Below are 71,609 nucleotides of genomic sequence, written 5' to 3'. Positions count from 1 at the left end.
GTTTGATAAGGAAAAGTATTTTTGAGAAAAAGGACATGACGGGACACTATATATTTGTGGGATCCGAAGTCATAACAAATATAGACACTTTGATGAAAGAAGTAAACAAGGAAGATACAAGGTACAGATTTAACACCAAATTTTAATTTCATGTAAGGATGTAGACAAGGTAGCAGAGGCATCCAAATACCCGTAGGGACTAATAATGTAATACCCCTATTTGAATGGCCTGGTATATTTTACTATTCCGGTGATCGGTGTCGGTCCGGATAATTAAGAGGATTAAAACCATATCTGAGACTCCTAGATAAGCTCTGAATGCAAATAAATAGTGACTACCTGATAGGTAAGTATAAATAAGAAAAACAGAACATAAGAAGTTAAATGAGTCGGGAGTCACAGCAATGGGTGACCTTCCCAGGGAGTGACTGCGAGGTCAGTCTTACCCGAATTTTGAACCGGAAAATGTGACGCCGCGGTCCTTAAGACTATTGCGAACACAGTGGAAAAGAAAAAATCATAAAAAAGAATTGTTAAGTAGGTCAAATAATTAGGTCAGGAATCCGGAAGAAATATCGAATAACTAGCAAACCGGATCGAACCAGCGAGAGTCAATTTAGTCAATTCACGCCTATAGCTGACTCCTGAACTAACTGTCCAATAAAATCCAAGAAACGAAAATTACGGAATCGAGAATTAAATTAAAGAAACTATTGAAAAATAAAGTGAAAAGAAAAAGAATTTAAAAGTTTTATTACATCACTTTGCCCCTAATTATGACATCACAAATCAATTTAAAATTTCCTACAATTTTTGACTAAGTCAAATTGACTTCATAAAAGAAAAATCCATAAAAATTAAAACAAAAAAACCTCATCTTCTCTCCCATGTAAATTCGGCCGCCACCATCTCTAGCTCCTCCATTGCCAAATCCACCATTAAAGCTTGGGTAAACCTTGAGTTCACCCAACTACACCCTAAATTTCCTAAAATTAAACCATAAAAGCTTGTTATCTTCACTTGAGGAGGCATTAGAAGAAGGAAAGAAAAGAAGAAAAGGAAGAAAGTGAAGAATTGAAAGTCAAGTGGAGGTAAGCAATTTAATTTGAAAATTTTAGTTTATTATGTGTGTGTTTAGCTCAATTAACCTATAACTTAACTTAAAAATCAAAAGAAAACATCCATGGGGGATTAATATGGAATTCGGCCAGCCATAGGAGGGGTTTGAATTGAATGAATTTGATGCATTTGAATAGTTGTTTAGGTTAAATTATGTATGTAGATCATGGATATAGACTTTGATTTCATTAGATTTTAAGTTTGTGTAAGTACGGTTCTTGAACATTTTGAAAATTTGGGAAAAATTGGTCAATTGAGGCAATTGACCTTAGTTAAGTTGAAAAATAGTAAATTGTGACCATTTGTGGTGTGTGTGAATTGGTAGAACCAAATTATAATTCGGATTGGTTAGTGTTTATATTCTGGCAGCTTGACCTAGGTCCCTTTTAGGGACCAAAAATGAAAATTTACCAATCTATTAGTGTGAGGCAAATTGAGAATGAAAATAAACACATAATGTCACATTTTTCATTCAGGAATCATGTCCAGAAAATGACCATAACATAGTGAATAATTAGGTCAAACCCGGGTGTAGTGCACTGCCACTGTACTAAAATGACCAAACAACTTGGGCTATACAAGTCCAAATGACCTGATTTTTGTAGCATTGGAAAGGTATGACATAGCACTATAACTTTCATGAAGAACACCAAACCAAATTCTGCCCATAACCCAGTTATTTTACCACCCAAAATTAGTGATCCAAAACTGCTAGAACCAAATTAAGTGCCCAGAAATTCTGGGTAGACCAATCCGGCCAGCCATGTTCAAATGGCCATAACTTGGGCTACAAAACTCCAAATGGAGTGATTCAAAAAAATGAATTAAAGATAAGACAATAAGGAACAAGTTTTATGAAGAACACTTTGCCAAATTCTCACAGCAATATGACCAATGAAACAGTACAATACAGAACATCAAATCTGGAAATTTTGAAGTTATACCTAAGAGACCTAAAATTTAAAGAAACAATCAAAACCAATAAATTTGGCACCAAAAATGTGGTATGTAGGTATAAGTGGATTTCCCATACCTATTAAGCATAAGAAAGTCAACATATTGACATGAATAGTAATTCCAGAATGAAAATTTTCAAGAACGTTAGTTTAAGCATATTGGGGCTAGAATTGAGTATATATGAATTAATTATTGGATTTATTGTGAGATAAGGTACTAAAACACTGTCAATTGTGTATTTCAGCTGAAAAAGACCTGGAAGGGACAAAGGACTGAGTCAAGGCCTAGAGGCGACTTATATCAGGTCTGTGCACAGTAATTTTTGTTTAAATATATGATTCTTGAAATTTTGATTTTTTTGAGTTAATTATAAATTGTGTTGCCATTTATGATTGTGAATATGACTTTGGAAATTGACCAGATTTCTCACAAATTATTTGAATAAATTGTTTTGAATTAATTTTGTGTTCACACTTAGCATGACAGTATCACATTATTCCTCCTCCATTTATGGGGTTGAGATCGTTTATTTTCCTCCCTCTCTGGCTTGCTAGCTGAGGTCGAGATCGGATGAGTACTCATTAGCTAACTAGTCACCTCCCTCATTGATTTCGATTAGTAAGGTTGTAGATCACTTTGTCGTGGTATACAACACGGCATTGATCGAAAATTTTGTGTCATGGCTTAAGTTGTGTATGAATTGACAACACTGTATTTATTAAATTGTTTGACCAAAACTGTGCTATAATGAGCTTTGAAAAATTGTGAAATATGATTGCGAGATTTTTAAATTGTGAATTATTCATAAATGTTTTATATTACGTATTTTATATTTTATTGTGCACCGCTGAGTATTTTTATACTCAATGATAGCTTCTTTTGCTGTCGCAGATAGAGGCAAGGAAAAAGCAGCAGAGTGAGCTGCTAATTGTGGGGACTACTCAGAGACTTTTGTACGGGTATTTGATTATACCTTTATAACTTCTTGATGTAAATAATTTTTTAGTTATATGTACTTTTGTAACTGAGCAGTTGTACAGTCATATGCAATAATATGGTCTTTTGGCTTTTTATGTCTGTGAACTAATTTGTAAATGTAATCAAATATTTTGAATGCAATGGGAATGAATTTATTTAACTGTTTTGAAAATGTTATAAACTGTGAAGATTGGATAGATTGTATTGATTAAGTGATTTGGTGGTTGAGATTTGATGAAGTGCTATTATTGGAAGTATTTTTCCATAGGTAAAATTTTTGGTTTTTCTCAATTACTGCTGGCACTCTGCAGAAATTTTTTCAGAATTTGCGAAAAAATAAAAATGGACAAAAATTTTAACTAGTTTTTAATATTCTATTACATGTTTTTATTACCTGCTAGAAATGCTCACCACATTCAAAAAGTAAAAAAATGGTTTTAAAATCTCTTGTAGTGTACTTAATGGGTTATCGGTAGTTGAAATTCAGTAGTTCATTAGATATACTACGGGATCATGTTATGCCTTACAGAAGGGTAAGGTGTGATAGACAATTGGGCAGTCGATTAAAGAGCTTTTGATAGGGGGAAGAGAACTAGAGAATTGGTGTGGGAAGATGATTAATAAGGTAAGCTGCTGTTTGAAAGGCAAAAGACTAAAAAGATGGAGGAAGAGAGGCAGTTTGCAGCAACGTTAGACCAATTTTAACCAGGTGTCGATAACGACGTTTGGCAGCCCCATTGTGCTATGGTGTGTGAGGAGGTGTTTAAAGGTGATTTATACCACAAGACTGAAAGTATTTTTTAAGAGCAATATATTCTCCACCCCCATCTGTGTAAATGAATTTAATTTTGACATTAAAGGTGTTTTCAACAAGTTTTTGAAATGTAGGAAAAAGATTGTTGACATCAGATTTTGCTTTTAATGGAAATAACCAGATATATTTTGTATAATGATCCACAAATATAATGTAATAACGAAAACCATCTTGAGATTGCACAGGAGCAGGGCCCCATAAATCTGAATATACAAGTTCAAGAGAACGAGTGCTTGTTAAGGATGAAACACCAAAGGATAACCTATGACTCTTATTACATTTGCAAGGATTACAAATGGCCTCTTTTGCTGAAGATACATGAAGAGCAAACTTAGACAAGATAAAATTAAAAATTCTAGAATTGAGATGACCAAGACATTGATGCTAGGAAGTTGATGAAAGACAAACATTGAGGCAAACAGGAGACTTTTAGATGCTGGAGGAATTGAGCTTGTATAAGGATTGATCAAGTTGGCCTTTGGATAGAATCTCCCCCGTGAATTGATCCTTCACAAGAAAATAATCAGAAAAAAATTCAATTGACACCTGATTAGAATCACAGAACTGAGACACTGAAATGAGATTAGTTCTGGCAGAAGGTACCCAAAGAACATTAGAAAGGCGGCACAATTTGGTGGGAAAAGAGATAGTACTAGAACCAACATAAGAGATTGAAAAACCTGACCCATCCGTGAGATATAACTCATCACTTCCATCGTATGGTGAGTGTAGAGAGAGATTTCTCAGATCATTTGTGACGTGATGAGATGCTACAGTGTCTAGCAACCATTATTGATCAGAAACTGAATTTGTATTAGAATAATGTGCTTGTGGATTCTGAGAGAATAAGTTTCGAAAATAATCTCAGGCTCTAAAGCATTGTTTGACATTGTGGCCAAATTTGTTGCAAAACTGACATTAGACTTTTGCTTGGGTACCTGAGCCTCGAATGTGAGAAGAGGGCATGGAAGAGTGTTACCGTGATGAAGGAGTCTGAGACCTAAAGCTGGAGGAAGTCTCATGAAAACTAGAATTGCTAGTTGACTGAAAATTATTGACAGACTTACTGAAATTACCTTATTTTTGCTGAGAAGAATGCTTGATGTTATTGCCTTTGCGAGTATAATTGGCCATGATTGGAGTGGAATCAAAACTAGGATCGATTTGTTTAAGATACAACTCATGAGCCAATAGTTTGTCTTGAAGTTCATCAAATGTGATCATAGTATCCCGAGCATGAATAGTTGCAGCAATGTCACGAAATTTAGACCCAACTCCTCTGACAACATGCACCACAAGATCAACATCAGTAATAGGACTGCCACATAGAGAGAGTTCATCCGCAATCGACTTGATAGTTTGCAGATACTCAGCAACAGGGCATGAATCTCGCTTTGTTCTGGATATTTTTTCCCGCAATGACAGAATTCTAGTGGCTGACTTCTTTGAAAAGGCTACTTGAAGATTGTTCCATGCCTCCTCTGAGGTCTTGGCATCTGCAATTGTATTCATCACAGAAAATGTTACCGAAGCAATTATGGTTGCCAAGATTAATTGATCCTCACAATCCCAAAATTCATAATCAGGATTTGAAACTTGTTGACCCTCCTTTTCAATGGTGGCAGAAGGAGATTTAATGGTGCCAAGAACATAACCCATGAGATTATGTCCTCGAAGTGAAGGAGTAATTTGAGCTCTCCATGTGGAGTAGTTTTGAGGGGTAAGCTTTAATGGTAATTGGGAACCATTGATAGCAACCAACGATTTGCTAGAGGAGTGAGTAATATTTCTTGTGCTAGAGGAAGTCATGATGAAAAAAAAATTCAGTTATATGTGAATTGGATCACTGCTCTAATACCATGTAAATTACCGGTAAAAATAGAATGATCAGAACTTGATTTCTTTACTTGAACTGCTGAGGCATTAATAGGTACAAGATGAACTTTTAGTTACAACAGAATCCTATAAACAAGTAACTTAAATTTGAATGAGTGTATCTAATTTGTTACATCATAAATTATTTGAATTAGTCAAGGTGATTGAGATTTATCCTTCATCTGATCTTTTCCCAAACTTGAATCTAAGATAGGGATATCCTTAACAGTTTCTAAGTAAATAATAAGCAATAAAAGAAGTAAAACACAAAATATTATCCCTGGCAAGATCTGAGAATGAAAGTGTTGAGCAAGATTTGAACACTACAACTTTTGATTGTTGTATAATTTTTCTTTACACCTTGTACCTAAAATCATTGTAGAAATACAATAAATTTTACGTGCACAACAAATATCAGCATGAGGAACCTCAAATAAAAAGCTGATTCCTAATGAAAAAGCTGATTTTCACCAATAATCCCCACAAGAACAGGTACCATTCTTGAAGTGATGGAACCTCCTGACATCTCTAAGGACGATCTCCCTATCCACCAACTTGGAGATAAACTTAGTCGCAGCATGGCAGTCATTACACACCCGAAGATTCTTGGCAACTCTAATGGTAGTTCCAGGAGGAGTGTTTAGTATGCCAAAAGCTATTGCCAATTTCTCACTGTGTCCACAAAGTAAAGTTTCTTTCTCCTCCTCATCAACATTGTGAAGTACACAAGAAGTATCAGGCACATACCCCTCCTTTTTCATCCTTTCCGACAGGGTCTCCAGAAAATCATGGAGTCTTTCACTCTGTGGGTGTGATAAATCGCCAGCTAAAAATTTATGTATCTCATCACCATACTCAATCCAACTATAGCCGGGTTCTTTCTTTACTCCCATTTCACTCATCTTCCTTCTAACATCCATTGCCTTGTCCCAAAGTCTGACAGATGAGTACATATTAGACAGCAAAACGTAGTGGCTGGCCACATTTGGTTGTAACTGTAGGAGGTTTTGAGCAACAATTTCCCCTATTTTTATATTTTGGTGGTTCCGACATGCTCCAAGCAAGCTACTCCAGGCCCCTACCTTGTCAAAACCAGAAGGCATGATGTTGATGAGTTCATATGCTTGCTCCACTTGGCCTGCTCTACCAAGTAAATCCACAACACAAGCATAGTGATCTGGGCCAGGATCAATCCCATGGTCATTTTTCATTCTATGGAACAGATGCAGGCCCTCATCGACCATCCTTGAGTGGCTACAAGCAGCAAAAATTGCTATGAAAGTAACATCAGTAGGCTTTACTTCTCCACTACTGTTTCCCTCAGCCACCATATCTTTGAACAGTTCTAAGGCCTCCTTCCCATTTCCATGCATCCCATACGCCATGATAATTACATTCCAAGTAATAACATTTCTAACAGGCATTTGATCGAATACTCTCCTAGATAAGTTTAAGCAGCCACACTTTGCATACATGTCAACTAATGCGCTTCCTACAGTGACTTCTGATGCTAATGAATTTCTAATGGCATATGCATGTATCTCTTTCCCCTTTCCCAACGCTGATAGGGAGGCGCAACCAGGAAGGACAGTCATAAGGGTTATCGAATTAGGTTTAAAATGGACTTGTTTCTTATCATCATGTATGTTGTTTCCTTCATCTGCTTGTTGCATCTCACGTAGCAGCAGAAGAGCATCATCATAGCATCCAGAACTAACATACCCAGTGATCATTGTGTTCCAAGAAACTATATCTCTAAATTCCATGCTCTTAAATATGGTCTTTGAAATCTCCATGTTCCCCATCCTGGAGTACATATCCATGAGTGCATTTTGCACATATCTATCTCTTTCCAAACCCCTCTTTATCACAAGCCCATGTATGCCTTCTTTTTTAGAAAATGCTTCACAGCGTACACAAGCGGGCACAACACTCGCCATTGTAGTTGCATTGGGACAAAGTCCAGCAACAGCTTCCATTTCTAGGAAAAGCGTCACTGCCTTCTCATCATGCTCATTTTGTGCATAACCAGCAATCATAGCATTCCAGATCCCAATTTTTTTTTCCAAGATACCATCAAACACTTGACGACCGCTTTCAACCTCCCCACAGTTGCAATACATGTCAACTAAAGCACTACCCACGAACGAATTCTCAATCAAATTGCCATTTCTCAAGGCATAAGCATGAATTTCCTTCCCACTAACAAGCATCTCCAAGTAGGAGCAAGCAGGAAGAACACTTGCAAGTGTGAACCCATCAGGCTTAATTCCTTCAGGAACCATTAGCCTCAAGAAAACCAGTGCTTCCATAAATCTATCATTTTGAGAAAATGAACTTATGATGGTATTCCAAGAAACCAAATCACGACCCTCAAACAAGTCAAACAAACTTTTTGCATCATCTATTCTTCCTAGATTTGCATACATTGTCATCAAAGAATTGTTGGTAAACGTTCTCCAATGACCTTTTCTAAAACTATATCCGTGAACTTGCTTCCCAAGCCGCAAGCCCTCACGCTTGTGCAACTTAGAGCAAGCGAGTGCCAGACTTACCAAAGTAAATGAACTTGGCTCCAGATTCTCAGCCAACATGAATCTAAATACCTCCAGTGCACACTCCCACTCTTCAGAACGACAGAGTGCAGAAATTAGTGAATTCCAAGAAACTAGGTCTCTTTCAGTAATTCTATCAAACATCTTATACACATCGTGCAATTCTGCACACCTACCATAGAAATTTACAAGCGTATTAGCTATGGTCACGGAAGATGACCCATATCCATATTTAATAACATGCGCATGAATCTGTTTTCCCAAATTCAAATCCTGAAGGCCAGTCACGGCCTTCAAAACAATAGGGAAGGCAGAGCAGTCAGGTGAAACACCCGAAAGAATCATTTCAATGTACATAGAAACAGCTTCCAGGAATAAATTGGAGCGGGTGCAAAAGCGAAGGGACTCGACCCATGAGGCCTGAGAGAAGGACTGGGTAATGGGTTTTGGAGAAGTGGAGACTATGGGTTGAAGAGAGTGTTTGTAAACTGGTTTTGTGGACTGCTGGTGGGTTTGGACAGCAGAAAGGGAGTGTGGATAGAAGGGGAGAGAGATTGAAGAGAGGGGTTGTACAGTGTAAGAGGACATTTGGTGGTTATTTCAGTTGAAGGGTTTTTGAGCTTCCAACGTGATATACAGCTGCAATGGATTAGATTTTGGATCCACCACTCAATAAATCTACCAATTAAAAAAAAAGAAAAGAAAATCACAATATATATATAAATAAATTTTATATAAATTTTAATATAAATATTTAACTTAATAATCATTATTGGAACCCTAATTAGTTACAAACTGGATGTTGCCCTCAGCTTTGGATGTACAATGTTGACTGATTTGCTTTGATCTTGGAAAAATGTTTGAATATTAATATTTTACAGACGACAACAAAGACTTCAATTCATAAAGGCAAATTTTAATTAATTTATTTATTTTAATTTCCCATGAGTGATGGGTTAGCACTAGCAGTCACTGGTTCTGCTAGAGCTTTGTCTGCACTCGATTCCCATTTTTTCTCTTTGCTTTGTTCAATAGGGAAAAGAAAGGAAGGAACAGAGAGGAAGAGGGAGAGATCGAGATGGGTCATCATCTTCTTCACTTGAACCTTACAACTATCTCTCCTTCTGCTTCTTTCAAATCTTCTAATTCATTGTTTCCATGTAATCATCCCCAAATTCCCACCAATTCTTTTCACTTGCCCTCTCTCTCGAAGTCATCAGGCAAGCCAATAGCCGTTCTTTTCTTTTCTTTTCTTTTATGTGATTGATTAGAGTTCTTGATTAGAATTTTTTTTTATTGAATTTTTGTTTTTTTTGATCTGGGTTTTGTTTGTTTCAGGCCATAAAATCTCTTGGATCCAAAAGCTGCCCAGAATTGCTACTGCCACTATTAAGTGCTCTGCTAAGATTGAAAATGCAAATATTAGTAAAGTTAGATCCTCTATATGCAAACAGTATTAGTGTGATTTACCTCTCATTTATATCTGTGCATTAGTTGAGCATGGTTGTTTACAGTCCATATTGTTGGTGTTCAGAGCTCTGCAGCTGTGAAAGAGAAGAGTGTTTCGGTCATTCTGTTGGCTGGAGGGAAGGGCAAAAGAATGGGTGTATGTTCTTTGTTATTAGCCTTTAATTCTTGTTTTATACTATGGTATTTTAGCTAAGTTATTGTTTCAGCTGTACTCGCATGTTGCCTCATGGAATGATCATATCCTTAAACTGTTATGTAAAACACGAATGTAATGATTCAATTCTGATGGCTGCTATAAAGTTGATGCATTGGTGTTATCGGACTTGCATGATGAATCTGTCTATTCTTGCTTATCTGTTGCGGTTCAAATTCAGAGAAGAAAAGGCCTGAAGATTCATAAATTGAACTGGTTTTGAATGTATGGATAATTGAGGTTCAAAAGTGGTTATTTGGTGGCTGGAACATTGGGTTTCATTGCGGGATTTATTGGGTTAGCATTGAGATCTAGGATTTGTTAGACCAATTAGTTTATTTGGGGAATTGAAAACATATTTGGGAATTGGGTTTATATTTGTCCAATGATGGGATAGTTTAGGCTAAAGTGAGGAAAAGGTTGAACTTGATGGTTATTGGTTTTTGTAGCAGTAACTTGGTTTACAGCAGCAGGCAGCCTTTGAGAGAGAGAATTACACAAAAAGAAAGAGACAGGGAGGGAAAAGGAGAGACATCACACTCTACATCCATGGCTGCAGTAATTTGTCTCGTGTTTAATTTTAGGTCTCTGTTTGTTATTTTGTGATTATATCCACAAAGGTTTGAGTATAATGCCAAGTACATAGTTTCCTTTATGTTACAAATAGCCAGTTTCTTTATTACCCATAGTTACTTATTTCATCTTCCAGATGATGGTTTTGTTATCTTTGTGCCAATAGGCAAGCATGCCAAAGCAATATCTACCCCTGTTAGGCCAGCCAATTGCTTTATACAGGTAAATGGCAACAACTTATATCTAAATATACCATTATTGGGAAAGCTTGAAATCATTCTAAAGGACATGTGGAAACTTAATAACCTAAAGTTTGGTAGCAAATTATCATATTAAATTTTAAAAAGAATGAGATGCATAGATTAATGGTGTCTCCTGGAAGATGATAAGTTTGATTGGAAAAGAGATGTATTAATTGAAATATGATTTGATCAGAACATGAATAATTGAATGCAATCTCATGGTTCTTTTCATTAGAAGAACTTATGGATTATATGGATTTTGTAACATGCCATGTTGTTGCTATGAGCAGCTAGTTATGATGTGGTAGTTCTCCCTGATGGGACTACCAATTTTGGTTTTCACATGTAGATGGATATTATTAGTTTCCTACAATAACTTTTCCTCTGAGGCAATTTGACCTGGTTCATGTCTATAGTTTTTGGTGCAAAGATCCTAGAGATGGCCTTTATAGGTCTAACTTCAACAACGCTATATTTGCTTCTAGAAATAATTCCATTTTATTTTGGCAGTTTCTACACATTCTCAAAAATGACTGAAGTGAAAGAAATTGTTGTAGTCTGCGATCCATCCTACCAAGACATTTTTGAAGGTTCTACATCTCTCTTTCCCTCTCTCTCTTTTTTCCTTTCTTTTGTGTGTGTGCATCCACATATGTTCAGCCATGTATGTGCACACTTGTTGGTGTATGCATGTGCTTATCTGGTTGGCTTCCTTTACATGACATGCATTCTGCTTTGGTTTTCTTAAACCTTTTTAATCTAGGAAATTTAAACTAATTTATGTTTTTTTTCAGATGCCAAAGAAAATATCACTGTGGACCTCAAATTTGCACTGCCTGGGAAGGAAAGACAAGATTCTGTATACAATGGCCTTCAGGTGCCTGAGAAATGCTTCCATTTAATGCTCCATCTCCTTTCTCATGATATGCTTGCTTTTTTATTGCTTTTGTCTAATGCTCAATGATGATCTTCTGGCATGTATTTAATTACCTACTTTTCACATGTTAAAATCACTTCTAAATCATGGGCTTGAGGGGCAAACGTGACAAAGTATGAAATATCAATTATAAACTGTTAAAGATTGTCCCCTTCCTCAGCTTCTGTGAGGGAAAAAGGCATCTAGCTGTTTACAAATACAAGTAAAAAAAGGAAGACAATAGAGGCAGATGAGAAGAAGAGCAAAGGAATCTTCAGATTTTTCATGCTGGAAAACTGAGCAGATTAGTGACATAATTTGTGCTTAGTTCTTTTACCTTCAATATTTGATATGATTTAATGTTCTTTTTTAAATTTCTTTTTATCACAATGCACATATGCTGATGTGGAACTTCTTTGAATGAAAATTTTGATGTGAACATTAACTTGTTTAGGTGGGATGTAAATAGTTTTTTTGAACTGGCACCTTACTGTAATTGAGTGGGTGTCTAGTGCCCTGGGCAAGTAGGGTCATGGCATCTGAAAGGCACCTTTTATTTTGACAACATTGTATCTCACTAGGGGTTTCTTTTGATCTTCATTCTTTCCTTCTTTTGTGATAGAAGAAAAAGATATATTAAAATTAAGAGGGAGAATTGAAAGATTATTACAGGAAAGGACTGAAGCAATAACAGAAATACAAAAATGAAAGCCTATGCTGAAACAGAAGGGATATGCAATCTTGTTGCGTATCAGTTGAAACAGTACCTCTAAATAAATCATTCATGAAAGACCTAAAAAATGCAAAGCAAGATTTTATCCATAATTTCAATGGTAAAACCGTAAAAGATTGTTCTTGAAAATTTTCTTGCATTGTACTCCAACCACATGCTACACAGAAAAAATCACATCAGCCAATAATCTATAGCGTTTGTAGTTTATGTGGCATATATCAGCCAATAAGCGCACAGCAATTGAGAAGAGCAAAAGAAAGAGACTAGAGGAGTGCAGTGAAAACCTTGTATTCCTTTCTTCTGATCTTGTTTATGAGTATGGCCGTGCTTTTTTTTAATTGGCTAATGTATGGCACACAAAATAAAATTACTAAATATTTCCATGTGTCACATTGTTGAATAATAAATATGTACTTAGCCATGAGGACACACAGTAACATATCTGCATATTCCCAGTTCCTAATTTGTTGGATGCATTTATATGTTTGCAGCCTATTCTCTAAACCAGACTATTTTGTAATTGTATTGAATCTTTTCTTAATTTATATGGACCATCGGGTAGTAATGAGACTGTTAAAAAAATAATAAGAAGATCACATTGGATTACTTTCTGAATATTCATCATTGGTTTTGGAAAATATTTGTTCTTTAATCATTATATGTCACTTTCCTCTGCAGGAAGTTGATTTGAACTCTGAGCTTGTTTGTGTCCATGACTCAGCTAGACCTCTGGTGTCATCTGCAGAAGTAAAAGAGGTTTGGATCAGATTTTTTTTTAAATATTTTTTTATGCATATCTGGTGATTTGGCTTCAGCTGTTTCTCAAACTTAACTGCTTACACAGTGTAAGTTTATAGATATTAAGGGTCATTTTTATGCTGCATTACATTTTAAGTGATGGAGGAAAGTTATAAAAAGAAAGAAAGAATATGTTAGATTCTAGAACAATTATTCATGTTGTTCTGGGCCATGGTGCATAGCCACTGTGGTTCTTGCTCGATTTTTACTGTATGTCGGTTCAAGTTGTTGAGCCTCCATTGTCTCTGCAAGATATAAGGGAAGGTTTTTTCCATTGGGACAGATGGAATTTACTTGTGATATTAAAGTGTTGTACAAAATAACAGGGTCATTACTTGTGATTAGGTCCTCAAAGATGCTTGGATAAACGGAGCAGCTGTGCTTGGTGTTCCTGCTAAAGCTACAATTAAGGAGGTATGTGGATTAATCATTAGAAGTTAGTACCCTTTTGTTTTGCATTCTGCAAGTTATGTACTCCTAAATTCTTTTATCGTTATGTTTAGTTCTTTGTTTGTTATATGAGAGCATTAAATAGCTCCACAGGAAGGTCTAAAGAAACAGTATCATAGCACCATTCCTGGTTGCCTATATTACCTGATCATGCCTTCAACTGATAGTGGGTATTTAATCCAATACCTGCTATTAACTCTGTCAAATTCTCTGACCCGGAGAGTGTGGATGAGAGTCGGCAAAGATCCATGTGTGGACTTGTTGAGTTGCCTCCACCAAAATGACTTAAGCCAATTTGTCTTGACTTCACCTTGCTACATATTTCCTTGTTTTTTCTTGTTTGCTGCTGATGTGAGGCATCCAACACAATTCTTTCGCTGGATTGTTTTATAATCCATTTCCTATCTCCATGCAGGCGAATAGTGAATCTTTTGTAGTGAGAACTCTCGACCGCAAAACACTTTGGGAAATGCAAACCCCACAGGTTTACTGTTGGAAGAATTTACACTATTGAAAGGAATTTGAATACTTGAATATCTGTTTATGTAGGTTTCTTTTTGTACAGGTGATTAAGCCTGATTTGCTTAAAAAAGGCTTTGAGCTTGTGAACAGGTATTTATGCTGTTAACATCTTGAAGTATTAACTGCTTAATTAATTTTCTAATTATTGTATTATTTTTTAACAAGTTAGCTTAGGTTAATCATTTCGTCGTGGAAAAATTCACATAAAAACTGCATTTTGTCTGAGATTGTCTTATTTTCATTAACAAATCCTAAATGGTAAACAGTTTCTAAGTTAGTATTTCTCTACAGAGGTGGTCTTGAAGTCACTGATGATGTCTCTATCGTGGAGCACCTTAAACATCCCGTATACATTACCGAAGGATCTTACACAAACATCAAGGTATTGAAACTATCTAATCCATGAACCTTTGCATGAGACGTGATTATAATGCAGAGCCAGTACCATGCAGTTTAGTAATACATGATTGCATCTGTTCTTAAACATCAAACATCCTTTTTTCTTTGCGATATTGGGAATCAATGAATAAGAAAAGCTAGTTTTGTTCTATTTCTATTACAAATTGATTGTGCTAAATCCTTTGATTTGCAGGTCACAACTCCGGATGATTTGTTACTTGCCGAGAGAATTTTGAACTTGAATTCTGGAGAATCTTCGAAATAGGCTCATATTTGGTTTTTGCATTCTATTGTTGCTCCATTCTTTATCTTTCAGATGAAAAGAGACATTTTTTTTTTCTTCTAATTTTAAGAATTTTTCTGCATTTGAGGTCTGATAAAAGACAATAGAAAATCTTGCAATGATATTCTATTAGGCTCATCTTCAAACCCAGATAAAGAGTATGTGAGCTGCAGCAGCCATAATGATTTCTGCTGGTATTATTCTGTATTCAAATGAATAAAATCCAAAGAGATTTTTGTAGAAATTTTTACTATCTATTATAATACTATTGAATTAGTAATTCTACATTTAAGTATTAACCTAAGTAATCTCTCTCTCTCTCTCTTTTTTTTTTTTTTTTTCCGAGAGTTTTGGACTACTTATATTTTGCCACTCATATAGATGGAGTTTTAAGTTAATGCATTATTTAGCAGGGCTTGTCTTGAACTTTGAGGTGTTTGTCTTAGGTCTGTTTGGTATCGCTGTTGAAACAGTTATTAAGAAAATTACTTTTTTAAATATACTAGTTAGAGAGTATTAAAAAATAATTTAAAATTAAAATTGATATATTTTAGTCATAAAAACACTAAAATAATAAGATAGATTTTTACAAACAGTTTTTTTCAACAGTATTTAAAATAATACTTTTATTCAAAAAAGTAGTTTCGCCTCTCTAAATGCTATGTCAAATAGGCACTTAGTTTATAAATTAGTTAAACCAGCTTATAAGTTCTAAAAATAAGCTGACTGATTTGTTTATAACAATTTTTTAACTTCTAAGCTAAAAAAGATAAGCACAGATCAATTTTTCATTTTCTCGCTTATAAGTCACGTGCTTATAAGTTAATTTGATTAAATATTTTGCTATATTATTTTCATTTAATTTTTAAAATTTCATCATAAATCTTATTTAATATCTTTTTTAGTAATTTTAATAATAAATATATTTGGAAGTTATTTTTTATGAAATATATTAATTGCTTATAAGTCATTTATAAATACTTAAACTAAATACATAATTATTTAATATTTTTAACACTTATAAGTTTGAATTGGCTTATAAACATTTATAAGTAAATTTTTATAAGTTAAGTCAAATACCATTTTAATTGAATTTTGTTATTCATTCTTGAAGTTGACATATTGCTAATACTTGAACTGATTTAGACATAAACTTACTTTTTTTGTATTAAAAAAAAAATAAAGTTTTGAATCATTCTCAAATTAAAACTCAAATAAATTTGAGAGAATTTAAATTCAAGCTAGATTAGCATTTTATTTTAAATATTAAGAATAAAATGATAAATATAATAAATTATTATATATTGATATAGTATAAAAAATATTTTAAATTAGAGTATTTTAATCTTTATATTTTTAAAACCTTATAATTGCATCATTAAGATTTTGTTAATAAATTAATTCTCCGTTAAAATTCAATCCAATTTACCATTAAACGACGCTAAAAAAATAAAATAAAATTATCCTTTAACTAAATAAAAGAAATAAAGCCATTAAACATTATATATTTTAATTATTTAAAAAATTATTAAGTACCCTACACACACACACACACACACACACACACACACACATATATATATATATATATATATATATAGTCATTAACACGAATCTCCCTACTCAATGCTAATATGAGCTTCGGATAAATTTCAATAATTATCCTTTAACTTATATAGTTGTAACACTACAGTCTTTTAACTTTAAAATTTAATATAAAATTTCATAAACTTTCAAATTTTAAACAGTAAAACCCCTCTGACTTTAAATTACCGATTTTTCAGTTAAAAACTGATGTGAATAGCTCCCGCATGACCCTTAGTCAACATTTCTCTCTCCTCCTTATGTAAAATGTAAAATTATTCTCTTTATGCATGAAAAATTATTTTATTTATAGAGAGAAGAATGATTCAATTTACACATGGCTTGAGAGAGAAAAGAGAAATACTGACTAAGCTACATGGCAAAACTATCCAGGTTAACGTCTAACTAAGAAACTGGTAATTGAAGGTTAGAGGGATTTTACTGTATAAAATTTAAAAGTTGATGGAGTTTTATGTTACGTTTTTAAGTTAAGGGACTATAATATTACAACTAGATAAGTTTAGAGATAGTTGTCAAAATTTATCCTATGAGCTTCTGTAAATTTATTTCAAAAATCATTTTTTTTCTTTTTCTTGCAATGGCAAATTTTATATATAAAAAACATAAAATTATTATTTTTTTCCCTCCCATATCTTTTTCTTTTGAATTAATAAATAATTATAAATTAATAAAATTATTTTATTTTCATACATTTTTCTTATTTAAGTTATTAATAAATTAATTTAAAATTTTCATTTATTATCATTTATTATTTATAGTTAAATTTTATTAATTAATTAAAATTATTATTAAATTAAAATAAATTAAATAATAGGCTAGATAAGAGGAAAGACTCAAATAAAAAAGGAAAAAAAATATAAAAGAGAGAAGAGTAAAATAATGTTTTTATAATTTTTATTTATAAACCTGAAATTATAAGTGAAAGTAATAGGTTTTAAAACAAAATTAAAGTATTTTCTTAATTTAGGGATGAACATAAAATATTCACTAAAATTCAGGGATGATAAGTATAAATTACCCATCACCTTTCACCTTAGGAATATGGCTTTGAATTTGGTCAACTTAGAGAACCTTGTGGTAAGTGAAGAATTTGGGACTTCTTAATTTTAAGTTAATGTTTTGATAAATTAAGAATCAAAAGCTTAAAAATTTTAAATAAAAAGGTATTTATTTTAATTTATGAGTTAATTTATTTATAAGGAAAATTACAAAACCTTAACATTTTTATAAATTAATTTTTATATTTTTAAAAGTTATTATTTAATTTTTAAAATTTTAATAAACCTATATATTAGTCGTTTCTTCTAATTTTTCATTAAATTTATAATTAATTATATAAGACATTATCAAAATATCATTAAATTTATTTTGAAAATAAAATAATTTAGTTCTTTATGTTTTATTTTGTTAACAAAATAATCCCTTGAATTTAATTTATTATGTTATTTATAATAAAATAATATTATAAATTTATAATATAAATTTTATTGTAAAATAGTAGTTATATTTTATAATATTTATTATTTTAATTATAATATTATCATTTTATTTTATTAATATTCTATATATATTATATATTTGAATTAAAAGAATTTAATTAAAAAATTTATTATTATATTATATTATTTTATAATTAACAAAAAAAATAAAAAAATAAAAACCTATATATCTTTAAACAGGAACTAATATATAAGTTTATTAAAAAGTTAACGATTGAAATAAGGGAGTTTTAAAAATATAAAAATTAATATGTATATTTCTCTAACCTTATGAATTGAAATATAATTTATTCAAACAACGTCCAGATAATATACTTAAATATATAATTATTTAAAATTTTAAATATTTATAAATTTAAATTAAATTATAAGTTAATTTTTATAAATTAAATTAAATATCATTTAAAAGTTTATTAAAATTAAAGGTGGTAAATTTAATATTTAATTTAAAATTTAACTTATTTTTTTTATTAATAATAAATTAATAAAAATTTAAATAGTTATGAATAAAATTAAAACTTAAAAATATAATTATAAAAATTTTAAATATATAAAAAATAATTTATTTATTTATTCAAATCTTAAAATTTAAAATCCGATATAGATAACATAAAAACACAATTTTTTCTATTTTTCCTACAAGAACTCATTATATATATATATATATATATATATATATATATATATATATATATTCCTCAAAGATAATTAAAACAAATTTCTTGAATAAAAAATATCACAGAATAAATAAAAGAAAAATCTTTAAATTAAGATCCCATTAAAGCAAGAAATCGAATGCATGCCACGTGTCCCGCCACCTCTTAATTGCATCGGCTGCCGTTCTCTCCACGCTCAGACTCTCTCTCGTGTTTCTGAGCTACTTTTTTAAGGCCCATTTCTCTTTATTAATCTCCAACAACAACACCCCACTTCTTCAGCACTCCACTATACTTCAATTCTCTTTAAAAATGGCGTCAACTCTCTCTCTCATCCTCTTCGTTCTCTCCGTCTTCTCCATCTCTGCCACTCATGCCACCCACCACCACGCCGCAGCTCCGGCGCCCTCCGTACACTGCTCCAGTTTGGTGCCGAAAATGGCTGACTGTTTGTCTTATGTGTCAAACGACAATACCACAACCAAACCAGAGAGCACTTGTTGCTCTGGATTGAAAATTGTGTTGAAAACTGATGCGGAGTGTCTCTGTGTGGCTTTCAAGAGTAGTGCTCAGTATGGTGTTGTTCTGAATGTCACCAAGGCTCTTGCTTTACCTGCTGCATGCAAGCTGCATGCCCCTTCTGTCTCTGACTGTGGATGTTAGTCTTTTTTTCCTTCATTTTCTGTTATTTTCCTTTGTGGGTTTTGTTTTGGTGGCTTGGCTGAGTTTAGGGATATGATTTGTGGTGATTTATTTTATTGGGTTTGTGTGTTGTTTTGCAGTGTCTTTGGCTCCCACTGGTTCTCCTGGTATGTTATGATCCTGATCTTTAATGATAATACTCTGCATCTTGGTATTTTAATTCTTGATTCTGTTGGGTTTCATTGTGATAACATTTACATGCAATCTATATTCATGCAGTTCAGAAGGTGATTACTATGATAAGGGTTTTTTTTATTTGTTGCAGACATTCTCTGCTTTGATTTGGTCTTGTCTACTAGATTTTTCTCACTTTTTTGATGAAAATAAAATGCTGATTCTGCTTTTGTTTAAGATCTATATTTCAAATAATGGAAGTACCAAATTTGGTAATTAGCTCTCACATTGGTCTATAACGAAGTAGATTACATGGGTTATGAGTTTGATTATACCTGTGGGCCAAAACCAACTCTGTGGGAAAAATGGCAGGGAAGGATACTTTTCTCAAGTCTCCTTCGGTTTATACATTAAATGTGTTGCTTGAGTTGACTTTATCATTTTGTTAGCATAACGAGTAAAAGGAGATGAGAGGTCCTCCCCACCCAAACACCGCCCCACATTGCTTGATGAGGAGAGTTGTTTATGGGGCAGGGTGATGAGGATAGTTATATGTGTGCAATTTTGCTTTTGATCATGTGAATTCGCGTGTCAAGTGGATAAGTTTTATCAAATTGGTTAATTGCTGTCACAGGTGTATCTCCACCATCTATTGCTGTTGCACCTAGTTCTACTTCGACCTCTGGATCGAACGAGCAAGCACAAGCACCATCTCCAGGGGCCTCAAGTTCTCAAGGGTTATCTATATCAGTCGGATCTCTAGCCATTGGCTTTGTAATTGCAGTGATCTCTAGTTTCTGAGATGTAATTGTGGTACCATTTTGAATCTGAGTGGAGAAGATACATATTATATGAGGACTAATTTGATGTTTAGCTTGAATAGTGGTATTTTGAGTACTTGCAGTAGCCCTCTTACTGAAGTTGTGACTAAAGTAGATATGAATTCATTGTCGCTCACTGAAAACTTCTTTTGTGGTTTGAATATCTTTTCAGTACATCAAAGTTCATATATGTTTATATTTTGATTTTTGTTTGTTAGCTTATGATTTTTGTGTGGAATAGTTTGAAAGGATTTGAACCTAATTATTTGTTAAAATTTCAGGCCAAATTGAATTAAAGTGTTTTATTTTTTAATATAGAATTGAAACGAAATTAAATTGAAATATTATTATTATTATTAGTTTTCATATTTTCAAGAAAATGGTCTGGGTTAACTCATCCATAGGAGGGGCGTCCAAGACTTTATAAGGGGCACATTGGATCTTAACACTCCCTGATCGCCTACATGCCCATGATTGAACGCTTCACGTAAAATACTTATCGAATGTTCACGTTAAATACTTAACGCTTATGAGAGGTTCAAACATTAATTAGGAAGGGAGGCTCGGTTATTATGTCTAACTCAGTTCAAAAGCTAGCACAGTTCAAAAGCTAGTGCCAAACTTAGTCTAAAAGCTATGAATTAAAGCCCATTTCATACTTATTTGATCCGATGATCAAAGACATATCATTTACTTAGTAGACCTAAATTAGAGTATTTTTAAGTTGACATATTATTTACTTAGTAGATTTAAATTAGAGTATTCTCAAGTTTGACAGAGAAAAAACTCAAATCTAAATATAGATTTACATAAAATTTATGATAATATTATATAATTTGATATGTATATAAAAGATAAAAAGAAATAAAAAGATGCTTAATGCTAAGTATTGTAAAAATTTTATATTATGTTAAATAGAAATTTTTATATATAGACTAAAAATGTCATTATCTCAAAAATAAATGAGTTTTTTTTTTGTCTGACTCAAAAATAAATGAGTTGATTTTCCATTTCCTCTGCAGTTGTTTGTTAACATTAGGCTTTAATTTTAGGGAAAGAGACACTTTGGAAACAGTCAGCATATTAATTATGGGCCACATTTTTATTTTTTTTTTACATTTATACAAATTAGGATTCCTAAAGACCTCCCAATTTTTTTTAAAGAAAAACAAATTAAGGTATATTATTAAGATAAATATTTGATACAATAATAAATACATAAATATCATTAATTATAATAAAATTCACATAGCATTCAGAATAAAATTACTATACATAATTTTAATAGGCATTAAATGAATACATTTTTTGGTCAAAAGGTAATCATACTTTGAGTAGTATATATAAGAATTTCACAAGTCATTTGTAGCGTATAAAAAAAGGAAAATTGAGTATGTATTTACATACATATAAGTTTGGCTTGATTCTTCATCTTTTGCAAGACTCTTAATTGAAGATATTGTGTAGTCTTCCGCAATTATAAGGTATGTTTAGAGATAAATTTATGTTATCTAGTTGACCATTGACCATGGAGGAGATAAACATGGATTATGATCTAGGTAATTGAATTCATAAATTGAGTTTATAAATATGTTCTTTCAGTAAAGATATTTTCTATTATTTGAAAAAAAAAAGTAAAAAAAAAAAAAAACCCATTTTCAAGTAGTGTCCCACTCATGCAATTATCAATCATAGCTCTTAAAAACCTATCATTAATCCAATTAATTAGGATAGCAAGGGAAGGGAAGCAGGTGGAGGTTTTAATTCGGCTTTGTGACTTGTGAAATGCTCTCATTGGAATGGGAGGACTATTTTATTTTATTTTATTTTATTTTTTAAATTATATTTTAAGTAAAATTAAAATTTATTTATAATCTTATTAAATATTTTCTTGATAGATCCAAAAAATAACCTCAATTAAAATAGGTTGAGGTTCAATTTATTTTAGGTAGATACTAATAATCTTCTAGACAGGACGGAGTTGCCTGTATGTCAATGGGTAAATTGACTATTGAATAAAAGGAAAAAAAACCCTAACAATCTAGCATGGGTGGACGAGGACAAAAGCATGGCTAGGAAGACACACAAATCCTTATTATTTATAATCAACTGCACATTATATTATTGTTTATATATATATATATATATATATATATATATATATATATATATATATATATATATATATTAATTAATTAAAAAAATATATTTAATAGCATTATAATAAAGCAATTATACAAAATTTTCAAAAAATAAAAACTCATCAAGAACACTAATAAATTTAAGATAATTATAAAAGTTTATTATTTATAAAATTATTTTTCCTACGCAATTATTATTACATATTAAAAATTTACATGTATTATTATATTTTTTTCAATAGATATTATATTACTGTCTAAATTAAGCAAAACAATTTTTTTTTTACTCTATTGGCTTAAACACTGTTTGGCATTGAATTTCAGAGTCTAAAACTGTTTTTCTGAATAGAAGCACCATTTTAGATGCTGTTGAGAAAAATAATTTAGAAAAAATTATTTTGTTATTTTAGTATTCTTACGACTAAAAATGATCAAATTTAATTTTTAATTATTTTTTAATACTCTCTAATTAATATATTTAAAAAAGTAATTTTCTCAATAACAATTTTAACAGCAATGTCAAACAGGCCCTTAATCTCTTAGCTCTGCTTCTGCTTTGTGGCAGTAATTTGTCCTTTTTTATTTTAGACGAAAAAAAAGAAGAAAACTTATGTAATATTACCCTTTTAAGACAAAAAAAAAATGATCTACTATCGATCCAAGACGTAAATATATGAATTCTAACTATTAAATATGGATTCAACCATATATATATAATATCTTGAGTCCATGATAGATTGACTATAGATAAAGATTTCCCTTTCTTGCCAAGGAAAAACTTGTTTATTTCTCTATAATAATTTGAAAGCTTGTCTAATGTTCTCTGGAACATCATAATTTTTTCCCTCTATGTTTTGGGTTTTCTAATTTACTTTTAGCTGGCATAGGCATGGTCTCAATTGTTAAGTAGTTGCAGAAAGTAAGAAATCCAGTCTCTGTTTTCTATTGTAGACCATTTTGAGAATTTCACCTCTGGTAATGCTCAACTTCTATTAAGTTAACAATGGCTTCATTTAGAATCTTCACCCTTGACAATGATATCTGAAAAACCTCTTCGATTCATTTCAGAATCAAAATCAGTCAAAATTGAATTGATTAAAACTGATTTTGAACAAGAATAAAATCAATCTGCTCTCCAAAGTTAGATTTAATTAAATGCATAAAAATTCCTGACAGGTTCTTTGAAAAAAAATTCTGAATCAATTTTCAGCCAAAGCAGCTAAAATTGTCATATTTAGCAATTTCAAGTCCTTATAGACTTTGTTATATCTCATAGTCTGCAAATATGTTTGAGTTTAGAACATACATGATCCTTGTAGATTATAAAACATTCACCAAAAACCAAGGAATCATCAAGCCTGCACATGTATTCTCAAAAACAATAGGTCAAACTATTGAAATCAATGATGAAAGCATCAGTCAAACAATTATAAGAGCTTTTTAACAAATTCCTTAATGACAGACATTATTCCAATAGTGCACAGATAATCAGTGGCCATAGTTTCTTTTTGGGGTTGCTTTTCATTCAGATTCCTGATGACCTCATACGTTAGTTAAACAAATGACAATTCCCAATAGAATATACAACAATAAAAGCTAATTCAAAGGATATGTGTGAAAACACCATTCAGCTATAGCCTGCAGCATCATGCCATCAGAGATGCTCCTAGAGCCAGAGAGAAGTGTCCCAAGCACAATACAACATGGACACATGGATGCATAGATGAATAGATAAGATGGACAAAGGAAATATGCACATTTATGTTAAATTCCCCTGATGAAATTTAACTAAACAAACTAAAAGACTACATTTAAAAGTCTTCCAAGTAGTGCCATAATGTATTCCTACAATGAATTTGAGGCATCTGATACTTGACTTCCTTCAAAAATTGCTCTTGCCATCTATCTGTCAACAATTGCATCTGAGAGACTTTCAGACATACCAATTCTCTAAGGTCTTTTTATTAAAATATTGCCATCTAACAGGAGTACTGGACATTGACGCGGAACATACATAACAAGCATCATTTGATTAAACAGGAGCTGGGTTTATATTCTGATGTCTATGGCCAACAACCTGTAAACTGACCGGAAAGAAGAGTGAATATCATGAAGACATCACAGGCTCTTAAGAGGAAATGTTTCGTATCCTCCCAAAAACATTGTGCGGAAAAGTCGTGGAAACTCAATATTTTATCTATTTATTTATTTATTTTATTAGTTAATAATAATTTAATATATTTAATATAAAAAAATATTTTATTAGATGGCCTGCTTATTTATTTAATTATATATATATTATTTTTAAAATTAAATATATATTTATAATCTGAATAACCCAGTTCAATAATAACTCTTATCTCAATTTTAAATCTAATAGAATTCTTAAAGTATATATACCATAATTATATTTTTCTGCAAAACTGTACTCTCAAAGCTTGTTTATTACCTTCTTTTCTGTCAAATACTCTCAAATAGGTATTTTTTATCATCTTATATATATATATATATATATAAATTTACGATTTATAATCTGATGTGCGCAGAGAATTCCTAAATTCTTACTTCTCTATTCACCACCTTGGATTCTGTTTTCAAAGTAAAAATTCCCTTTCTTTATTCAATAATGGGTGAATTTGATTTTTATTTTCCTTCCTTGAATTGTTACAACTATATTATAGAAATTCATTTTTTTTCTTTTTCTTTGACCATTAGTATTGAATTGGGTTGATTATGATTATTGTTGGACAATAACTTATTTTTACATCACAAAAAAAAAAAGAAAATATATAAAAGGTTTCCTCCTTTACCAATACTTATAACACACACACACCCACATACACACACACACACACACACACACATATATATAAGAGTTGGCTTCGTTGTCCCACAGTTGACTTCGTTGTCCCATAGACCGTCAGTACATTCCATGCGTCCCTGTTCGTCCACCAAAAAAAAAAAAAGAAAAAAAAAAAATATATATATATATATATGTATATTAAAGTTATTTTATTTTATTATTATTTGATATTTTTCTTTTATATTTTGGGTGTGTAGAAGATTCGAATATTCAATTTGTCAGTTGAAATTGTCTCTCTTTTATTGAATCTAGCTATTATTTTGGGGGTTCCAGGTGAGTGGTAATTATAGTACATGACACCGTTTTAGTCCCTTTTAAAATTCCTTAGTATTAAAATTGTTATTAAATAAAATTTTAAATCAGTATTCTAACAATTATTTTACATGTGAGATTCTAGAGTTTTATTTTATTATTGAAATTTATTCCGATTTTGATTAAATAATTGATTTTGTCAATTATCTCTGCATTAGAGCCATTAGGATCTCGGGAATAGGCCTTTAATGTCTTTATATTGATTGATATCTGAATATAAAATTTATCGATGTGTTACACTGAATTTATTTGAGAATGATTTGATCTTGTTGACTCTCTGAAATTATTAAAATAAACTGTTGGAATTACACTATCAGGTATTATTTGCTATCTGAAATTTTTTTGTGAGTTTTGAATGATTTGTACAATTTGATTTTTTGTTTTGAATTGGTACATGTGCCCAATATCTGTATCTGCTATCTGACCTTGCCGTGTGGACTATCACAGTATTAGGTTGCATTGTTGAGTCATGCATCATTGCACTTTATGGTTTGCATTAGTATCATATGCATTGATATCTGTGAAGGAGAAGGAAGGTATCTAATATTTGGTAGGGCGCTTACCATCTGGCCTTTGATGATGTGGGGTATCATCACCCTGGTGTACTGTATCATAAAATTTTATCGAATGAATTTCTTTTATATATATATTTTATGAAATTATTTTATTAATGATTTTGATAGCATGAGCATAATTTTATTGAATAGAAAATTTATTATGAAATTAATCAAGCATCTGCCTGTTCCTGTTCTTGTTTCATTGTGTGCTGTAATTATCATTCACTGAGCATTAGCTCAAACCACGTTTTCTCTGTCTGTTATTTATTTCAGATCAGTAGAATTCTGCAGCTGATCCAAATATTCAGTCCATTTTATGGAGAGTTACAATCTTTGATTTGTTCTCATAGTATGCCGGAATTCATGTTTCCTCGGGCTAATAATTAGTTTAGTTTATTGAACAGTTTAAGTTTTTATTTGAAATCTATAGAGACTCCGCAGTTTACTTATGGGATATTTATGATGTTTATTCAGTATTTTATTTATTTGGATTTTATTTATTTATTTATTTTTTATTAGTAAGTGACAATACATTTATTCAAGATACTCTAATAAGGCTTGCATGATTTAAGAATATTTAAATTATGCGCCGGTCATGGCACATAATTTTAGGTCGTGACAAAGTTGGTATCAGAGCCCTGCTGAGGTCTAGTAAACTTGCGGAGCATAGGATCCTTAACGTCTTTTCAGTTTATCATTGCTTTAGATATCTGCGTCCTTCGTACTTTTTCACCTGTCTTAATTTGGCTCACATTTTCAAATTTAATGCTTGTTTATTAAAATGAATAGGTGCCTGGGTCTGTTAGACGTAAGAGGAGAACTAGGGCCAAGGGTCTTAATGGTGCAAACCTTGATCCAACAGGGGAGGTACCACCTCAAACTATTAATCAGACATCTGAATAAACGCCTATGGCTAAGACTGGGGCACAACCATTCTAATTAGCTACTGCAACTCAAGTACCTAGAGTTGGTCAGGTTACTGTGGCAGATCTGGCAACGAGATTGCATGGAGTGAATCGTGCTATTAATACTATAACTGAGTCCCTTACAACTCAATCATAGCAACCAGTGGTTGGCTCTATTTCAGTACCAACTCAGGATAGGGCTCGATTCCTTGACTCTATAGACTTTCTCAAGCTAAAACCAAAGGAGTTCACTGGAGAGGATGCATTAGCTGATTCCTTAGATTTTCTAGATGACATGGAGAGGTGTCATGACACAATGGGTTGCAGTAGTGCTAGGATGGTGATGTTAGCAGGAAATCAGCTTAAGGGAATTACTCGTGAGTGGTATATCTCTAAAAAGAATGGGCAACCCGAAGGTTCTATCCTCTGGCCTGAGTTTCACTATCTCTTCTTAGAGCGATTTCTCCCTCCTAGTGTGCAAGAGGCTAAGGCTTTGAAGTTTGAAACCTTGAAGCAAGGTAAAATGACAGTTACAGAGTCTGAGATGAAGTTTACCAAATTATCCCGCTATGGTAAACACTTGATTCCAAATGAGGAGAAGAAGGCTTGCAGGATTGAAAGGGGCTTATGAGACAGGCTAATTGATCATGTAGCTCCTTTACGACTACTTAAATATGAGGAGGTGGTTGATCGAGCTAGACAGATAGAGATGTATGATGATGAACATTGGGCTCGTTAGCAGCACAAGCGGTTTAAGAAAGATAGTCAAGGTAATCAGTTTAACAGAGGACAGAGTCATCAGGGTTCTTATCAAGATAATAAGCAGGGTCCTCAGTCTACATTTGGCAATAGGGCACATCAATCTGGAGTTAGTCAAGGACATGAGCAGAGGACTCATGTAGGGAATGCTCGATATAATCAGATTAGCACTGGGCCTGTTACCACTTCTTGTCAGCACTGTGGTAAGCCACATAAGGGCACTTGTCATTGGATCTCGGGAGCATGCTTTGGTTGTGGACAGCTTGGACACCGTAGACAGGACTGTCCTACTAGTGGGACAACTGAGGGTACTGGTCAGGCAGCACATTCTGCTCTCTCTCGGGTTCAGCTAGTTTCACAGTATAGTGGTAGAAGTCAGGGTTCTGGTGCTCTTAGTCAGGGTGGTAGAGGTTCTGGTGGTAGAGGATTTGCTCAAAATCAGGGACAGACATCTGGTGATAGAGGTTAAGCCAGGGTTTTTGCTTTGACTCAGTAGGATGCTCAGGCATCTAATGCAGTAGTGACAGGTACACTTTCTATTTGTTCATTTGATGCTCGAATACTGTTTGATCCCAGTTCCACTCATTCCTTTGTTTCTCCATACTTTTCCATGATATTTAGTACACCACCTACTTTGTTAGAGTATCCGTTATCTGTATCAACACCTATGGGAAATGCAATAGACACTGATATGGTGTATAGGGGATGTATAGTTCACATTGGAGATAAGAATTTAGCTGCAGATCTTGTTTCTTTGTATATGTTTGAGTTTGATGTGATTTTAGGTATGGATTGGTTAGCCACTTATCATGTTTCATTGGATTGTCATAATAAAGTTGTACTCTTTAAAATTCCTAGGGAGGTAGAATTTCAATTTCAGGGAGATCGCAGTATAGCCTCTAGTAATCTTATCTCAGTAGTGAGTGCTAGTCGATTATTGCAAAAGAGGTGTAAGGGGTATCTAGCTTATGTTAGAGACGTTCAGGTAGAAGGTGCAGGTTTGGAGAATGGTGCAGTGGTTAAGGAGTTTTCTGATGTGTTTCTAGAAGATTTATTAGGTTTACCCCTGGAGCGAGAGGTAGAGTTTGGTATAGACTTAGTTCCTGGAACTGAGCCCATATCTATGCCACCTCATCGCATGGCACCCGCAGAACTTAAGGAGTTGAAGGAGCAGCTACAGGACGTACTAGATAAGGGGTTTATTTGCCCTAGTGTTTCTCCATGGGGTGCTCCTGTGTTATTTGTGTGGAAGAATGATGGGTCTTTGAGAATGTGCATTGATTATAAGTAATTGAATAAGGTGACTGTGCGTAATAAGTATCCTCTTCCACGCATAGATGACCTGTTTGACCAACTTTAAGGTGCAAAGTATTTTTTCAATATTGATTTTCGATCTGGGTATCATCAATTGAGGGTCAAGAAAGAAGACATACTCATGACGGCCTTTAGGACTAAGTATGGACACTATGAATTTCTTGTAATGTCTTTTGGTCTTACCAATGCTCCAGCTCATGAATAGAGTTTTCAAGCCTTTCTTAGATCAATTTGTTATAGTGTTCATCGATGACATTCTAGTGTACTCAAAGAGTAAAGAGGAGCATGAGCAACATTTGAGAATTGTCCTTCAAACCTACGGGAACATAAGCTATATGCTAAGTTCTCAAAATGTGAGTTTTGGTTAGATACCGTGGCTTTCCTAGGCCATACAGTATCTAAGGATGGGGTGTGTGTTGATAAGAAAAAAGTTGAGGCAGTGCTTCATTGGTCTAGACCCACAACTGTGTCAGAAATTCGTAGTTTCTTGGGTTTAGCAGAGTATTATAGATGGTTTGTTCAAGACTTCTCTCATATTGCAGCACCTTTAATTAAGTTGACATAGAAAAATATGAAATTTCAGTGGTTTGAGGCTTGTGAAAAATGTTTTCAGGAGCTTAAGACTTGTTTAACTACTGCACCAGTGTTAGCCCTTCCGTCTGGATCAGGGGGTTATGTAGTGTATTGTGATGCTTCTAGGATTGGTTTAGGATGTGTTTTGATACAGCATGGACGAGTTATTGCATATACTTCTCATTAGTTGAAAAGATACGAGCAGAATTATCCAACTCATGATTTGGAAATGGCTGCAGTCATTTTTGCTTTGAAAATCTGGAGGCACTATCTGTATGGTGAGACTTGTGAAATCTTCACTGACCACAAAAGTCTCAAATACATCTTTGATGAATGTGATCTTAATCTTAGGCAAAGGAGATGGGTAGAATTGCTGAAAGATTATGATTGTGCCATACAGTATCACCCTGGAAAAGCTAATGTGATGGCTGATACTCTAAGCAAGAAGTCTTCTGATAGTTTAGCCCATATATCTACCAAGAGGAGGCCTCTGATTGGTGAATTACATGAGTTGCTAGATCAGGGAGTAGAGTTTGAAATCATAGCTAGATCATTCTTAGCACATTTTCGAGTTAGGCCTATTTTGATTGATCGAATTAAGGCTGCTCAAAAGAGGGATTCTCAGTTGTGTGAGATTATAGATAGTATTCATCAAGGCCAAGCTCAAGGGTTCATGTTAAATGATGATGGAGTTCTTCGTTATGGCACTAGACTTTGTGTCCCCAATGTTGATGAGTTGAGAAGAGAAATCATGGAGGAGGCACACCATTCTGCTTACACAGTACACCTAGGTTGAACTAAGATGTACCGTGATTTAAGGGAGCATTATTGGTGGGGTGGCATGAAGAGGGATGTTGCAGACTTTGTTGCTAAATGTTTGATTTATCAATAGGTTGAGGTAGAACATCAGAGACCTTCTGGGTTACTTCAGCCATTGCCTATTCCAGAGTGGAAGTGGGAGCACATTGCTATGGAGTTTGTTGTGGGTTTACCTAGTACACGAGATCGTTACAATACAATCTGGGTGATAGTGGACAGATTGACAAAATCTGCTCATTTCCTTCTTATGAAGACTACATATGACTTTGCTAAACTTACACAGTTGTATATAAATAAGATTGTTAGTCTTCATGGTGTTCCAGTTTCCATTGTTTATGATCATTGTACTCAGTTTACTTCTCGATTTTGGAAGAAATTCCAAGAAGCTTTAGGAACACGGGTAGACTTTAGTACTGCTTTTCACTCTCAGATAGATGGACAATCAGAAAGGACCATACAGACATTAGAGGACATACTTCGTGCATGTGTTATGGATTTTGGTGGCTGTTGGGATCATCATTTGCCTTTAGTGGAGTTTGCTTATAATAATAGTTATCAGGCAAGTATAGAGATGGCTCCATATGAGGCATTATATGGTTGAAAGTGTAGGTCACTGATTTGTTGGGATGAAGTTGGAGAAAGAAGGCTTACTAGACCAGAGTTGATACAGCTAACTTCAGAGAAGGTTCAGCTAATTCGTGATAGACTTTTGACTGCTCAAGTCGACAAAGAAGTTATGCTGACCCTAAGCGTACAGATGTAGAGTTTATGGTTGGTGATCATGTATTTCTGAGAGTTTCACCTATGAAAGAATCATGAGGTTTGGAAAGAAAGGGAAGCTTAGCCTTCATTTTGTTGGTCCATTTGAAATTTTGGAAAGAATTGGAGCAATTGCTTACCGTTTAGCCCTTCCACCTTGTTTTGCACATGTACATCCAGTTTTCCATATTTCTATGCTTAGGAAGTATGTACCAGATCCATCTCATGTTTTGCAACCTCAGACCATACAATTTAAAGATGATATGTCATATGAGGAGCACTAGTAAAGATTTTAGATCGACAAATTAGAAAACTCTGGTCTAAGGAAGTGGCTTTGGTAAAAGTCTTGTGGATAATCACTCAAGTAGTGAGGCCATATGGGAGGCAGAATCTGAAATGCGAGCCAAACATCCTCACTTATTTAATTCTTCAGGTTAGGAATTTGTCTGTTTAAATTCGGGGACCGAATTTCTTTTAAGGGGGGGAGTATGTGGAAACCCAAAATTTTATTTATTTATTTATTTATTTTAATTAGCTAACAATAATTTAATATAGTTAATATAAAAAATAATATTTTATTGGATGGCCTACTTATTTATTTAATTATATATATATTATTTTTGAAATTAAATATATATTTATAATCTGAACAACCAAGTTCAATAATAACTCTTATCCCAATTTTAAACCTAATAGAATTCTTGAAGTATATACCATAATTATATCTTTCTGTAAAACTGTACTCTCAAAGCCTGTTTACTACCTTCTTTTCTGCCAAATACTCTCAAATCGGTATTTTTCATCATCTTTTATTTATTGTTATAATATATATATATATATATATATATATATATATATATATATAAATTTACGATCTATAATCTGATGTGCGCAGAGAATCCCTAAATTCTTACTTCTCTATTCACCACCTTGGATTCTATTTTCAAGGTAAAAATTCCCTTTCTTTGTTCAATAATGGGTGAATTTGATTTTTATTTTCTTTCCTTGAATTGTTACAACTATACTATAGAAATTCATTTTTTTTTCTTTTTCTTTTACCATTAGTATTGAATTGGATTGATCATGATTACTGTTGAACAATAGATTAATTTTACATTATAAAAAAAAAAAAATATATATATATATATATATATATATATATATATATATATATATATATATATATAAAAGGTTTCCTCCTTTACCGATACTTGTAACACACACACAGACACACACACACACACACACATTATATATAAGAGTTGGCTTCGTTGTCCCACAGACCGTCAGTACATTCCATGAGTCCCTGTTCGTCCATTGAAATATATATATATATATATATATATATATATATATATATATATATATATATATATATATATATATATATATATATATATATATATATATATATATATATTAAAGTTATTTTATTTTATTATTATTTGATATTTTTCTTTTATATTTTGGGTGTGTAGGAGATTCGAATATTCAATTTATCAGTTGAAATTGTCTCTTTTTTATTGAATCTAGCTATTATTTTGGAGGTTCCAGGTGAGTGATAATTATAGTACATGGTACTGTTTTAGTCCCTTTTAAAATTCTTTAGCATTAAAATTGTTATTAAATGAAATTTTAAATCAGTATTTTAACAATTATTTTACATGTGAGGTTCTAGAGTTTTATTTTATTATTGAATTTTATTTCGATTTTGATTAAATAATTGATTTTGTCAATTATCTCTGCGTTAGAGCCATTAGGATCCCGGGAATAGGCCTTTAATGTCTTTTTATTGATTGATATTTGAATATAAAATTTATCAATGTGTTACACTGAATTTATTTGAGATTGATTTGATCTTATTGATTCTCTGAAATTATTGAAATAAATAATTGGAATTGCACTATCAGTTATTATTTGCTATCTGGAATTTTTTTATGGGTTTTGATTGATTTTTACAATTTAATTTTCTGTTTTGAATTGGTACCTGTGCTCAGTATCTGTATCTGTTATCTAGCCCCGCCGTGTGGACTATCACAGTATTAGGTTGCATTGTTGAGTCATGCATCATTGCACTTTATGGTTTGCATTAGCATCATATGCATTGATATTTGTGAAGGAGGAGGAAGGTATCTAATATTTGGTAGCGCGCTTACCATGTGGCCTTTGGTGATGTGGGGTATCATATACCCAATCTCTGATAATAAATGGGTTAGTCCAGTACATGTAGTTCCTAAGAAAGGTGGGACAACAACTACATGTTATCCAAAATGCAAGCAATGAACTAATCCCTACTAGAGTAGTCACTGGTTGGCAAATGTGCATAGACTATAGAAAATTGAACAGTGCCACCAGAAAAGACCATTTCCCTCTCCTCTTCATTGACCAAATGTTAGAAAGATTGGCAAAACACTCCTATTTCTGTTATCTAGATGGGCATTCGGGATTCTTTCAAATTCCTATTCACCCATAAGACCAAGAAAATACAACATTCACTTGTCCCTATGGAACATTTGCATATAGGAGAATGCCTTTTGGTCTTTGTAATGCCCCTGCTACCTTTCAAATATGCATGATGGCTATCTTTTCTGATTATATTGAAGATATCATGGAAGTTTTTATGGATGATTTTTCCGTTTATGGAACTACTTTTGATAATTGCCTAGCTAATTTATTTAAGGTGTTGCAAAGATGTAAAGAATCAAACCTGGTCCTAAATTGGAAAAAATGCCACTTTATGGTAAGGGAAGGCATAGTTCTGGGACATTTGATATCAGAAAGAGGAATTGAAGTAAATAAGGCAAAAATTGAGATCATTGAAAACATGCCACCACCAACATCAGTCAAGGAAGTGCGAAGCTTTTTGGGATATGCAGGATTCTACAGAAGATTTATCAAGGACTTTTCCAAAATAGCTAAGCCACTTACTAACTTGTTAAGTCAAGATGTTCCCTTTGATTTTGATGAAAATTGCCTTGTTTCCTTTAACAGGATAAAAGAAGCCCTGATATCACTACCAATAATGCAACCACCGAATTGGGAGCTACCATTCGAGGTTATGTACGACGCGAGCGACTTTGCAGTTGGAGCAGTGCTCGGGCAAAGAAAGGATAAAAAGCTTCATGCTATTTATTATGCTAGCAAGACATTAGATGATGCGCAAATCAATTATGCCACTACAGAAAAGGAATTCCTAGCAGTGGTATTTGCAATGGACAAGTTCAGATCTTACCTCATTGGGACAAAAGTCATTGTATTCACAGATCATGCTGCAATCCGGTACCTTTTGAATAAGAAGGAAGCAAAACCAAGGCTAATTCGATGGATTTTACTCCTGTAAGAATTTGGCCTTGAAATAAAGGACAAAAAGGGATCCAAAAATATAGTAGCTGACCATCTTTCCATACTAAAATTGGAATACATGGAGGACTTTGAAGATCTACCAATTAATGATTCATTTCCTGACGAACAATTACTTGCATTCTCTAAAGCTCCATGGCACGCTGATTTTGTTAATTTTCTTATATGCAGGATATTGCCTCCAAACATGACTTATCAGCAAAGGAAGAAATTCCTACATGATGTAAGATATTACTTATGGGAGAAACCTCTACTATACAAGAGATGTAATGATGGGCTGATAAGAAGATGCATACCAGAAGAAGATATGGAAAGTGTCATTTATCACTGCCATTCATCACTATATGAAGGACATTTCGGCACTACAAAAATCGAAGCAAAAATTTTGCAAGTAGGGTTTTACTGGCCACATCTGTTTAAGGATGTAAGATCCTTTGTGCTAGGTTGTGATCAATACCAAAGAACAGGTAATAGTTCAAGAAGGAATGAAATGCCATTGCATGGTATACTTGAGATAGAATTGTTCAATGTATGGGGAATAGACTTCATGGGCCCATTTCCCTCTTCCCATGAAAACAAGTATATTCTGGTTGGAGTTGATTATGTATCAAAATGGGTAGAAGCAATTGCGACACCAACCAACAATGCTAGAGTTGTCACAAGGTTCCTTAAGAAAAACATCTTCACAAGATTTGGCACACCACGAGCAATAATCAGTGATGGAGGAAGTCACTTCTGCAATCAATAATTCGAAACACTACTGAAAAAGTATGGAGTGACTCACAAGGTGGCCACACCTTACCATCCTCAAACCAGCGGTCAAGTAGAAATATCAAACAGGGAACTGAAATAGATTCTAGAGAAAACCGTAAACAGATCCTGAATAAAACCGTAAACAGATCCAGGAAGGGCTGGTGCATAAAGTTAGATGATGCACTTTGGACATACCGCACTGCATATAAAACCCCAATTGGCACAATACCCTTCCGTCTGGTTTATGGAAAATCATGTCATCTCCCTGTTGAACTTGAGCATAAAGCTTATTGAGCAATTTAGATCCTAAATTTTGACCTCAAAGTTGCTGGTGAGAAAAGGCTCCTACAACTGAATGAATTGGAAGAAATCCGATAGAATGCATACAAAAATGCCAAAATCTTCAAGGAAAAAACCAAAAGATGGCATGATAAGTGCATAGCAAGGAAAGAGATAAAAGAAGGAGATTTTGTCCTCTTATTCAACTCTCGATTGAAACTCTTTCCTGGGAAGCTGAAATCAAGATGGTCCGGACCTTTCAAGGTCACCCAAGTCTTCCCACATGGAGCAGTAGAAGTATGGAGCTAAACCTTAGGCGCATTCAAGGTCAATGGGCAGAGGCTGAAGCCTTACTTTCAGGGAGAACCCATAGAAACGAGAGTCAATTGTACTCTCGATCTTCCTATTGACAGACCATAAACAAGTAAAGTCCAGCTAAAGACTATAAACAAGCACTTTTTGAGAGGCAACCCAAAACTTTTCTAAACTTTCCTTTTCTTTTCTTTTTCGTATTGGATTTTTGTTTTATACTCATTAGCATTTCACTTTGTAAGAATTTCTTGAAAAGGGGACTAGAGATCAAGAGAGGGAAGGAATCACCAAATCCAAACCACAAAAGGGAATTTGGAGAAAACCAGGGAAGTAGCTCTATTACTCAACTTTACATCCATTTCATGTGTTGTGATGATAAAACTTTTCATTTTCCAAAGATTTGGAAAATCAGAAAATTACATGGGTCATGTACTGGCTTTACACGCCCCGTGTAAATTTCTGAAAGTCCATAAATTTCATGCAATCTCAACCCTTTAGGAGACAGAAAATTACACGGGTCCATAGCCCAATTTACACGGACCATGTAATGTCTCTAGCAGAATAACTAAGAGACAAAAGGTTACACGGGGCTCCTTGTATTTTACATGGGCCGTGTAACAAATCCAGTAAAGAAACTCGAGAAACAAAAAGTTACACGGATCCCAGAGTTCATTTACACGGGCCGTGTACTATGACAGATTTAAAAAATTTCGGGCATAAATTTACACGACTCTACATGTCGGGACTCGTGTAGTGATACACGACCCGTGTATTTCATAGCAGACGCAACTCCTGGGGCGCAAAACGCGCGAAACGAAGAGTCCTAATGACTCTTTAAATGTACCCCTAGCATTAAAACCCTTCATAAACACAAAAACCTTCATCTCCTCCCTTCTTAGCCTATAAAAACCTCTCAAATCTCATCTCCTTTCACCAAAAATCCTATTTTTCTCCTTCCCAAAAACTCATCCATAGTTCCTACAAAGAGATCTGCAAGAAGGATCGGCTCTTCTTCAAGGCAAAGAGGAGAATCCTCACCTTCTCCACCCCAGCCTCCAACCCAATGCCCAAGAACAAGGGTAGCCACTCCCCAACCATCTCAACAAGCCCCCCCCTCCACCGCAACCACAGCCACAACCCGCTCCACAACCTGAAATCTCTATTTCTTAGGGATTTCGAGATGATGCCCACAAAGCAATGTGCATCCGACTTCATGCCCGAAAAATATCCTCCACCAAATACATGGATTTCCTGCTTTTGGAGCAAATCGGGTTGCAAGAGGAAATCAATGGGCTACTTGACAGCATTTGATAGACAAGGTTCGCCCAACTCCAATTTCCGGCCTACAAAGACACAACGCTAAAATTTTTTAGTAGCTTCAAGGCCAACTTATGGCCCACCGACAGGGAGGATGGGCAGAATTGAGTTTCGCTTGCTTGGTGTAGACCGGGTAATGAACATGGACGAGTTCAATACCATCTTCGACTTTGACAGTGCCGGCCACCAAGAGATTCCAAGGAATCGCATACTGTATAATAATATCAACTTTTGGGATTCCATTGCACCGAACACAGAGCCGTACAACTCCAGCAAATCTAAATCCATGGGCATCACTAGTCCAGCACTGCGATACATACATCGGTTCACCGCCCACACCATCATGGGTCGTGGCGATAGCCTTGGCATTGTGAACGCCAATGAGCTTTTCTTTTTGTGGTGTATGGTCACCAGACAACGGTGCAGCACTGGCTTCTTCTTGTGCAACCATCTCCGACACCTTTGCCATCAGTCTATCGAGCACATTGTGCTTGGAGGCCTTGTCACAACCATTTCCCTCCACTTCAGCTTCATTCCAGGACATCACAGGCTACGCTTTGTTACTGGAACGTCGAGAATTGATCAAACTATCTGTACATCCATGGGGATATATAAGAAGGTGGGCAACAAATGCTACTTGGTGGATGCCGAAGGAAACACCATCCCTTGGAGAGACGGGACAAGAGAGGGACCTGGCGAGACTTCACAGCCTCAAGAAGAAGGGCAAGGGCGGATGTTCGAAGAGTCCCCCATTATAGTGCCCCCATACACACCACCACCGATAAATCCAATCCTCGCATACCTGCAATGCATGGAGACCACAATGGCAAGATGTGAGCTATCGAGGACAGCCTCCAAGAAGCACACAATAAGCTAGACATGCTAATGGACAAGTTAGATGATGAGGATGAGGAGGAAGAGGAGACAGGATTACCAGCATCACCATCACCACCATCATCATCATCAGAGGCCTTTTAGAGCTAGGACTATAGGATAGGATCTTTATTGTAATATCTTACATGCCCTAGTCCTAACTTGCAACCATAGGTTTCTTTTATTTGCTTTATGTTCAAAAATTTTCCATACTTAATAAATAATATGCTTCCTTAAAATTTTTGTACATTTGCTCTGATTTTGCACATTATGTTAACATTGAGGACAATGTCTAGTTTAAGTTTGGGGGGGATACATTTGCACTTGCATATCATCACATGTACATCATTGCATTGTTTAAATTCAGCTACATTATTCTTGCGTATCAAAATTTTCGAGAATTTTTGAAAATTTTTGGATTGTAAATCGTGAAACTTATCACTATAACCAAATTCTTAGTAAGCTAATAATTGAACTCCACGGGATAGAGGAATGAACGTATCTAGATAGGCAAAAAGGGATTCTAACATGTTATTTGTGAAGAAACTAATATCTTTAATGGAACTAGACTAGTTAAACCTCTTCATAACTATTAATTTATCATATTGAACTTGTAAAATTAGGAGAACAATTTTTGAAACACAAGCAAACTTAAAAAATTGCCTCACTAGCTCTAGAACATATCTCTTGGACCTATCAAGGCGAAATCCTAGCATATGCTTGATGAAGAAATGATTAAGGCATTCTTTGATATAGCCTCACTAATCCTTAGCCACCCCTAATTAAAATGTATATCCCTTGTAGCCAACTTGAAGCCTATGTTCATCCCTTAAAATTTATTGCTTACCCATGTTATTTACCTAACCCCTAACCTAAACACCTACCATACCCTTTTGAGGAAGCAAAATGCATAAAGAAAATAAAGAGAGGATGTGGAACTCAAGAAAGAATGCAAGTGTGCAATTGAAACCAAAGAAAAAATTTGCCTTTCCAACCCAGCAAAAGCAATGAGTTTGGGGGAGAAGAAAAAAAGGAAAAAAAAAAAAAAAAGAAGTCCCAAGATAAGTATCATGGAAGCATGCTTGGCAATATAAAAGCCAAAAACCTTTCCTCTCCATGCAAAATATGTAGAAACAAACTCAGTATACTTGGATTTTATGCATACATGCTATCCTTATATTTGCATTCCCTAAAAACCTTTTCATTGGCAACCAAGTTTATCCCTCTAGCCCCGTTACAACCCTTTTAAAGACCTTTTGATCTTTTGAAAAAGCACATGCTACATTAGTGGAGATAGAAAATTGAGATATGCCTATGGAGTTGGAATTGAAATACTTCATCTCAATTACTCACGAAAGAGGCAGATTTGGGGGAGTTAGTGTTTCTTAATTCTATCCCGATAAATCAGGTTGTTTGTGGCTTGTTAATGGTCTTGTATAGAGGAATAATTAGTCAAAATACCATGAAACGATGTGAAGTTCCAAACAGGCAGCTATTAGAACCCTTATGCCTTGAAAGAGGGAAATTGGTATGAAGGTTTGAGGAGTTTAATTCTATGCTTATTAAATTGATGGTTGTATTCCTAAGTATCCTCGAAAATGTGTTTTAAAACAGAGTTTTGCTTTACTTGAAGATAAGCAAAAGTTTGAGTTTGGGGGTATTTGATACACTTGAATTGTATAGATGTTTTTAAGCACATTTGCATACTATTTCATAGCATTTAGGCAAGTATTTTCATGCATAATAGTTGATTTCAATAGTTTTAGTCATTTTTATCATAAAGCACTTAATTCCATGTTTTCTACATCATTTCAGGTGTTTGGGTGAAGCTACAGAGTATAGGAGTGCAAGAAAAGCTTGGAAGAGTCAAGAGACAGAGAATTGCTGCATATACAAAGTACACGGGTCGTGTAAACCAAGTCCCAGACCCTTATAAATCTCTGCCAGAAGAAAGCCAAGAGAATCGATGAGAAACACAAGTACACGGCTCGTGTAATCAGACCCCTGTAGTTGGCACAGACCTGTGTAACTTTTTGTGCCAAAACAAGACCACGCGATTCTCCTCCAGCAAGTTACACGGCCCTACTTTGCGGGACCCGTGTAGTGACACACTGCCGCGGTACTATGTCGCACGGCTTTATAACTCGAATTTCCCTCCTGTTTTCAGATAAAAACGAGACTCCTAAGGCCCTTTGGACTCAAAGCAACCTAACCCTAAAGCAACCAATATAAATAGAAAAGAAAACATCAAAAGGTGGGTGTGAAAAAAGGGACGCAGGGATTACTGCTGAAGGCTACTGCTGTCGAGCTCCGCATCAGTACCAAAAGAAGTTTTCTAGCTGAAGCTCCACAAGATCAAAGCTACAAATTATCTTCAGTTCCTTCGTTTTATCTCCCTAGACAGATTTTTATTGCTTTATTTCTTTTACATGATCTTCTTTTTACTGTTTTTACCTTTTATCATAATGTTTGTTGAACTCACCATGAGTGAGTAGTTTCCTTATTCTAGATTTGGAAGAGTAATGTTTGTAATTATTATTATGGATGAACATTAAGTTTTATTCACTGGATTTGAGATTCGTTTCTTGATTTAATTTTTTGTGATCTTAATGTATGCTATGTGATGGTACCCACTTAGACATGATTGTAGATATTGATTGAAGGACTGAAATGTGAAGATTAACATTAGAAAATCAAGATCTTAAACCTAGGAAATCTGACCTACACATAGGCTAATACTTTTGTGGAATCTAAAAATTGGTCAAAGGTCTTAAAGGATTTTAATTAATTTGATCACCACAAAAGTAGGGTTTGAGTTAATTAAAATACACCCTAGATGTCTTAAGAGAGTATTTAGAATAACTTATGACTAATTTCCATCAAGGAAAATAATTCTCAATTCAGTAAATAAACGAGATAACGTCCCTAATAAGATTCAAGTGTGAAATCTTAACTCCAGAATTATTCCAAAAATAGATTACTTTATTTTAAGTTTACTATTCTAGTGTTTAAAGTTAACAAAATTCACTCCCTAAATATTCGATAGCTAGTCAAAATTACAGTATAGATTAGTACTTGCTAAACAAATATCCTCGTGAAAACGTTACTTGTTAGACATCCATGCACTTACAGGATTGTAAAATCAGCGAACAAAAGACACGGCCTGTCCAGAAAAAGACATGATTCTTTGTGAAAACAAGGAAACTATGAAGGAGGTGGAGAGAGATCAAAGGATTTGAAGAGGGTGGATTCGAAAGGGGCTAATGGTGTTGATTTGGATGCTTTGGTGATCAGTCAGAGAAGGGGAATGGGACTGGAGACAGGAGAGAAAGCAATATCACAGAGGGAAAAAGACTTCAGAGAGAGAAAGAGACACAGACCCAGTAGAGGAGGTCCTTTCCAGGGAAGGAAACTTGGAGCTGAAAGAGAGACAGGGGTTGGAAACAGAACAATGGTGCTGCAGAAAACGAAAATTAGAACAGAGTGAGAGAGAGGGCGACAGTCTAGTTTCAAGAATTTGCCAATAATGGGAAAGAAGATATTGATGAGGAAACGTTCATGATCGATGAACCCAAGACCAAATGGTATAAGGATCGAAGGGATAGTGAAGAAAGGACAAATGGAGCTGCAGAGATTAATTTGAAGGATGGTTGGCTTAGTTTATCCTTATATTATATTCACTTCATCTAATAATTATTTTTGGTTTCTCCACAGTCGGCTTTAGAAGTTTTCTCGCCCATTCGATTCCCTTGTCTCTTTCTTTACGTATTATTATACAATATTTTTATTTATTAAATTTAGGTTGATAATAAAATTAATATTATTGGTTAATAATATATGCTTTTTCATTATTTTACTTTTCTTGTAATTTTTTAATTTAAAAAAAATTAATTCACAATAATCAATTTATTTTAAATAATTACATAAAATAATTACAAGTAACTGATTGATCATAGCAAAATCTATTGGTTAATTAATATAATGTCCATAATTAGTTATTTCAAATATTCTATAAGTTTAATTATTCCAAATATTTATAAATTAGCTGCATTCTAAAATATAACACATTTACTTTTTATTCAAAATATTCTAATTTTATTTTAATTATTGAATATAACATTATAATTTAATTAATATAAAAATATGATTTATTAAAAATTAAAATAATTTAATTAAAAAAATTCCACTGCAGCTGATATTAGCATTGTGAATAATACTATTTACTACTTTTATTAATTATAATTATCTAATTTTTAATATTTACTTTAAAGTATATATAAGTTTAAAATTTTTATTACTCTTTTTCGGCTCTCGCAAGCTGGTCAATTACTAGAATTTGGTTGATAGGAGCCTTGAGATTTTCATTGCCAGATTTAAGGACTTTGTCTTCAAGTGTTTGGATTTCATGGATTCTCAGTTGTTGCTAAGCTTAGTGTTGTTCTTTGAAGCCTCTAGTCATCTTGTAATTTGTTACTATGGCAACAGAAACACTCTTTCCCTGAAAATATTGTGTCTATAGCAGTTGGTTTATTAGCAGATTAGCAATCAGTTCCAGGTCAACATGAGAGTTAAGGTAGGAGTAGAAGCCAAGAATATTATAATATTTATTGTAGTGGATGCCAATGATCATATCAATTTTTTTTATAATATTTGAAAGTAGGCTTTGATTGTATTATAAGGAATAGTCGTGGTCAATTTATTAGAGCATTCTGTGGTTTATGCAAGGGAATTTTCCTGTAACACTTGTGGAAGAAATTGCTTTTAAGGGAGGACTCTTGACTCTCTTGATTGAGTAGTCATTTGCAATGTTGATATTGAGATTGACACTCAAGAGGTGTTTTACACTATGCGGTCTGAGAATGAGGAACTTTCAGATTTTGGAGCTGTGATTTACACTCAAGAGGTGTTTTGCAAATACCAGATTGCATAGCAAGAAGTGTAATGGTTAAGTTGGTATAGTAGTAGTAAGCAACAGATACTACAAGTTGACATCTTGTAATTTTTACAATTTGAGCGAAGCAGTAACGGATAATACAAGTAGATTTATCAAAATAAGTGCAACTCAGAATCTAAGTTTGATTGGGTAAATAAGTCATGATTTCCCAATTTTTCAGTATTAAGGGATACTGCAACAAAATGGAATATGCTCCTCTTCAAATTTTTGTCATGGAGACCAGGAGAATGATCAACAGAAATTACCTCCCAAGTACTGTCGAAGGCCATTTGTTGTTTCGTGCTCCCAATCTACCCTGAGAAAACGACAGAAAATTTATCAAAGTTCTACAGGACAAAGGATATGATGAAATCAATTAGCAGCATACTTTGAACTATGAAGGAATGAGTAAAGCTACCAACCAATTGTCAAAATTTCTGCAACTCATAAGAGTTCAAACAAAGGAATCCAAACAAACATATGGGCAAAGAAAGCAAGTGGCTAAAAGGCAAGTACAGCAGTTTCACAGCGACAGATGGAACTAAAGAAGTATGAATCTCTTAACTTTTTGCCATTAGTTTAGTTTCTTCCAAGTTTCTAACTCAACAACAGCATAGAAATTAACTGGTTTGAGTTTGGTGTGCTACTAGGGATGGCTACAATTTGGTCTTAGTTGTAGGTTGTAGGTGTTAAATTGGTTGGTTCCATATATCTTTTGAAATCATTTGAATCAAGTAAATTAGTAATCAAAATATACAGACACCAAAACTGGAAGGGAGGCCCTATTTGGTAGATACATAATAAACTTCGTAAAAGAAACTAGCAGTACTAAAACTGCTATGGGCTAGAGCCTAGAATTGTTAACATTTTCCTGTTCCACTTTTTAAATGTAAGCTCAAGCTTTAAAACGCTAATTCTTCCCATTAATTATCACTATATGCAAAATTAAAGAAATAAATTAAAAAGAAAAATAAAGAAAAGAAGCATACATCATGAAAAAAGATAATATAGCTTCACTTCTTTTTCAAACTAATTACCTGTGTACTATTAAAAAATTCCACTTTTGGAATGTGCAGTAATTCTAGCGACTCTCGCTCTTTGCCCTTCAGGCACCTTTCTTCAAGTAGAGGGCAGTTGTAGATATACAATGTCAAAAGAGAGGGAGGCAGACCATTCTCTGGAAAGGAGGCAAGCTTAGGGCAACTTTTTAGCTTAACATGTTCAATTGACGGGAGGTTTTGGAAACCCTTAGAAAGGTATTTCAGGTCTTCGAATCCTTCAATGGTAAGATGGACAAGAGAGGCAGGCAACTCCATATCTATCTCATCCTGTGGAAAGGACACCATACCAGGACATCGACCTGTAATACTGAGGTTGTTGAGAGAGGTGAGCCTGTGCAAACCCCAATTAAACAGAGGGTTACAGATCTCAACCTTGTCAATACAAAGTGAAGTCAGGTTGATGGGGAAACCTTCTTCTGGAAAGGATACTGAAAAGAAAATGCAGTGATAAGAAATAGCATAAAATGTTCTGATATTTTATTCAAGGAGTGAGTGAGCTTATATACAATTGATAGCTCCAATGATTAAGAATGCAAATTCCTATAATCAAGCATTGATCATAACAAGAAAGGCAATAAAATAATTACAGATTAAAATCAAATATACGTCCAAATATTAGCAGAAAACATAGCAGAAATCACAACACAGAAATCACAGCAGAACAAAAAGTATAATCTCCAATAGATACGATACCTGGGCAACTCTTTAAAGTCAAGTTTTGAAGAGATGTGAGATTGCGCATGTTATCAGGAAGGACCTCGAATTTCTCACACTCAATAATTTTAAGGCTTTTCAGATGAACGATAGGCAACCCTCCTTGTGGGAAAGAAACGAAACTTGGACACTTAGAGTATGTTTGGATATTTTGAAGGGGAGGAAGGAAAATAAGAGAGGGAAAATAAAATTATTTTCCCTCTCTTATTTTCCTTTCTCATGTTTGGATAAATGAAAAATAAAAGAGGAATGAAAGAAAAATATTCCAATGAGCAGTCCACTGAATGCCCTTTGATTCACTTCCAAGCTTCAAACATGTAGCCCACCCGGCAATCCCAATAGCATAGGCAGAAACCTGACAAGAAACATAGAGATAAAACCACACTGGATCTACATATTTGAAGAGTCTTAGCTAACGTGCAATTATAACTCAAATTGGAAACAGAACTCCCCAGCTCACAGCCCCATGAATCTGGCAGGAAAATCATCAAATGACCATAATTTGGCAACATCCCACAATAAATTCCTACATATCTAGTCTATAATTTCACTTCTTATATGTAATCCAAATGCTTTTTTTTTATTGCCCTTCAGTTAGTATTTACGACTGGTTTATTAGGGGGCATCTTGTTAATTTTAATTTCATTTTCCTGATCAACAAAAGATCAAAAACTGTGAAATTACCCATGTTCAATTTCAGCAAGAACCAAGCATGAAACTTGGTGTGCTCAGGTTTCCCAAAATAATTAAACATAAAAAACTTTGATTTTTAAGGAAAATTTCTATTAATATAAATTTCCTTGTTGAAAAACAAATCATACAAGAAAACAGTAAACAGAAAGGGCAGCAAGCTTTGAGGTGCTAAGGAAAAACATGCTTACCAAATGTATCGATTCCAAGTTAGGCATAGATTGAAAAGAAAAATCCATCAACAAAATGAATAAACCACCATGTTATGTAGAAGGTGACAGCAATGGGGAATAAGATTACATTGCAAAAAAAGTGAAAGAAAAAATAAAATAAAATAAAATAAAATATATAATTAAGCAGCATCTATTACAACATTGAGCACAATAAGCAGGACAGTATATAAATTCAATTATCAGCATTACATATTTTACAGGAAAGAAAGGATATGCAAGGATATGTCATTGGCTTACTATAGCAAAAATCAGAAACAAAAAATCAAGTTAATAATAATAATAATAATAATAATAATTAGAAAAAAGCCTATTTTAGCCGTTATCTTCTCTCAGGAACAGAGATCTAATGGATGGATTACGAAGTGGGATGTTGAGAAAAATCATCACAATGCTGCAGTAATCTTAACTGCAATTGCTAAAAACAGGTCAGTAGAAGAATTTGACGCTAAACGTTAAGGCTGAAGTGAAAAAAACAATTTATGGACATTCACCATTACAATATCGAACTGGGCTCAATATAGGAAAACAATACAGAGCTCCCTCTAAATCGGCAAAATACCTATTTATCCTCCATTTATAGAGCTACAAAAGCAAAACCCCTAAAAAAGAAGATGAGGGTACAAACCTGTAGGAGAAGCTGATGGAGAAAGAGTTAACGATCCGGTGTTCAACAACTCTTTCGATGTTTCGAATCTTCCTTTCGTCGTGAAGGAACAATCCAACAAAGATAAATCAATGCTTGAGGAAGTAGCTTCAATGATTTTTGTAGCTGTAGATGGGATTGAAAATTTTGGTAGATGGTTAGATTTGGCCAGTGAACCCTACCGTATGTGAAAAACGAAAAAAATAATGCAAAAGAGGGCAATGAACTCAGAAGGATAATTATGTAATTTCACTAGTTAAATGGCTGATTTCTCATCTGATTCCTTCTTTTCTCTCCAATTTGGAGAGAAAATTTTCGAATGAAAATAAAAGCTATTTTCCTTCCTATCTTTATTTTCCTCTGTCTATCCAAACAAAGAAAAATGTCCAATCAATCCTATTTTCCCTTGGTTATTTTCTTTCCCCTCCCCATTCCACCTATCCAAACAAGGCGTTATGTATCCGAAAGCTGTGGAGATTGGTGAGCATGTGCAGGTTCTCGGGTAAGGATTTAAGATAAGGAAGACATCCGATTTTAATAGATTCAAGAGATGTGTTGTTGTCGAACCTTTCAGCTATCCACTCTAACTTTGCACATACTTTTCTGGCAGGTCTGAAACTGTCAATAACCAAGTCTTTAAGGGAAGCAGGTAACTGTCCTAAGAATATAAGAGAGTCACAGCCAATAATTTTCAAATACTGGAGATTAGATAAGCTAGCATGACAGCTCATACTCTCCTCATTCTCAACCCTAGAAGAAGAACAAGCCTCTCCCGCATTGAGCAGCATCTGCAATTTGTTGCACCGAATTATTTCTAGCCTTATTAGAGTTGGAGGTAGCTGGTGTCTTCCAATGGAAATCAGAGAATGACAACTCTCAATTCTCAACTCTTCAAGACACAAACTGCTGTAAATCACTGCATCTGGCAAAGAAACAAGTCTTGAGCAGTTTGCAATAAATACCTTTCTCAGAGACTTAAAGCTGTGAAGCCATGGCAGTAGGTTTTCAGGGCAACAACCCTGAAATTTCACAATTTTACATTCACTATCAGTGACGACGCCCTTTTGCAACAACTTTTCAGCGTCATCCCAAAAAAGTGTCCAATGTGGACTACGAAGTGTTTCAATAACGGAACTGTCAGGACCAATGGTCAAGCATTCCAACTTTCTTAAGCCTTGCATCAACTCTTTCAGTTGAAATAAAAATTCTGTATTATGAACGAACAAGATGTTTGGGAAGCTAAAGCCTCCACGCAATTCAACCTTTTTGCACCCATTGATATTCAAGTTAGATATCACCGGAAGGCTTTCAAATGAAACCACCAATTGCAAACATTCTCTAATATAAAGTTCTTGCAATGAAGGCAGATGGCTGGGTAATTTTCCCAACAGTTTGGGACACCTATCAATGGAAAGCTTGCGCAGATGAGAGAATTCACATCCACGAATATTCCACTCTTCCCATTCTTCCATGTAATTGAAGGTCAGAGTCTCGAGAGCTGGAAAAGGATTTGAATTCATATCAATTGCTTTTACATTGGGAAACCCTTCAATAAGCAAGTCCTTGAGAGAGGAAAGCAGCCCAAGTTGTGGCAAGGTTGTGCAATTCTTGCAATTCAACAACTGTAGGCGCACCAGATTGCTAAATAAAGGATCTCCCACCCACAATGGAAATTGAATACCACCATAATTCCATATGGTGAGATTTTTCAGATTTCCATGAGGTTTCATCATCTCAAGTACACCTCTATCACCATCTTCCATCACCAGATAGTCTATTCCCTCCTTGTCCAGTAAAATGGCTCCCCTCACATCTGAAGCATTAGACACATTGTCCAAGCGTGAAATGCGGAGTGCCCCTTGAAGAAATTTTAAATTCATCAAAGCTGTTATACCTACTTCTTCATTACCTTTCCCCACAACAAAATCAGACAATATCCGAAGACTCTTCAATGCTTCTATTCCCTGTGGCATCCCAGCATATGTGTTTTCCATATCAAGATGACGTAGTTTGATCAAATTTTGCATTTCTGAAGGCAATTTATTGAGACGATAACAACCATTCAACAACAGAGTCTGTAAGTTACATAGAGAGGTTGTTGTCTCAGGTAAAGTTACAATGTCGGTGTATGAAAGGTCAAGATACCTTAGATGCTTCAAGTCACCTATTGAATCTGGTAGCTCAGTGATATTATAACCATTGAAGGACAACACCCTTAAGCATCGTAACTTTGATAACAAATAAGAAGGAACGCATTTTGCTAAGTAGAATCTCATATATTCATCGTACAGTGATAGGGGCAGGAAGGTTCGCATATGCTTGATCCTTTCAAATGGCTCAAATCTTTCACAGCGATCATACAAGCCAGGGATGTAAGAAGAGTGTCGAGCTTTTTCTTTGTTACTTGCAGTCAATTCATCCTCCAATCTAAAACATGTATCTCCCGCAACCACTTTTGCTACATCATTCACGAGGTCATGCATCATGAATCCGCCATTGCTTGAAGATTGAAAAAGTGATCTAGAACATAGATCTTGAAAATACTCTTCACCAACATCCTCCATATCATCTCGTTGCTCAATTAAACCTTCTGCCATCCATAGAAGGACTAGTTGCTTCTTTTGAAATACATAATCCTTGGGAAATATTGCACAATAAGCGAAACATCTCTTTAAATGCGAAGGGAGATGATAGTAACTTAATCTTAACACAGGAAGAATGTTATTGCCGTCACCTTGTAAATTCCAGATTTTGCAGTTCATTACATTTTCCCAATCCTCCCTTGGTTCTGAGCGTAGAAGGCCACCCAAAGTCCTTGCTGCCAAAGGCAAGCCATCACAATAGGTTATGACCTTTTCACGGATGACTTTCAATTTTATATCTGCATCTGCAACACTTCGGCTAGCAAAAGCATGATCAAGAAACAATGACCAGCAATCTTCATTTGAAATACAATTCAAATTGTGAGATTGAATTGTTTTCATCATCCGTGCAATAGCTTCATCACGTGTTGTCACAATCACTCTGCTTCCAGGCGCTCCATGCATCAATGGAGAACATAGGGTGATCCATTTATCATAATTCTTGTTCCAGACATCATCTAAGACAATCAAAAACTTCTTTCCTTCTAATTCTTCTTGCAATTTCAGATGAACTTGATTAAGCTCCTTTAGATCACACGACTTCAAAGTGATTGACTCAAGAATGCTCTTGGATATCCTCAAAATGTCAAAATCATCAGACACACAAACCCATGCTTTTGGACAAAATTGTTGTTGTTGTAGTGACTCATCATTGTAGACAAGCCTGGCGAGTGTTGTTTTACCCACCCCACCCATCCCAACAATGGGTATTACTCCAACTTTCACATCACTTGCTTCATTTCTCGAAATCAAATCAAGTATCTTCCTTTTATCTTCATCTCTGCCATACACTCTAGGTTCACGTTCCAAACATGTACTCGGTTGTCGCGCACATACCTTAATATAGGATGTCCCTCCAACACTTTTCTTCATCAAATCCAAGCCGTTTTGCTGGTCTACAATCTCCTGAAATCTGGTAGTGATAAACTTCATCAACATGATTGCTCCTGGATTGATGGTCGTTGTCACAGAATGGGAGAGCTTCCGAAACTTACTTGAACCGGCTTCAGTTTCTCCCTTCAATTGGCGTTGCAAAGAGTAAGTTTGAAAATCGTCCAAGATGTCTTCCACATGGTAAGCCAAATCTTTGAGGTCGTCCAGCCATCTCTTCACCCACCGGTTAGACATCTGCTTCTCCTCTGCATCTTCAAGGACAGCTTGGATCTTCATCAACATATTCTCCCACTTCCTAAGGTCAGCAAGTACTTGCCCCTCACGAGCAAACCTTACAATCTCAGGGCACTCAATCTTGTCTAAGAGGGAGTGAAATAATGATGACAGAGCAGACTCTCCAATGAAAGACATGATTTTTGGTGAAAACAAGGAAATTATGAAAGAGGTGAAGAGAGATGAAAGGTTTTGAGGAGGGTGGATTCGAAAGGGGCTGATGGAGTTGATTTGGGGGTCGGTCAGAGAAAGGGAATGGGTACTGGAGACTGGAGAGAAAGCAATATCACAGAGGGAAAAAAAAATTAATAATAAACTATTTAATGAGAAAAAAAATAAATATAAATTTTAAATATTTAATAAAAAATAAAATAATTTCACAAAATAATAAATTTTCTATTTTATTATTTTATTAAAGACATTATTCTAAAAAATCTTACTGAAATTTAACTGAATGAACTCCCATTTTTGAGCTAATTAAAATGGTGATGGGCCTGTCTCCTCAGCTAAATATTTTATTATATATCTTAACACTTGCAAAACGAATTAAAATATAATGTAAATTTTATTGTCATGACATTTTAATATTAAAATTTAAATAATATCTTAATTTTATTTTTATCGAAGTTAAAGGTATGTTATTAGTCGTTTTAAAAGTTTATGATATTATAAGAGTTTTTTTTTTAAGTTTAGAAATAAATTTATGCATTTAACCTTTTTGATATACTAATTTTTATTTTATTGTGCATTACATATTAATTTACTTGATATATAAACTTATGATTTAAAATATTATATATATATCTATTTTTAATTTATTTATATAATATGATATTATTATTATATATTATTTTTAATAGTCAATTAAATTTAATTATTTATTAGTATGACTGTATTTTAATTTTAATTAAAGTTGATTTAAAAAATTATAAAAAAAAATAAAATTAATAAGTTATTTTACTTTAACCAATTGAAATATTATAAATAAAATCCATTAAATATAATTTTTAATATATATTATTTTAGTAATTAAATTATTATAAATAAAATCCTATAAATATAGTATGGGAACATGAATATTTTGATTTTACAAGTTAAAATTTATTATTTACTATAAGTTATTTTCAAAATAGTTTCAATTTTTTTAATAAAATTATTATAATTCATTTAAAATAGAGATTGTAAGGGAAAAAATATGTTTTATTGCTTGACTTTATTTTGTTGCAATAAAAATTTTAGAACTAATAATTTTTTATAAAAAGGTTTTTTGTATTTTTGTAAAAAATAAAAATAATGAATGGTTTATTTGAAAATTCCGATGTTCCCTCTTCCCACTTTTTATTTTTTTTTTTTTAATTTTGGCTATAATAGTCACTTTTTTTAATTTTTGAAAATTTTAGTTTGATTTTAAATATTTATTATTTTTAATAAGCAATAAAATTTGAAATAAATTAACAGTCAAAATTATAACTAGAAGAGAAATCAACAATTAAAATTGCGTCACATTAACTGATTTAAATCAATTTTGACTATAGGATAAAAAAAAAACTTTTAAATATCAACCATAGTTATAAAAATTTGAAAAAAAATATTTTTAATATTAAGCCTTTAAATTACATATTATCATTTACTATTAGTAAAATTATTTACGAGTTAGGATTTTTAAAATTATTTATAAGTTAGGATTTTTATCTGTATAAGTATTTTTTGAAATAAGATTTATAATAACACTAAGATTTTAATATATTAATTATTATTTATTACAAATTAAAAAATTATAAAATAATTTAATTATTTCGTAAATTCTTTTATTCATGTTCTATATTTATTAATTAATTATTAGAAAAGAATACTTAAGTTAATGATTGAAAGAACTTTTATTATTTATTAATTAAAAGTAATTAACTCATCAATTGATAAAAATAATTCAAATTTTTTTATTTATTGTCAATTTTAGCTTTTTTTTTAGTTTTATTAATATATTCAATAATTTTAATATTTTTATTATTTTTAACAAACTTCATATTGATAAAAAAATAATAAATGAATAATATATCTAATATTATTATTTAAATTTTTAATTTTTTCTATCTTTTTTTCTACTTATACTTTTAAATCAAATCTTTTCAATTATTTTATTTCAAATTTAAGGAAAAAAATCAAATATCTAAAACTAAAATTTGAACAAATAATAAAACAAAAATAAATGTAATTATAATTTTCAAAACAATAGATAAATTAATTAAAATAATATTTTTTATTAATTTGAAAATAATTGCTAAATTTGATATAAAAATTAAAAGATTGGTTAATATTAATAATATATATAAATATTTAAATTGCTTTTCATTAATTAAGTAATCCAATTAAACTAACTGTAAAAATTGAAACTAATCTCAAAGTTTTAAATTAAATTGATTAAATTAAAAGGTTTGAGTAAAATTGAAGAAATTTGAGAAAGTTTTAATTTTTTTAGTCATTTAATTATTAAATAATAATATAAAATTTATATAAATAGATCAATATTTGAAATGAATAAGTATTTAAATTTGATAATATGATTTTTCATTATATTTTAATATAAAATTAAAATTTTATTTTTATTTTAAACTATTAATTATCTAAATAAAGTCAAAATAATTTTATGAATAGTATTTTTTAAAATTTTTTAATATATTTATAAATTATAATATTTTAGGGATGTAAAGAATAAAATTAATTTGAAAATAAGATTAATTAATAAAAAAACTCTAAGCACTTTTTTAATTTTATTTAAATTTTTAGTTATTTTTATTAAAATCGTAAAAATAGTGTTAGTTTCATTCTTTTTACCTAAATTAGTCAAAATTAAATGCAATTATAATAATTTCATTAAAGTTTTTAATAAAAATTATTTTTTAATTTATTATATTGAATAATAATTACAGAATATAAAATTATTTATTTTTATTCTTAATAAAAATAAAATAAAAAAAATTATTTATACATAAGAATAAATGTTAAGTTTGATTAAAGTTATATTTTAACAATATAAATAATTAAAAATGGCTATATATAAATTTATGATCAATAATATGGGTCATCTACTTGAATTGAATTAAAAATTTAAATTCTTAATTTAATATATATTTAACTCTAAATTATTATTTAATTAAATATTTAATTTTTTTAATAACATTTTTGTAATTATGTTAATTAAGTAGTTAATTTTTTAATAATAATTTTATAATAATATGAAGGGCATTTTTATTCCTCCAACTATTCCCCTCCTTTTCAGTTATATATATATATATTTAATGAATTAATAATATTTATAGGATTATAATTATAGAACTATTATATTGAGAATTATAATATATTTTTAGTAGATTTATTATTGAAATAATATTATGATTTTAATTTATATTAATTATTATAATATTAAAAAAATAAATTATTGAATATTTAATGATAAATATTTCATCGCTAAAAGTTATTAGTAATAATATAGTATATTGCAAAATTAGTACCAAGGGATTTAGCAACAGGATTTTTGTCCCTAAAAGATAAGCGACTTAGAAGGCACTAATTGCTAAAATTATCAACGATGTATCTTATTATCATTAAATAATATTAACGATAAATTTATATGAATTACATATTATTACTTTTAATATTTATTATTAATGACAAATTATTTGTTGTTGATATAAATACATATTTTATATTTTTATAAATAATAAATAGATTAATAATATTTTTTATTTTTTATTTTAATTAATTACTTTTTACAAAATTTTATATTTAATTAAAGTTAAGTATAAGTAGGATTAATAATTTTAAATTTATATGAACTTTAAAATTAAAAATTTTAAATTTATATAAATTTTAAAATTAATTTTAAATAATAAAATATAAGTATAATTAATTTTAAGAATAAAAAGCAATTTGGATAAAACTAATATTCCTCTCTTTCTTTATACATTTATATCATATAAATAACTTTCTCTTTTTAATATATTTTTAATAAAAAAATCATTTAATCAATAAAATAATTATATAACATGCATATATAATTAAAAATTTTAATTAATATCAAAAAATTATAAGGTAAATCTCTTTAAATACTTTATTATCCTTACACATATTATTATTATTATTATTATTATTATTATTATTATTATTATTATTATTATTATTAACCTTAAAATTTTGATATTAAAAGAAATTTAAAAACTGAATAATAAATTGTACAAATTAACAAAAATCTAGAAACCTTTTAACGTATAATTTTTTTTCATTTGTCACATCTTTTATTTTTACGTAAATTCAATCTATCGTATACTCAAAACACGATATGAATGATAGACTTATATATAAAATAAATAGTACTCACATGTTTTTGTCACGTGTCTTAAATTATGATGATAATAAGTAAAATATCAATAAAAATCACCTTAGAATTCATTTAATAACTTTAGTATTAAACTCCTCCTAAATCTAATTATTATTTAAATTATTTAAAATATAATATTTTAAATTTTTTTAAATATTATGCAAAATATAATTTTTATATTTGAATATTTATTTATATAAGTGGATTTGGCTAATGGGTACATAAAACATAAAATCTAAACCCAGTAGGATTAATATTCTTAAAATTTAAATTTATTATAAACCTAATTATAAATTACCTAAACCTATTATAATAAAATTTAATCGAATCAGATATTTAAAAATACTCGACTAAGCTATCATCATCGTCTTAAGTCCACAATTGATTAGATCTAAGTATAGTTTTTCTATTTTTAACATATAATTTTCGAATCTCGCAAACCCTTGCCATCATAATTTTTTTTTTTTTATTTCTGGGTCTCACAGGCCCTTGCATCATGTGCTTTTTTTTTAATTATAATTAAATCCTTAAAATTTAATAAAACATATAAATTAATTTTTATATTTTAAAATTCACGTATTAAATTATTGACATTTTAATAAATTAACAAATTAAAATCTATTGTTAAAATCACTATTAATTCCTCGATACTTTTAGTTAAAATGATCAAAATATCCTTTATTATATTTTTAATTTAAAACAACTAATCCCTTAAGTTGTAGTAAAATTTATAATTTAGTCCATTGATTTAATTTTTTTTATAATTCATCCCCATATTTTTTATAATTTATCCTAAATATTAGCCAAACTGTCAAAAAAACTAAACTTTTATGCAAATTGTCAATTTTGGTCAAATTCCAAACTTTAGTTCTTATTTTTATCAACCTCAAAAGTGAGGAATTTTGGTGCTGATCAGCAAAATTTATTATATTTTAGCGATCCACCAAACTAACCATTGACAAACCTATGGTTAGTGGACCGAACGGTGCGTTTTGGAAGGAAAGGATAACATAGTCCTTTTTTTCTCTCATCCTCCATTGCTGTGGATTTGTGTAAATACTTCAAAGAGTTGTGAGTTTATGTAAATACTGTTGCTCTCCGAAATCTACTCGCCAAGGGAGATTAGGGAGAGCGTTGGGAGGGTTTACCCATAATAGCGAGTTCGTCTTGTGAGCAAAGGCGATATTCACAATATTCACATAGAATAGCTTCGATCAACGGCGAGGTTGACGAAGCCACAAAAGTCGACAATGGCCAAAAAGACTTAAAAACTCATAACATCATCACTGCAAGTAGTAAATTTGAAGAAACAGGGTTGCTCTTTTTCCATTACTCGTAAACAATATCATTAGTACAAATAGCAGAGGTGTTGCACCTCTAAAGAACCTCTACTAAGTTAAAAAAATAAAATAAAATAAAATAAAATTCTTCTAAATGATGCTTTTGAATCGCCTGCTATCAAAGGTCCAAAACAGCAACTGGTCATGTTCATAATATAAATTCAACTCAACTAAGTCTTATAAATATGTAGGAAAAAATAGTTAAATACAGTGGCCACAGCACAGAATAGCTTACAAATTAACTGTTAGCTTACTCAAAATTTGACTTGCTATCTGCCAAGCCAATTGCATCTAACTTCACCTTCAAAATGAATCTTATGTTCATTGTGCTCATAGAGTTTGGTTATATTGTTCATAACTGTATTTCTATGTAACATATCTTAACAAGAACCAAATGTCTCTGATATTCTGAGAGAGACTTTCAGACATATACCAATTCTCCAAGGTATTTTTATCAAGCTATTGCCATCTAACAAGAGTACTGGACATCGAAAGCAGAACACACGTAACAAGCATCATTTGATTAAACAGGAGCTGGGTTCATATTCTGACATCTATGGCCTACAACCTGTAAACTGACTAGAAAGTAGAGTGAATATCATGAAGAGGTCCACGGCTCTTGAGAATAAACAATTCCATTGTTTCACATCCTCCCCAAAACATCGTGCTGAAAAGCCAACAGGGAATATCATCTGTACTTGCCGATTTCTGCTTTTTTCTTGATTGCTCTTTGACCATGATAGACAAATGAATCTATTATTCCAGCAATTGTGAAAATACCTAAAAAGATTAACAAGTCTTAATTACTGAAATCAAAAGAGCTACAATAATAGCTCATACATTAATGGCACAAATATTTGTCATTGAGGCCAGAAGAATGATCAAGAGAGATTACCTCCAAATACTGCACAAATATTTGTCATGAAGTGTAAAAATGAACTGTGCTCCTCTTTAAAAGTCACCTGCAATACACAAACAAATGATAAGCAACACCAGATGGCCAATCCTCTTATACGGACGTGCCATGATTGACAATGAAAAACATGAAAGGAATTTCACAACAATTTTTAATTTTGTACTTCTCATATCAAGATGAAATCAAAAGTTGTTGGAAACCAAAATTCAGAACTGTTTACATGCACAAACTCTTTGGCAGAAGGAAAGAAACAAATTACTAATACATCAGAAGTCACAAGTAAATAGAATATACATACATATATAAACAAATTACTAATACATCAGAAGTCACAAGTAAATAGAATATACATACATATATATATATATATATATAATCAGAAACATATGCAACACCTACATAATTATAAAAAAATATAAAACAAGGAATTCAACAAGTATATTAGATGTTGACAAAGAACACACCTTAATTGGAGAAAAGTCATAAAAGAAGAAAACTCCAGGAGTGTCAGAGTGACCCGATTCTGATTTCTTGTAATGCTCTGTTACAGAGTACTGTAAAATTCCCATGCTAGTGCCTCTTAGCATATGATCCCATGAATAAGATAAACTAATAGACCTGTCATCTTTAGAGGTTTTAGTACTACCTGGTTTGAACTAACAGTGTGGCCTCCGATATCAGTGTATATTGTTGGGACCACCTGAAAAGTTAAAATTTTTAGTAAATCTGTCTAAACATTTGCCAGTAACATCCAAACTTAATGGTGAGAACAATGCAGATGTTGACTGGCAAAGCTCCATACTCAGTCACAAACATTACACACAGATCTTCAAATACTTTGTATTTTAACATGATTGCATTATTAGTGTGCCCATTAACCAATTTTCTTCCAGGAAACAGAAATAATACAATTTTTTATATGCCAAAACTTATGAACAACACAAACTGAGAAATCCACATAATTAATGCTTGTAATGAACACAGCAATGCAATAACAAAAGACATTATTTAAATAGATATAATTGAAATTCTGAGATACAATATTTTATTTTTGTTGCATTTAGACAAAAAGTCAAATAGGCATCCACGAATTTGGATGATTTTCCAAATCCCAGCGTCAAAAATTAAGATCGGTAGCACCAGAGGACACACAGAGTATCTACCCTAGAGTCAGAAACTCAATGCCTTGATAATACTGACCTTGAGGAAGTACTGGTGAATGCCATTTGGTGTTTCATGCTCCCAATGTACCCTGAAAAAATGACAGATAATTTATCAAAGTTCTACAGAACAAAGGACATAATGAAATCAATTAGCAGCATACATTGATTGAACTATAAAGGAAGCTTGCAGTAATAAGGGAAAATCCAAAATATCAATCACATATAATCACATGCATGCATGCAATATCAATTTTAGCACTTTCACAAGCATGTATTATATGAGCTTATAATTTAACTTATTATGAAGAAGAAGCCAAAAATAAAATAACTTTGGGAATTTCAAGTGAAAATAGCTATGCAAGAGAAGAAAGAAACAATTACCCATCCAGGGGATTTACCACGCCAGGAAAGTAGTCACCAAAAGCTAGTCTATTTATCCTGTGACTTATCTATATTACACATCAGAAAACGTAAAACAAAGTTAAGTTAAATTTTAAAAAATGCAACAAAATTTAAAACCTAAAGTCAAAAAATGCCAAAAAAAACTTCTCAATTATATTTAAACTATTTCAATTACCACAATGCTTCTTACATTATAACTATATGATTTAACAGCCAGCAAATCTTGCACATCGACGTTTGAGTGATGAAGGCTTTTCCCAAGTACAAAATGAAAATTTCCAGCCACTTTATTTACTTCCAGAGATCCATATATGTTACATCCTTCACCTTCTTCATCTTTGACCTTTTGGAAAAAGCCTTCTCGTTTGCACTGAAACCAAAAGGGACATGTAAAAATATAATACAAACATTCCCAGGCCTATATGACCTAAAAAGCAACAGAAAATTTTCACATCAACAAAGATATGCATTTAATTTTGCAGCATATATGACAAAGTTTTAACCATTATGTCAGTTTATGCATATTCAAGAGTAATGCCAACCAACAGTATTATAGAATTTGCGGCATAGACTGTTTTCAAATCCATAACATTTTAAAGCAATGCAATGTGTGAAACACAAAAAACATGATGTTCCACAGGTCCAAGATAATACTTCCTTGAGTGACTCGATATCATCACCCATGATGCCTTATTCTGGCACAAGCTAAAATTTTAAATGGTTGTTCATCAAGTTCTACCTACTCTCTCATTAAGGCCCACCAAAACACAATTCAGACTAGAAATTGTGGATATAGACCTGCCCTTCACCTGATGGTCTCAATCCTCAAAATTTCTGCCACTCAAAGTTCAAACAAAGGAATGCAAACAACATATGGGGAAAGAAAACCAAGTGGTTAAAAGGCAAGTGCAGCAATTTCACAGCAACAGATGGAACTTAGGAAGTAGGAATATCTAACCTTTTGCTATTAATTTAGTTTCGTCTAAGTTTATATTGTCTAACTCAACAACTCAACTTAACTCAACTAAGCCTTTATCTCAAAAATTTGGAGTCGGCTATATGGATTCGCTTTCTCCACTCTAAACGATTTTGGGTTAAATCCTCAAAAATGTGTAATGTTTCTAAGTTATGTTGTACTAGTCTCCTCCAAGTCAATTTAGGTCTGCCCCTTTTTTTCTTTCTATCCTCTTAACCTAATGTGCTCTACTTGTCTAACTGGAGTCTCCGTATGTCTACGCTTCACATGACCAAACCACCTTAATCTCCCTTCTCTCAACTTATCCTCAATTGGCACCACTCCTACCTTTTCTCTAATACTCTCATTACGGACTTTATCTAGTCTAGTATGGCCACTCATCCACCTTAACATTCTCATTTTCGCAAATCTTATCTTAGACGCATACGACTCCTTCAGTGCCCAACACTCACTACCATATAACATAGCCAGTCGTATGGCTGTACGGTAAAATTTTCCTTTCAACTTATTGAGAATCTTGCGATCACATAAAACTCCCGTGGCACGTCTCCACTTCAACCATCCGGCTTTAATCCTATGACTAACATCCTCCTCACATCCCCCATCTACTTGAAGGACTGAGCCGAGATATTTAAAGTGATTACTTTGGGATAGTATCACTTCATCCAAACTAACTCCTTCCCTATCACCAGTTTGGCCTTTACTGAACTTGCAATGCATGTATTCTGTCTTCGTTCTACTTAACTTAAAGCCCTTTGACTCTAGAGTACTTCTCCAAAGCTCTAACTTTCTATTGACTCATTCTCGCGTCTCATCTATGAGAACAATATCATCCGCAAACATCATGCACCAAGGAATACTCTCTTGTATATGTTTCGTTAATTCATCTAAAACTAATGTAAAAAGGTAAGGGCTTATAGCTGATCCTTGGTGTAATCCAATTGAGATCGGAAAATCTCTTGTGTCTCCTCCCACTGTGCGCACAATAGTAGTTGCTTCTTCATATATATCTTTCAACACTTGTATGTACCTAATAGATACCCTCTTTTATTCTAACACACTCCATAAGACATCTCTTGGAATACTATCATAAGCCTTCTCCAAATCAATAAAAACTATGCGTAGATCTTTCTTCACATCTCTATATTTCTCCATCAAGCTTCTAACGAGAAAGATCACTTCCATAGTTGAACGACCTGGCATGAAGCCAAATTGATTGAGAGAGATAGAAGTATCATGACGTAATCGATGCTCCACAACTCTCTTCCACAACTTCATAGTATGGCTCATAAATTTAATTCCCCTATAGTTTGAGCAACTCTGTATGTCTCTCTTATTTTTAAAAATAAGTACTAAAATACTCTCCCTCCATTCATCAGGCATTTTCTTTGAGTTTAGAATCTTATTAAATAATTTAGTTAACCATGCCACTCCCATATCTCCCAAACACTTCCACACTTCAATTGGTATTCCATCGGGTCCACAGGCTTTACCCACTTTCATTCTCTTAAGTACTTCCTTTACTTCTAAAGATCTAATCCTTCTAGTATAATTCACATTCTTTTCTATTGTTCTATAGTTTATATTCACGCTATGACCATTTTTACTATTATTAAAGAGATCATTAAAATAATTTCTCCATTTTTCTTTAATGTCCTCATCTTTCACCAACACTTTTCCTTCTTTATCCTTAATGCACCTAACTTGATTGAGATATTGACATTGTCTAACTCAACAACAACATAGAAATTAATTGATTTGGTTTCAGTGTGCTACTAGGGCCGGCTACAATTTGGTCTTAGTTGTAGGTTGTACGTGTTAAATTGGTTAGTTCCATATATCTTTTGAAATCATTTAAGTAAATTAGCCATCAAAATACACAGACACCAAAACTGAAAGGAAGACCCAGTTTGCTTGCCTATAACACTTCCAAGAACTAAAACTTTATAAAAGAAACTAGCATTATATCTATAATCAACTAACCTATGTGTTTCCATGTGTGATGCATCTTCCTGAAGTATAACGCTATGCGCTAAAACTTTATAGGCATGTTATCTTCCTCACTAGTTTCTCATCTTTAAATCTCTTCACTTGGATCCCTCATTTGCTATGTTCTAAATTTATAAAAAATAATAAAAAAAAAAGCCTAAGGAAAAAAAAACCTTTAGGCCATTTTCATAATTATAATCAATGATCATAATGTAAGCGTTGCAAATATATAAGTGTGAGTTGTGAGTTGTGTGGGAATAAAATTCCCACATTGGAAAGCGATGGGATAAGTGAGTTGCGAGTTGTGTGGGAATAAAATTATCTCATTGGAAAGAGATGGAATAAGTAAAGGGCGTATAAGTGGGAAAGACTCAAACCCATTGCCTTAAGGTTTTGGATTGGATATGATGTCAAACCCATGAGTGTAGTCTTTCATAAAGCCCATAAAGAAGGATTCTCCAAGACGTTTAGGGCTCCCTGCATCTCAACATTAAGCAATTCAAATCATAGATTTTTAATTACAATTACAATCACATCCTCAGACTTTTATCTGAAATTACTATTAGTTTGTTAATGCAGACAATTTACAAGAGCTACAAGCTCACACGATATTCAAAAGAAACTAATGGGACATAAACTCCACTTTCCAAGAGCATATACGGTTACCAAATTAGATGGGCCATAGCCACGTCAGATCTCCAATACCAAATCATATAAGCTTCAGAAGGTAAGAGTTCAACTACAATATGCTCCTTTACAGAATAGCATGGGTCCCATTCCCATACCTTCCACTTAGTGTCCACAATAACAAATTAATAACAATTAGAACAAAAGTTTAATGGAGGATTATAACACTAAATATTGCCAAGTTATTCCTAAAAGAATATAATAGCATAGCTACATTGGAGCAGAGGAAGAAAAGATGAAGAGGAATGGAATATGTATGCGGAAGTGTACCACTGCAAGATACATCAATTCTTTAATAATTAGTCACTTTTGCATCCTCCTAAAAAATTAGCATATAGCAATTAGTATGTAGGAAAATTCTCTGAAATAGTACTCGGAAGCTAACCTGATCAATCAAATCCACATTTGTGAGTGACCACCCTTTTTTACGGTATGCTTCACGAACTTGTTCACATGAGTTACAACAATCATCATCTGACTACATGAGAGAGAGAGAGAGAGAGAGAGAGAGAGAGATTAATAAAAAAAATCTAATATCACCTTTCAACTCAATTTCATGAAACCAATGTTCAATTTCATTAGCTGGATATGAATGACTCTACAGGAGACGGATTAAAGTCATGGCAAAATAATAATCTCAAGTAAAAGAAGTAAAGGAGAAGCATGAAGATGAGTATCCTTAAGTTGTCTCACTGTTCAAAGTTGATAAATTAGGATGAAAAAAAATGTTTTCCCAAGACTTTATTAACAAAAGCAAGACATTTTACCAGGTAAGGTCAACAAACAAAATATATTTTACATAACCCCGGAAAATTAGAATTCAGAACCGTTATTACAAGATCAAGGCTCCAAAAGAAGCTTTTTTTTAGTTAAACATAATTAGGGAATATAAGTAGGCAAATCAGATCAAGAGACCAACGAGACTTAAAAATGCAACATAAGGTCAACCAACCATTTTATATCGGTTTAGCAATTCACATTGCTACTTAATTTATATTACAGTTACATGCTTCAAATTTTCATTGAAAATGTAGCAACAAATGGCTTCCAGAGATCAAATGTACCATTTCTGCACCATAACACGAGCCGCAATAAGCTTCACCATGTTCAAGTCTGCCACCATGCCTTTGCAAAGGCTTTTCAATCTGGGCATGAAGAAGAGAAAAATAATTAAAATGGACAACTGATGAACAAGCAAAGAATGGAAAAAAAATAAAGCATACAAATATCCAAAAAATTAAACCATGAACAAAAAAAATCATGAAGAAAATATGTTGCACATTTGGGTTGGAAAAAAGGAACATGATGGAAGAGGATAACCTAATTCACAAAGTTAATAATCAAATTCAACCCCATATGAGTATCTCTACTTCGTAAGGAATATTGACCAATTTGAGGCTTACAAATATGAGTGGCTGTTTCTGTGTCCAACAACATTATGATCAGCTTAACAAGTGGCACAATGTGCATATACATGATCAAAACCAAATCTAAAGAATAAGATGTTATCAGTAAGAATTGCCTGCTAAAACAGGGAAGGGAAACATGCACACAAGGAGAGAGAGAGAGAGAGAGAGAGAAGGAGGTATTTCTCACTGACTTTTGGTGCACCAATCCCATCACGCCTGACTTCTATTACATCACCATGAACATTAATTCTCTTCTTACTTATATTATGTCTCTGCACGCGAAAAAGGTGAATCAAAAGCAGCAAATAAGCACAGGCTTCAACAAATACTAGTCAAGCAACTAAATGAATTGAGTGAGCAGCCAATGAGTGTGGGAATGTAAATTAGACAACAAGAAGCGACTTTTTGTCTACATACTATATCAAAATGCTGCTCTCCCATGATATCAATGGCATCAAGACTGAGCAATGTACATGGAATTGAAGGAAAAGTGACATCAAACTGCAAATTCAAACAAAAACAAGGATGACGAACAAAAATTTCAACATCAAACTGCACAAGGAAAAAGGATGATTACATTAATCTTTAGAGTTTCCCCCCTCGAAGTATCCACTAAAAGCTTTGTCTCAGTAACAGTGTGCAGATATAATCCTTCAAGAAAAACAGGAATGAACAACCAATATAACTTCCAAGAATTATTGAGACCAGATCTAATAACTCATAAAATCTCTGGGAAGAAGAATAGACAACATAAAGAAATGTTATTAAATAATGACTAAAAAGGATCAGCTCATAACTTGAGCAAATAAAGGAAAAGAAAACACTCCAACATTAATGCCATATTTGATAGAATCCAATCGCCAATATTTTTTTTTTCAGCCATGGTGCTGGTCGACAGCGATCCTTATTGAGAAGTTTCTTATGCTAAGATCAATTTCTAAAGAAAATGAAAATTCTATATAAGAGCTTGGGCTTTGATGAAGAATCATTACATTAGGAATATAAATAGGCACGGGATATTCGAATTGAGACATTTTCAATATAAAATCCCCCAAAATGAGATACTAATGAAAAGATCAAGCATTATTTCATTTCTCCAAATAAATAGGTTTCCTCATGCACAAGGACTTTACGACATTAGAGCTCTAAAGAGGGTCAGATGTACACAGCCTTCCCCTTGCATTGCAAGGAGGCTATTTGCATGGTTTACCCTTGACCTGTAAAAATCACAATGGTGCAACCTTGACATTGCACCAACGCCCATCCTCATTTCTCCTAATATGATAAAAAGGGAAAACAATAATGACAACACAGCCTAATTGTTTTCATCAAAAAATGATGTGACATTAGCATAGTGCTAAGGCTGACAGAAAATATGCACAATGATAAATCCCATCTATCATCTTTATCATACTGAACTTGCATATTATAATTCAGTAAATCACACAATTAGGAAAACTCAGCTTGGAGCTGCTCATGGATATAAAGACACATGTTGAAGCTTTTTGTCTATCAATTAAAGTAGAATTCATAAGGTACATGCTACCATTAAATCTAACAATGAGTCTTATGAGGAGGATGTTAATCAACATTGAAGATACAAAGGAATTTGTGAAAGGTGATCAAGTTATGGAGCAGTTAAGGGATGTTTCCAAAGGGAACCTATCATAAGCTCAAGTCAAGGAAGATTCATCCATGCAAAATTTTGAAGAAAAAAGTTCTAACGAATCTTTAGTGGACCTCTTTGATTTTCATAGATTTGATGGAGATGATGATGAGCCCATGACTAAAGATTGGGTTAACCATCTAGGCAACTACCAAGGAAGCCTAGAGAGGTGGTTGAAGAAATTCTGGATATGAAGTTAGTTCACAAATAGGGAATCCATATTGAAGATTTCTCATCAACTTGTAAGGAAAACCATCTTCAAAAAGCAGTTAGATTTCTGGTGAAGAAGATCGGAGGCAAATTGATCCAGCCATTTATGACCAACAAATTCAAGTTTTCTTGTTGAAGCAAAGTTCTCTCCATCCCAGAGGAATTGATGCAAGGAGAAGAATTTTAATTCAGAATGGTCCAAACCCAATTCTATTGAATTGAAATTTTTTAATCTTTTGATTATGGTAGACTTTATTGAGAAGGGTCAAAACCTCATTCCATTAAGATTTATGTTCAAGACCTTACTTCATTAGGATTTATGTCCAAGACCTTTTTCTATTAGATTGTTTGCTATAAATGGATCTGAGAATCCAAAACCCAGTTACTGTTAATTTTTCCAGGTTGTGTAAACAGAAAGAAAAAGAAAAGAATGGTAGACCTAATCTGACCGTGACCTAGAAGCATTACACATATCCATTTCCAAGGATTTAACACAAAATCGTTTAGAGTGGAAAAAGAGAATCCATATAGCCGACTCAAATTTTTTGGATAAAAACTTAGTTGAGTTGAGTCGTGTAAACAGAAAATTTGCTCTTGTGGTTGATCTTTGATTTGTTAGTTGTCTCTTTCCAATTTTCCCTTATTCTCTCTAAAACCTAATCATGGTTAGGGTCAGCTAGCTAAACCAACCACCATTGAAGGGCTTAGCCTCAGCGATAATGCAACATGGTGGAACAAACCTACCATAATATTCCGTCAGAAAGAATCATTTTCACTTGATCCAAACTTGGCTTTGAAAACCTCAAGGGAATTCCCCATGAAGGACAAACATGGAACCAACAAACTAAACTGCAATTGAAGAAGAAAAACAACCAATGAACTATATTTTTTTTTAACATAGAGCTTCAACCCTGTAACACAACCAATGGATTTTTTTTCTTTTTCATTTGAACCTTCACAAGCTTCTTTAAACTACGAAACAAGAAGCATCCATATAAGCGTACCTCATGCACAATTCAAATACATAACCTTCATTTAAATTCTTAAACATCCTAATATATCCTTAATTCAATTCCCTAGTGTACGGTTTATTCGGTATCATAATTGAAGAGATATCATCTTCAACAACTGATATGCAATGGTAATAAGCAATCCACACACACACACACAGAGAGAGAGAGACATACTGAACTCAGAGAAGAAGAGGAAAAACATGATAAGAAAAGAGAAGAGGGTAATGAGGCCACCGGAGAAAGTGCTCCTATAAAAATCCTCATTAATTTTTGGGTAAGCATCGAACTTTTTTAGTTTCTGAATCATGCTTTCCATTTTCTGCAAGTTCCAAGCAATCAACCAATACCCAGAAGGCCACACCTTAAAAAAAACTCAAAGAATACAAGAATCTATATATGGGTAGATAACTGGGAAGCCATAGCTGCCCCGAACAACGGCGGCGTTTACGAGAAGGACGGAGAGTGGTAGGCCGTATAATGGGTCAAAGAGAGACAAAGAGAAGAGAAAGGAGAAGGTTCTTTGGGTTTTCGCCCAATCTCGGTGTCGTTTCCTGACACTGTGATCTCTCTCTATAGAAACACATTCACCTAAATCTTCGCTCCTCGTTTCGTTGGGGTCTTGTCTAAAATTATTTTGCCTTATAAGCCAACCAAATAAAAGGGAAAAAAAAAAAATAATATATATATATATATATATATATATATATATGGTATTTTTCTAAAAATATAATGTATTAATATATATATATAGATAATTTATTAATAAGAATGATAAAATGAATACAATATAATTTTTTTATAAGAAAAAAAATATAAATATAAACAATTAAAATTTTCTTATCATAGATGATTTTAATAGAATAAAATAATTTTTTGAGGTTGTAATAAGTTTTTTTTGTTTAGACATTCCAATAAACTTTTTGTAATATTACCATATTGGGATCTTACTTCTATAGCCCATGAAAAAGATTAAATTACCTAATGTCAATAAAAAGCAATAGACTAGTTAACCTATGCCTATTTGAATAGCCTCAATTAATTATGTCTTTTTTTACAAGAATTAATATGATCTTCATAAGGTTTCTATTATGAAAGAAATTTAATAGTATCTAGAGATACTATGTCTTCATCTATAGGATCCCAAGTGCCTAAGTTAATCAAAAGTTTAATTCTATTTGAATTACTAATAAGCTTCATTTATATAATATTATTACTCATGTTGGGGTCAACTAAATACCTATTTGGTATTGAGTTTGAAATGTTAAAATTAGGGGTGAGTATTCGGTTCAAATCGAACCGAACCGAATTAAATTATAAAAATCAAACCGTAAAATTTAGAAACCGAACTGAACCAAAATGGGTGAAAAATCGAATCGAACCGAATCGCTCTATTTCGGTTCGATTCGGTTTAAATCGATCGGTTTGATTTTTTATTATTTTTTAATTTAGACTTGATTTTCAAATTATTTGGTCTAATTTTAACTTTGTTTGAACATAATAACCATTAATCAATGAAATTAAACAATTAATATATATATATAATTAAATGTAATTCATAAATTTTTCATAAAAATAAATCAATTCAAAAATCGATTCGGTTCGATTTAATTTGATTTGACTATATAAATTACTATTCGGTTCGGTTCGGTTTAACCGATTTTTTTCTCTTCAAAACCAAACCGAAATAATCGAAATTTTTATAATGTAAAATCGAACCCATTGAACCGAATTGACTCGGTTCGGTTCTGTTTTTCGGTTTGAACCTAATTCTGCTCAGCCCTAGTCAAAACTACTTTTTTGAATAAAAATATCATTTTAGATATCGTTAAAAAAATAATTTAAAAAAATTATTTTATTATTTTAGTATTATTATGACTAAAACTTATCAGATTTAATTTTAAATTATTTTTAATACTTTTTAATTAGTATATTTTAAAAAATGACTTTCTTACTAACAGTTTCATCAGCAATACTAAATATGCCCTAAAGGTGTATACATAATTAACTAAACTAAATTTTTTACTAAACAAATTTTTTGTTGATTCTAAAATGTTAACCAAATCAAATTGAAATAGAGAAAGAAAAATTGAATTTATAAAACGAAAATGTTCAGCCGGTTAATAATTATAATCAAACAAATTGAAAAAAATAATATATATTATTAATTATAAAAATAATAGAAATGATTTATTAATAATTGAAGAACAATTATAAATTAAATAATCTATATAATATATAAATGTATGAAGGAGGGGGTATTTAGATTTTCCAAAATACCCTTCATTATTTTGATTATTTATAATTATATTATTTTTTTATTATCTAATTAATTTTAGAGTTTACATAAATTTAAAATTTTTAGACTTATTTGTATTTAAATTCTAATTAATTAATTTTTTTATAATTTAAAATATTTATTTAAAATTAATTATAAAATTAAATATCTGTATTTATATAATAAATAAATGTTTGAATGAGGGGGAGTGTGATTTCCAAAAATACCCATAGTGATTTAATATTATAACAACGAATCACTAAATTTAATTGGTTATCAATTTAAATTTAATCATAATAATAAATAACTAAATTTAATTGGTTAATGAAAACTAAAATAGGATTATTTTAATATTATTTATGATATTAGAAAATTTTAAAAACTTTATTAAACAATTGAAAAGAGAAAAAAAAATTATTTTTCCATTAAAATTCTATTTTAAGTTTATAAGTGTATATACTATATTTTGAAAGAATATATATATATATATATATATATATATATATATATATATATATATATATATATATAATAAAATAAAAATATTATAGAATTAAAAAAAAGAAATAATAATAATTTTTTTAAGAAGATTATATATGATTGGTATTTTTTAATTCATTAAATAGGAATAATTTTTAATAAATAATAATTTATTTTTATAGATTTACTGATAAAAGTACGTTGCTAATTACTTATAGTGACAGTTATTCATCACTAATAGTTTAAGAAATGAGAACCTATCCTATATAAGTCATCCCCAATAAATTTTAACTACGATTTATTCATCGCTAATGCTTTCAGTAGCTATTTTATATAAAATCATCGCTAATAAATTTTAGAGAGACTGTAATAATCTGAATTTTAAATTACAAATTTTATATTTTTATATGGTATTAAAATGTTAATTTAATAGTATCTATCTAATTTATAATTATTAAATTGTCCAATTTTAATTGAAATGGTTAGTTTTATACATTAATACTAAATCAATTATCATAATATATTTTGATTAAATTATTATTAATTTTTTAAATATTATAATAATTATTATTACTATATTTATTAAATTTATTTTCTTTGTTGTCTAATTATACACAAAATTTTATTTAGAACACAATTAAAAAGAATTTTGAACCTATTAAATTATATCAAAAAAGTATTATTTTTTAAATATATTATTATTATTATATTATAAAAAAAAAAAGAAGATGTGACTTTTTCGTGTGGCAGTGGAACTCAATTCCAAAATAAAAATCGGGAGGAGCCCCCCCCCTCCAAAATCTCTCCCCTCTCTTCTTCTTCTTTCCTTCTCCGGTGACCGGTCGGCGACCTCCCAAGCTGCTCCACACTCATCAGCGACGTCACCAGTGGCGGCAGCAGCCCAGAATCCAGCCAAGAGAGAGAGAGAGAGAAAAAAAAAAAAAAGGTCTCAAACTTTGAATGCTCGTATCCGGCGATCTCGATGTCCGATTGAAGTGATTTCAGCGGCTATGGACTCCTAAGAGAGAGCTCTTTCAGATGAGACCAGCCTTGCTGATTTGGTGGCCTTTTCCGGCTCCGGTGAGTAGAGAGAAAATCGACTTTTTTTTTAACTTTCCGACGAGATTTCCAACAATCCGACCTTGGATCGACGATCCAAGACCACTTATGGACTCAGGAGGAGGAGAGGAATATTTTGGTGTGACCAGATCTGACAGATGTTGTGGTGACTGGCCACCGTGCCCGGTGGTTCCGGCGGTGGCTCCGACTAGCTTTGGGGATGATTCAACTTCCAGAGGCTTCCTCATAAATTTTTAAAATTTTTGAGACACAGATAAGTTTTGGGTAAGATTATTTTCATTATTTCTCAGTCTGTAGTGCTTAAATGCAATGTTTCTTAAATATAAAAAATTAGAGAAAAATTCTAAGAAAAATATATGATGAAATAAAAATTATTTGGAGATATTCTACGGTATTTATTAAATTTTTAAGTGATTGTGGAATATTTTGAAAAAATATATATGAATTTTATTTAGATTTTTAGCATATGAGTGATTAGAAAATTACAATTTCTTTAGCAATAGCTTTATAACTTTATTAAGGATAGCAGCGTAAAATTTTAGAATTTTTAGAGCTTGTTTGAGTGGATTGTTACAAAATATCAATTATAGGGACTAAATTGAAATTTTTCAAATTGTAGTTGTTGACTGTTTGGATGGGCCCAGGAGGGGCCATGTGATGTGATTGAGTTGTGATTGGGAGACTTGTGAATATAGAAGTGTCTTTTGAACTCTTTTGCAAGTTGGGTAGGTCTTAGGTATAGGAGAGACTTTGTCGAATTTTCGGCATAAATTAGGATGTGTTGCCTCTTTAAATTTATTTTTATTTGAATTAGCATTAATAAATTCATAATAAAATTATATAGGTTATCAGGGTCAACCATCTTACTACTCTCAACATCTACAGTAATCTCTGGTGTACTGTAAATAAAATATTAATTTTAATTATAATTTCAATATTATTATATGTTTAGGCATGCTCATGCATCACTTATAAATATGTATATATGTAGTTAAACATTAGGCACGTTTTATATTACATTCTTAATTGATGAAGTGCTATGGATGGCATTTATGGTAATTTGGAGCAGTGTGCGTGCGTTGGCATGTGTGTGGTGTGTCTATTGGTTATGGGTAGGACGGGTAGATACGGCTTGAGAGACACTCGCTGGGACCCGATCCTCTTATGGATAAGTCAGGGTAGGCACGGCTCGAGAGACACTCGCTGGCTCCCGCATTTGGTTCATTAAGCGAAAGTCCGGCTTGAGAGACACTCGCTGGCAGATGTTGGATTAAGAGAGCTATATAGGGGATCAGTTCCCGTATATGTACAGTTTGAATATTATTAGGTGTGTGTGTGCTCCAAATTACCTTTTTACTGTTATGATGTGATTTGT

The 71,609-nt window shown here is 32.5% G+C and overlaps 7 protein-coding genes across 8 annotated transcripts; 2 read left to right on the top strand and 5 right to left on the bottom strand.

The window, feature by feature from the left end:
- Nucleotides 1–4,945: 4,945 nt before the first annotated feature.
- Nucleotides 4,946–5,677, bottom strand: LOC110664657 (uncharacterized). The gene has a single exon (XM_058142271.1). The coding sequence runs from the start codon at nt 5,675–5,677 to the stop codon at nt 4,946–4,948; it is 732 nt and encodes a 243-aa protein (XP_057998254.1).
- Nucleotides 5,678–6,034: 357 nt separating this feature from the next.
- On the bottom strand, nt 6,035–9,007 carry LOC110664623 (pentatricopeptide repeat-containing protein At3g57430, chloroplastic). Its single transcript, XM_021824376.2, has one exon. The coding sequence runs from the start codon at nt 8,884–8,886 to the stop codon at nt 6,211–6,213; it is 2,676 nt and encodes an 891-aa protein (XP_021680068.2). The 5' UTR covers nt 8,887–9,007; the 3' UTR covers nt 6,035–6,210.
- Nucleotides 9,008–9,110: 103 nt separating this feature from the next.
- LOC110664624 (2-C-methyl-D-erythritol 4-phosphate cytidylyltransferase, chloroplastic) lies at nt 9,111–15,169 on the top strand. 2 transcript variants are annotated; one of them, XM_021824378.2, is made up of 12 exons: nt 9,111–9,518; nt 9,637–9,713; nt 9,833–9,904; nt 10,701–10,756; nt 11,287–11,366; nt 11,571–11,653; nt 13,104–13,181; nt 13,569–13,637; nt 14,089–14,157; nt 14,239–14,285; nt 14,487–14,577; nt 14,788–15,169. In XM_021824378.2, the coding sequence occupies exons 1-12, from the start codon at nt 9,377–9,379 to the stop codon at nt 14,857–14,859; spliced, it is 936 nt and encodes a 311-aa protein (XP_021680070.2). In that variant the 5' UTR covers nt 9,111–9,376; the 3' UTR covers nt 14,860–15,169. The 2 variants fall into 2 exon arrangements, with proteins under 2 accessions (XP_021680070.2, XP_021680069.2); XM_021824377.2 differs by having other exon boundaries at nt 9,637–9,728.
- A 3,679-nt stretch (nt 15,170–18,848) lies between these two features.
- LOC110664625 (non-specific lipid transfer protein GPI-anchored 31) lies at nt 18,849–20,478 on the top strand. Its single transcript, XM_021824382.2, has 3 exons — nt 18,849–19,295; nt 19,420–19,446; nt 20,088–20,478. The coding sequence occupies exons 1-3, from the start codon at nt 18,950–18,952 to the stop codon at nt 20,252–20,254; spliced, it is 540 nt and encodes a 179-aa protein (XP_021680074.2). The 5' UTR covers nt 18,849–18,949; the 3' UTR covers nt 20,255–20,478.
- Nucleotides 20,479–43,092: 22,614 nt separating this feature from the next.
- LOC110664626 (putative disease resistance protein At3g14460) lies at nt 43,093–45,006 on the bottom strand. Its single transcript, XM_058142279.1, has 3 exons — nt 44,858–45,006; nt 44,141–44,592; nt 43,093–43,419 (listed from the first exon to the last, which is right to left on the bottom strand). Exons 1-3 carry the CDS (start codon nt 44,904–44,906, stop codon nt 43,366–43,368), a joined length of 555 nt encoding a protein of 184 aa, XP_057998262.1. The 5' UTR covers nt 44,907–45,006; the 3' UTR covers nt 43,093–43,365.
- A 168-nt stretch (nt 45,007–45,174) lies between these two features.
- LOC110664627 (putative disease resistance RPP13-like protein 1) lies at nt 45,175–50,391 on the bottom strand. Its single transcript, XM_058142278.1, has 3 exons — nt 47,044–50,391; nt 46,427–46,622; nt 45,175–45,233 (listed from the first exon to the last, which is right to left on the bottom strand). Exons 1-3 carry the CDS (start codon nt 50,389–50,391, stop codon nt 45,175–45,177), a joined length of 3,603 nt encoding a protein of 1,200 aa, XP_057998261.1.
- A 5,827-nt stretch (nt 50,392–56,218) lies between these two features.
- Nucleotides 56,219–67,022, bottom strand: LOC110664628 (uncharacterized). Its single transcript, XM_021824396.2, has 13 exons — nt 66,574–67,022; nt 64,088–64,161; nt 63,928–64,011; nt 63,702–63,782; nt 63,166–63,246; nt 62,487–62,579; nt 58,640–58,819; nt 58,429–58,496; nt 58,085–58,136; nt 57,531–57,584; nt 57,349–57,438; nt 56,864–56,930; nt 56,219–56,748 (listed from the first exon to the last, which is right to left on the bottom strand). The coding sequence occupies exons 1-13, from the start codon at nt 66,713–66,715 to the stop codon at nt 56,657–56,659; spliced, it is 1,158 nt and encodes a 385-aa protein (XP_021680088.2). The 5' UTR covers nt 66,716–67,022; the 3' UTR covers nt 56,219–56,656.
- Between the last annotated feature and the right edge of the window lie 4,587 nt (nt 67,023–71,609).

This window comes from Hevea brasiliensis, unplaced genomic scaffold (genome assembly GCF_030052815.1).
Source record: "Hevea brasiliensis isolate MT/VB/25A 57/8 unplaced genomic scaffold, ASM3005281v1 Scaf4, whole genome shotgun sequence".
In the NCBI taxonomy this organism is placed as follows: domain Eukaryota; kingdom Viridiplantae; phylum Streptophyta; class Magnoliopsida; order Malpighiales; family Euphorbiaceae; genus Hevea; species Hevea brasiliensis.
This window is presented reverse-complemented; position numbering and strand designations above follow the sequence as displayed.

What these genes read in the sequence shown, in the direction of transcription:
- LOC110664624 (XM_021824377.2), top strand. Translation starts at nt 9,377, where the DNA reads ATGGGTCATCATCTTCTTCACTTGAACCTTACAACTATCTCTCCTTCT. An exon ending in CTCTCTCTCGAAGTCATCAG is followed by an intron (nt 9,519 to 9,636) that starts GCAAGCCAATAG and finishes TGTTTGTTTCAG; the next exon opens with GCCATAAAATCTCTTGGATC. An exon ending in GGGAAATGCAAACCCCACAG is followed by an intron (nt 14,158 to 14,238) that starts GTTTACTGTTGG and finishes CTTTTTGTACAG; the next exon opens with GTGATTAAGCCTGATTTGCT.
- LOC110664627 (XM_058142278.1), bottom strand. Translation starts at nt 50,391, where the DNA reads ATGTCTTTCATTGGAGAGTCTGCTCTGTCATCATTATTTCACTCCCTC. An exon ending in GTTTCAGACCTGCCAGAAAA is followed by an intron (nt 46,623 to 47,043) that starts GTATGTGCAAAG and finishes CACATACGGTAG; the next exon opens with GGTTCACTGGCCAAATCTAA. An exon ending in TCCATCAGCTTCTCCTACAG is followed by an intron (nt 45,234 to 46,426) that starts GTTTGTACCCTC and finishes GTTTCTTGTCAG; the next exon opens with GTTTCTGCCTATGCTATTGG.
- LOC110664625 (XM_021824382.2), top strand. Translation starts at nt 18,950, where the DNA reads ATGGCGTCAACTCTCTCTCTCATCCTCTTCGTTCTCTCCGTCTTCTCC. An exon ending in TTCTGTCTCTGACTGTGGAT is followed by an intron (nt 19,296 to 19,419) that starts GTTAGTCTTTTT and finishes GTTGTTTTGCAG; the next exon opens with TGTCTTTGGCTCCCACTGGT. An exon ending in GGCTCCCACTGGTTCTCCTG is followed by an intron (nt 19,447 to 20,087) that starts GTATGTTATGAT and finishes TTGCTGTCACAG; the next exon opens with GTGTATCTCCACCATCTATT.
- LOC110664626 (XM_058142279.1), bottom strand. Translation starts at nt 44,906, where the DNA reads ATGCGCAATCTCACATCTCTTCAAAACTTGACTTTAAAGAGTTGCCCA. An exon ending in GACTTTAAAGAGTTGCCCAG is followed by an intron (nt 44,593 to 44,857) that starts GTATCGTATCTA and finishes TTTTCTTTTCAG; the next exon opens with TATCCTTTCCAGAAGAAGGT. An exon ending in AATTTTTTAATAGTACACAG is followed by an intron (nt 43,420 to 44,140) that starts GTAATTAGTTTG and finishes TCGTTTTCTCAG; the next exon opens with GGTAGATTGGGAGCACGAAA.
- LOC110664623 (XM_021824376.2), bottom strand. Translation starts at nt 8,886, where the DNA reads ATGTCCTCTTACACTGTACAACCCCTCTCTTCAATCTCTCTCCCCTTC.
- LOC110664628 (XM_021824396.2), bottom strand. Translation starts at nt 66,715, where the DNA reads ATGGAAAGCATGATTCAGAAACTAAAAAAGTTCGATGCTTACCCAAAA. An exon ending in ATGTGGATTTGATTGATCAG is followed by an intron (nt 58,820 to 62,486) that starts GTTAGCTTCCGA and finishes TTTTGGTTTCAG; the next exon opens with TGCAAACGAGAAGGCTTTTT. An exon ending in ATGACTTTTCTCCAATTAAG is followed by an intron (nt 56,931 to 57,348) that starts GTGTGTTCTTTG and finishes TGTGTATTGCAG; the next exon opens with GTGACTTTTAAAGAGGAGCA.
- LOC110664657 (XM_058142271.1), bottom strand. Translation starts at nt 5,677, where the DNA reads ATGACTTCCTCTAGCACAAGAAATATTACTCACTCCTCTAGCAAATCG.